Consider the following 72,089-nt stretch of genomic DNA (forward strand, 5'->3'; position numbering starts at 1 on the left):
GTTTATAAACATTGATCAGACAGGAGATAGAGAGATACAAAGTAACATTGTTTATAAACATTGATCAGAAAGGAGATAGAGAGATACAAAGTAACATTGTTTATAAACATTGATCAGACGGGAGATAGAGAGATACAAAGTAACATTGTTTATAAACATTGATCAGACAGGAGATAGAGAGATACAAAGTAACATTGTTTATAAACATTGATCAGACAGGAGATAGAGAGATACAAAGTAACATTGTTTATAAACATTGATCAGACAGGAGAGAGAGAGATACAAAGTAACATTGTTTATAAACATTGATCAGACGGGAGATAGAGAGATACAAAGTAACATTGTTTATAAACATTGATCAGACGGGAGATAGAGAGATACAAAGTAACATTGTTTATAAACATTGATCAGACAGGAGATAGAGAGATACAAAGTAACATTGTTTATAAACATTGATCAGACAGGAGAGAGAGAGAGATACAAAGTAACATTGTTTATAAACATTGATCAGACGGGAGATAGAGATACAAAGTAACATTGTTTATAAACATTGATCAGACAGGAGATAGAGATACAAAGTAACATTGTTTATAAACATTGATCAGACGGGAGATAGAGAGATACAAAGTAACATTGTTTATAAACATTGATCAGACGGGAGATAGAGAGATACAAAGTAACATTGTTTATAAACATTGATCAGACGGGAGATAGAGAGATACAAAGTAACATTGTTTATAAACATTGATCAGACAGGAGATAGAGAGATACAAAGTAACATTGTTTATAAACATTGATCAGAAAGGAGATAGAGAGATACAAAGTAACATTGTTTATAAACATTGATCAGACGGGAGATAGAGAGATACAAAGTAACATTGTTTATAAACATTGATCAGACAGGAGATAGAGAGATACAAAGTAACATTGTTTATAAACATTGATCAGACGGGAGAGAGAGATACAAAGTAACATTGTTTATAAACATTGATCAGACAGGAGATAGAGAGATACAAAGTAACATTGTTTATAAACATTGATCAGACAGGAGAGAGAGAGAGATACAAAGTAACATTGTTTATAAACATTGATCAGACGGGAGATAGAGAGATACAAAGTAACATTGTTTATAAACATTGATCAGACAGGAGATAGAGAGATACAAAGTAACATTGTTTATAAACATTGATCAGACGGGAGATAGAGAGATACAAAGTAACATTGTTTATAAACATTGATCAGACGGGAGACAGAGAGATACAAAGTAACATTGTTTATAAACATTGATCAGACGGGAGACAGAGAGATACAATGGAGGTGTGCACTACAAGTGCAAAGTTCACTTGAAAGTGCAGTCGCTGGAGATCTGAGGGGGGGCAAGGAAAATAAAAAACAGCATTTTATCTTGCACATGATTGGATGATAAAATCAGCAGAGCTTCCCCTCATTTCAGAGCTTCCCCTCAGATTTACAGCGCCTGCACTTCCAAGTGAACTTTCAGTGCAATTTCAAGAGCACTTTACACTTGTAGTGCAAGGTGGATTTGCCCTAATGTAAATAACCCCCTTTATGTCCCTCTAGCTCTTATCTGAACAATGTTTATAAACAATGTTACTTTGTGTCTCTCATCTGAACATTGGGCCAGATTCACAGAAGAGATACGCCGTCGTATCTGTTCCTATCTATGCGACTGATTCATAGATAGCCAGAAGATCCGACAGGTGTAATAGTTTTACACTGTCGGATCTTAGGATGCAGTACCGCGGCCGCCGCTGGGGGGAGTTCGCGTCGTAAACCAGCGTCGGGTATGCAAATTAGGAGTTACGGCGATCCACGACGGTTTTTCGCGTTCGTTACGTCGCAGCTAGTCTAGTTTCCCGTCGCAAAGTTAGTCGTTGTTTTTGGTGCCCTAACTTTAGTCAGCAAACGTATTACTGTATAAAGTATGGCCGTTCCCGCGTCGAAAATTTTAAATTTAACGTAGTTTGCGCAAGCCGTCCGGGAATATGGAATTACGCTATGTGCATCGCTGTTCCAAAAAATGACGTCACGGCGCGCAATGCACGACGGGAGTTCGGAAAAGGAGCATGCGCGGTAGGTCCGGTGCGGGAGCGCGCCTAATTTAAATGGCACACGCCCATTTAAATTGGCCCGCCTTGCGCCGGAGGCCGCCGGCGTAGGTTTTCATCGCAAGTGCTTGGTGAATCAGGCACTTGCGATGAAAAATTGCGGCGGTGTAACGTATCTACGATACGTTACGCCGCCGCGATTCTTCGTGAATCTGGCCCAGTGTTTACAGAAACTGCACTTTCAAGTGAACTTTGCACTTGTAGTTTGCACTTGTAGTTTGCACTTGTAGTAAGTACCCCCCCCCCCCATTGTTACATTGTTTATAAACATTGCTCAGATGGGAGATAGAGAGACACAATGGAACTAGAGGAGCAGACATCGGAGGAGTCGTAGTGAAGTGTTAGAATAAGATGTCGGTGAAGTCGGTTTGGGGATTTTCGGTGACATTTGGACGCTCCGCGCACACAAGCGTCTTCCACCACGGATGTGATAATCGCAGTGCGGTGATTTCTCATTGGACGGTCAGTGAGGGGAGATGTGAGGGAAATCCCCCCCCCCCTGGCTGTGCTGTGTAATCTCACACCCCGGAGTCATTAGAGGCAACAGAAAACCTCCCTGATAAGCATCTAATTAGAGCTTCTCCTGCGGCGCCTCCGATGCCAATTCACCTCCTGACAGCAGATTCCATTGTGTTACACAAAAGTCCTGTGTGTGTCCATGTGTGTGTGTGTGTGTCCATGTGTGTGTGTCTGTGTGTGTGTCTCTGTGTGTGTCTGTGTGTGTGTGTCTGTGTGTGTGTGTGTGTGTGTGTGTGTCTGTGTGTGTGTCTGTGTGTGTCTGTGTGTGTGTCTCTGTGTGTCTGTGTGTGTGTGTCTCTGTGTGTCTGTGTGTGTGTCTCTGTGTGTGTCTGTGTGTGTGTCTGTCTGTGTGTGTGTGTGTGTGTCTGTCTGTGTGTGTGTGTGTGTGTGTGTGTGTGTGTCTGTCTCTGTGTGTGTGTGTGTGTCTGTCTCTGTGTGTGTCTGTGTGGTGTGTGTGTGTGTGTGTGTGTGTGTGTGTGTGTGTGTGTGTGTGTGTAAGTGTGTGTCTGTCTGTTTGTCTGTGTGTGTAAGTGTGTGTTTATGTGTGTGTCTGTCTGTCTGTATGTATGTGGGGGGGTGTACTTACTTTTGTGAGATCCTGTATGTATGTGGGGGGTGTACTTACTTTTGTCAGATCATGTATGTGTGTGGGGGGTGTACTTACTTTTGTGAGATCCTGTATGTATGTGGGGGGTGTACTTACTTTTGTGAGATCCTGTATGTGGGGGGGGGGGGGGCTGCAATTTGTTTCGGAATGAAGAACTCTTTTGATGAATGAAAATGAAATGTCAGGAAGAATAAAAATCAGAAAAAAAGAAAATCAGAAACAATGAAAAACGATTTGAACTTCGAGTTTCACAAATCGGATCATTTCATGTTTTGTATTATAATTCAATGATTCACTATTATTATTATTATTATTATTATTATTATTATTATTATTATAAACTATTACATTTTGGGTGAAATAGATGAAGTCAGAAATTCTTCTCTTCGGGTCTCCGCAGCCGATTTCTATTTTTATTGGAATTTCCGGAGAAGGGAACGACTCGGAATGATCCGATAAACAGAAAATAAAAGAAAACGAGAATAAAGGTGAATGGACATTATAACTTAATTTTAAATGAGAAAAACAATAAACTGTTCCAGGAATTCCGTTGATTCCATAAACAATGAATTTACAATTCTATTAGATACAAAGTAACATTGTTTATAAACATTGATCAGACGGGAGATGGAGAGATACAAAGTAACATTGTTTATAAACATTGATCAGACAGGAGAGAGAGAGATACAAAGTAACATTGTTTATAAACATTGATCAGACGGGAGAGAGAGAGATACAAAGTAACATTGTTTATAAACATTGATCAGACGGGAGAGAGAGAGATACAAAGTAACATTGTTTATAAACATTGATCAGACGGGAGAGAGATAAAAAGTAGCATTGTTTATAAACATTGATCAGACGGGAGATAGAGATACAAAGTAACATTGTTTATAAACATTGATCAGACAGGAGATAGAGATACAAAGTAACATTGTTTATAAACATTGATCAGACAGGAGATAGAGATACAAAGTAACATTGTTTATAAACATTGATCAGACGGGAGATAGAGTGATACAAAGTAACATTGTTTATAAACATTGATCAGATGGGAGAGAGAGATACAAAGTAACATTGTTTATAAACATTGATCAGACAGGAGATAGAGAGATACAAAGTAACATTGTTTATAAACATTGATCAGACAGGAGATAGAGAGATACAAAGTAACATTGTTTATAAACATTGATCAGACAGGAGAAAGAGAGATACAAAGTAACATTGTTTATAAACATTGATCAGACGGGAGATAGAGAGATACAAAGTAACATTGTTTATAAACATTGATCAGACAGGAGATAGAGATACAAAGTAACATTGTTTATAAACATTGATCAGACAGGAGATAGAGATACAAAGTAACATTGTTTATAAACATTGATCAGACAGGAGATAGAGATACAAAGTAACATTGTTTATAAACATTGATCAGACGGGAGATGGAGAGATACAAAGTAACATTGTTTATAAACATTGATCAGACAGGAGATAGAGAGATACAAAGTAACATTGTTTATAAACATTGATCAGACGGGAGATAGAGAGATACAAAGTAACATTGTTTATAAACATTGATCAGACAGGAGATAGAGATACAAAGTAACATTGTTTATAAACATTGATCAGACAGGAGATAGAGATACAAAGTAACATTGTTTATAAACATTGATCAGACAGGAGATAGAGAGATACAAAGTAACATTGTTTATAAACATTGATCAGACAGGAGATAGAGATACAAAGTAACATTGTTTATAAACATTGATCAGACGGGAGATGGAGAGATACAAAGTAACATTGTTTATAAACATTGATCAGACAGGAGATAGAGAGATACAAAGTAACATTGTTTATAAACATTGATCAGACAGGAGATAGAGAGATACAAAGTAACATTGTTTATAAACATTGATCAGACGGGAGATAGAGATACAAAGTAACATTGTTTATAAACATTGATCAGACAGGAGATAGAGAGATACAAAGTAACATTGTTTATAAACATTGATCAGACAGGAGATAGAGAGATACAAAGTAACATTGTTTATAAACATTGATCAGACGGGAGATAGAGAGATACAAAGTAACATTGTTTATAAACATTGATCAGACGGAGATAGAGAGATACAAAGTAACATTGTTTATAAACATTGATCAGATGGGAGATAGAGAGATACAAAGTAACATTGTTTATAAACATCGATCAGACAGGAGATAGAGAGATACAAAGTAACATTGTTTATAAACAATTTAATTTCTAATATTTTATTTTGGGGATAAAAATTAGAATAAAATAAAAATTAAAAGCAGCCAGTGGGAAGCGCTGTGACCCATCTGGGGGTGTTCCGGGGTGTGGGGGGGGGGGGGGTATTTGGGATGGGCGGTGGGGGGCTAGCACTGAAGATCGGTGGGGGGTGTTTCGGGGGGGGGGTATTTGGGATGAAGTGCCCCAGCTGGGGGATATTTGGGATGAAGATCGGTGGTATAATGAGGAGAGGCGGATCTGCTGTCCCATCTTATTACTAAACATTTCTCCTGCGCCGCTCTCCCGGGAATCTCCGGAATCCCATTAATAATTCCCCGGCAGCTCCGAGAAATCTCCGCTTTGTCCCTCCAATTCGATTTTCACCTTCAGCCGGGATTTCAGCGTCCGGAAATTTCCGCGTGATGGATTCGTCTCCCGGAATGTCGCGGGGCGGAGCGGAGCGCGCTCGGACGGTGGATTTCAAGGTTTTATTAAATGAAATGTTTTCAGTTCCTTCTCCTCGGATTTTATCATCTCATGAAAGTCAGAAATACATTTCATGAAATATCCGACCGAGAGGGACGCAAGGAACGTCGCAGCCGCAACAATGTTTATAAACAATGTTACTTTGTATCTCTCCATCTCCCGTCTGATCAATGTTTATAAACAATGGCCCAGATTCAAGAAGCAATTGCGCCTGTGTAACCATAGTTACGCAGCGCAATTGCTGACTTGCGCCGGCGTAACGAGTTCTCCTGACTCAGAGAACTCGTAACGCCGACTGCAGCCTAAAATCTGCGTGGCATAAGGCTCTTATGCCACGCAGATTTTAGGCTGCATTCTTGCGATGACCGCTAGGGGGCGCTCCCATTGTGGTCAGCGTATAGTATGCAAATTGCATACTTACGCCGATTCACAATGTTGCGCGCCCCCTGCGTACGCAAGTTACGTCGTTTCCGTACGGCGTGTTTAGCGTAAGGCTGCCCCTTCTAATAGCAGCGGCAGCCAATGCTAAACTATACCCGGCGTTCCCGCATCGCGACGTTCGAATTTTACGTCGTTTGCCGCAATGCACGTCGGGAAAGTTTCCCGGCGGAGCATGCGCTCTACGCTCGGCGTGGGAGCGCGCCTAATTTAAATGATTCCCGCCCCCGGCAGGATCATTTACATTGCGCGCGCTTACGCCAGGCAATTTTGCCGGCGCGCCCTCGCAATTTACGGAGCTACTGCTCCTTGAATCGAGGGCAGCGCAAAACATTTGCGGGGGCGCAGGGCAAAATCGTTGCCCTGCGCCTCCGCAAATAGAGCGCAATTCTTTCTGAATCCGGGCCCATGTTCCTTTGTATCTCTCTATCTCCATCTGATCAATGTTTATAAACAATGTTACTTTATATCTCTCTCGCATTGTGTGCCGCGGGGAGGAAAGAATCGCATTGTATGCCGCGGCGGAGGAAGGAATCGCATTCTGCTGTGGCGAATACGGCTCAGCTGGCCCCGTTCAGTTTATTCTCGGAATTTCCGCGAGCCGAGCGAATGGAGTTGTCGGCGTTGTGGCGTCGTATCTCCGCGACGATTCATCTGCATATCCCTCTAATTGAATTGCAATTAATTTAATTGAAGACGATAAGCGGCATATGCGGCGGCGGCGGCGTCCGGGATCCCATCCTTTCGCAGACAATATTTACTTCAGTGTTTCATTGGATGCGGCATTAGCAGAAGCCGCTTAATTGAATTAGAGAGCGCGGCGGTGATAATGGCCCCGGACCGGCGCGCTCCTTTTCTGCCGCTGTCAGGAGGACGCGGTTAATGGACTCCGATGAAATGATTTCTGTCCCCAATTGACAGGTTTATGAGAGTTTAATAAAGCGTAGCCGGGATAAAATGAGATATCACCGGCGTGGAGAGCCGCGCAGCCCCCCCGCCCAGTCAGCACTTTCCCTTCTGCCGGGATTGTCAGCTGCAGACAAATGGCGTTTCGCCAGCGCGGCCCCCGCCGCCGCGGCCCGCACAATTCCCACGGTGTAATTGGATTATTCTTGTAATTTGCCCATAAATAACGTCATTCTCGTTTGGCGCCGCCGCTGCGGCTGCCGAAAAAGGAACTGCCTGCGCTGGTCTGAGGAGCTTACGCTCTATGGGGCAGATCCACAAAAGAATTACGCCGGCGCGTCTCTTGATACGCCGGCGTAATTTTAAATTTCCCACGTCGTATCTTTGTTTTGTATCTTCAAAACAAGAAACGACGGCATCTCGGGTCGATCCGACAGGCGTGCGTCTTCGTACGCCGTCAGATCTTAGATGCATTCTTTCGGCGGCCGCTAGGTGGCGTTTCCGTCGATTTCCGCGTCGAGTATGCAAATTATTATTATTCACGGCGATCCACGAACGTACGTCCGGCCGGCGCATTTTTTTTTACGTCGTTTGCGTTCGGCTTTTTCCGGCGTATAGTTAAAGCTGCTATATGGTGGCGCACTCAATGTTAAGTATGGCCGTCGTTCCCGCCTCGCATTTTGAATTTTTTACGTCGTTCGCGAATAGGAATTTGCGTAGAATGACGTCACCGTCGTGAGCAATGGCTTCTTCCAGGTTAATTTCGAGCATGCGCACTGGGATACCCCCCAGGGACGGCGCATGCGCAGTTAAAAAAAAAACGTTGTTTACGTCAGGTCACGACGTATTTACATAAAACACGCCCCCATCACTTCCATTTGAATTCCGCGCCCTTACGCCGCAAAAGATACACTACGCCGCCGTAATTTACGGCGCAAATTCTTTGTGGATTTGAAAAAAAAATAAGTTCTGGCGGCGTAGCGTATCTTAGATACGCTGCGCCCGGCGGAGAGAAGCGCCGAGGTACGCGGATCTGCCCCTATAATGCGTAACCACATATCGACCGCCGCCGCCGCACGCACGTATATACGTCGGCAGAATGGCACGGGCAGGCAAATGGGCGTACTTGCACGTCCCTTTAAATTTGCGTGAGTGCTCACCCCGCGTGCAGGTACCGGTACGCCCATTTGCCTACCCGTCCGCGATGTTCCCGGGGTGGCCCCCGCGATTGCGGTAGGCAAACGCAGAACGGGGGGGTGTGGCTTTGTAAACAAGGCATTCCCCTGTTCTGCCTAGCGACACGTCACTGATCGGAATGTTCCCCGTGATCTGGAGCGGTGATCAGTGACGTGTCACTGGTAGCTCCTCCCCCTAACAGTTAGAATCACTCCCTAGGACAGTGAGCGGCGAACCTCGGCGCCCCGGATGTTTTGGAACTACATTTCCCATGATGCTCAGGCACTATGCAGTGTAGTGGAGCATCATGGGAAATGTAGTTCCAAAACATCCGGGGGGTGCCGAGGTTCGCCGTTCACTGTCCTAGGGAGTGATTCTAACTGTTAGGGGGAGGAGCTACCAGTGACACGTCACCGATCCAAGAAACACTTCACCCCTTCAGCGCCCCCTAGTGGTTAACCCCTTCAATGCCAGTGACATTTACACAGTAATCAGTGCATTTTTTTATAGGAGTGATCGCTGTATAAATGTGAATGGTCCCAAAATGGTTTAAAAAAAAAATATGTCCGTTGTGTCCGCCGTAATGTCGCAGTCACGATAAAAAAAATCGCAGATCGCAGCCATTACTGGTAAAAATAAAATAAAAATTATAATAAAAATGCCATAAAAACGATCCCCTATTTTGTAGACGCTATAAGTTTTGCGCAAACCGATCAATAAACGCTTATTGCGTTGTGGCGTCGCCTGTTATTGGGGTGACGAGTGATATTTGGGGTGTCTGAAGACCTCCTGCTGCTTCTTCTGTATGAAGTCCGCAATCAGTCTGAGCGCCCCTCACCAGCAGGACAGTTCCAAGGTGAGGGGCGCCATCCGGTGGCAGAAAGATGTAATGACCTTTCTGGTTTCTACAGAGATCAGAATTCCCGATCAGGAGGGAGAGCAGAGCCGGCCAATCAGCTTCCACCCGAAGAGCGACCCCCTTGCTTAGACCGCAGATAGGTGAAGAAGCAGTTGTTGAGGCTCCAGGTAGTTCCCCAACTGACCCCCAAAGTATGGGGGGGACCCCACTGCAAGGAGTGGAGTTTAATCAATCTCCAGGGAGAGGGGATTGGGGCGCTGGACACCCAAAGCCATGGAGGACTCCCGATGATGACCACCGACTCCTCGTAGAGACCACCAACTCCTCGTAGAGACCACCGACTCTTTGTAGAGACCACCGACTCCTCGAAGAGACCACCGACTCCTCGTAGAGACCACAGACTCCTCGTAGAGACCACCGACTCCTCACAACTCCCCATAGAGACCACCGACTCCTCGTAGAGACCACCGACTCCTCATAGAGACCATCAACTCCTCACGACTCCCCATAGAGACCACCGACTCCTCGTAGAGACCACCGACTCCTCACGACTCCCCATAGAGACCACCGACTCCCCATAGAGACCACCGACTCCTCATAGAGACCACCGACTCCTCGTAGAGACCACCGACTCCTCGTAGAGACCACAGAGTCCTCGTAGAGACCACCGACTCCTCATAGAGACCACCGACTCCTCATAGAGACCATCAACTCCTCACGACTCCCCATAGAGACCACCGACTCCTCGTAGAGACCACAGACTCCCCATAGAGACCACGACTCCTCTTAGAGACCACAGACTCCTTGTAGAGACCACCGACTCCTCACGACTCCTCATAGAGACCACCGCCTCCCCATAGAGACCACCGACTCCTCGTAGAGACCACCGACTCCTCGTAGAGACCATGACTCCTCATAGAGACCACAGACTCCTCGTAGAGACCACTGACTCCCCATAGAGACCAGCGACTTCTCGTAGAGACCACCGACTCCTCACTACTCCCCATAGAGACCACCGACTTCTCATAGAGACCACAGACTCCTCATAGAGACCACCGACTCCTCATAGAGACCACCGACTCCTCACGACTCCCCATAGAGACCACCGACTCCCCATAGAGACCACCGACTCCTCATAGAGACCACCAACTCCTCGTAGAGATCACCGACTCCTCACGACTCCCCATAGAGACCACCGACTTCTCATAGAGACCACAGACTCCTCATAGAGACTACAGACTCCTCATAGAGACCACGGACTCCTCATAGAGACCAAAGACTCCTCATAGAGACCACCGACTCCTCGTAGAGACCACCGACTCCTCATAGAGAGCACAGACTCCTTATAGAGACCACCGACTCCTCGTAGAGACCACCGACTCTTCATAGAGACCACGACTCCTCGTAGAGACCACCGACTCCTCGTAGAGACCACCGACTCCTCATAGAGAGCACAGACTCCTCATAGAGACCACAGACTCCTCATAGAGACCACAGACTCCTCATAGAGACCACCGACTCCTCGTAGAGACCACCGACTCTTCATAGAGTAAGGTGACCAGATTTTTTAAATGAAATCCAGGGACATATTTTTTCTTTACTAGTAATGGCAACAATCAGCGTTTCTCTGCCCGTCGCCGCCCGCCTCACAGCCTCTCAAGTATTACTTTTCGGGCCCCGGCTACTACTGGATGGGGAGCGGAGGAAGATCACTCCGCCAGGGAAGGCAAGGAGATAGGCAGGTGGCTGGCCAGGATTTGAGCCAAGGCAGAAGAACATGCGAGCGGAGCTGAAGAAATATTCCCTCCGCTCCGACCAGCACATGATCATCAGAAGGGGCGCAGATAATGGAAAAAATACAACCCCCCTATGCTAGTAACCACGGCGGAGTGGGGGTGTGCAATTCTAATTTTTTTATTTTTATTCTGCACTGACTGTCTTTGAAATTGCCTCTGCCCCCTATTAAATCCAATCTGGGGACAAAACCAGGGACAGACTCGTAGAGACCACTGACTCCCCATAGAGACCAGCGACTTCTCGTAGAGACCACCGACTCCTCACTACTCCCCATAGAGACCACCGACTTCTCATAGAGACCACAGACTCCTCATAGAGACCACCGACTCCTCATAGAGACCACCGACTCCTCACGACTCCCCATAGAGACCACCGACTCCCCATAGAGACCACCGACTCCTCATAGAGACCACCAACTCCTCGTAGAGATCACCGACTCCTCACGACTCCCCATAGAGACCACCGACTTCTCATAGAGACCACAGACTCCTCATAGAGACTACAGACTCCTCATAGAGACCACCGACTCCTCATAGAGACCACGGACTCCTCATAGAGACCACAGACTCCTCATAGAGACCACCGACTCCTCATAGAGACCACGGACTCCTCATAGAGACCAAAGACTCCTCATAGAGACCACCGACTCCTCGTAGAGACCACCGACTCCTCATAGAGAGCACAGACTCCTTATAGAGACCACCGACTCCTCGTAGAGACCACCGACTCTTCATAGAGACCACAGACTCCTCATAGAGACCACCGACTCCTCACGACTCCTCAAAGAGACCACTGACTCCCCATAGAGACCACCAACTCCTCGTAGAGACCACGACTCCTCATAGAGACCACAGACTCCTCACGACTCCTCATAGAGACCACCGACTCCCCATACAGACCACCGACTCCTCATAGAGACCACGACTCCTCATAGAGACCACAGACTCCTCGTAGAGACCACAGACTCCTCGTAGAGACCACGACTCCTCGTAGAGACCACCGACTCCTCATAGAGACCATAGAAACCACCGACTCCTCATAGAGACCATAGAGACCACCGACTCCTCATAGAGACCACAACTCCTCATAGACTCTTTGCCACCCTGACCCTGTCTTGTATTACTCTGCAGTGTATGCATGCTCTTTGCCATCCTGACCCTGTCTTGTATTACTCTGCAGTGTATGCATGCTCTTTGCCATCCTGACCCTGTCTTGTATTACTCTGCAGTGTATGCATGCTCTTTGCCACCCTGACCTGTCTTGTATTACTCTGCAGTGTATGCATGCTCTTTGCCACCCTGACCCTGTCTTATGTTACTCTGCAGTGTATGCATGCTCTTTGCCACCCTGACCTTGTGTTGTATTACTCTGCAGTGTATGCATGCTCTTTGCCACCCTGACCCTGTCTTGTATTACTCTGCAGTGTATGCATGCTCTTTGCCACCCTGACCTTGTCTTGTATTACTCTGCAGTGTATGCATGCTCTTTGCCACCCTGACCCTGTCTTGTATTACTCTGCAGTGTATGCATGCTCTTTGCCACCCTGACCTTGTCTTGTATTACTCTGCAGTGTATGCATGCTCTTTGCCACCCTGACCCTGTCTTGTATTACTCTGCAGTGTATGCATGCTCTTTGCCACCCTGACCCTGTCTTATGTTACTCTGCAGTGTATGCATGCTCTTTGCCACCCTGACCCTGTGTTGTATTACTCTGCAGTATATGCATGCTCTTTGCCACCCTGACCCTGTGTTGTATTACTCTGCAGTGTATGCATGCTCTTTGCCACCCTGACCCTGTCTTGTATTACTCTGCAGTGTATGCATGCTCTTTGCCACCCTGACCCTGTCTTGTATTACTCTGTGGGGTGTGCATGCTCTTTGCCACCCTGACCCTGTCTTGTATTACTCTGCAGTGTATGCATGCTCTTTGCCATCCTGACCCTGTGTTGTATTACTCTGCAGTGTATGCATGCTCTTTGCCACCCTGACCCTGTGTTGTATTACTCTGCAGGGTGTGCATGCTCTTTGCCATCCTGACCCTGTCTTGTATTACTCTGCGGGGTGTGCATGCTCTTTGCCACCCTGACCCTGTCTTGTATTACTCTGCAGTGTATGCATGCTCTTTGCCACCCTGACCCTGTCTTGTATTACTCTGCAGTGTATGCATGCTCTTTGCCACCCTGACCCTGTGTTGTATTACTCTGCAGGGTGTGCATGCTCTTTGCCACCCTGACCCTGTCTTGTATTACTCTGCGGGGTGTGCATGCTCTTTGCCACCCTGACCCTGTCTTGTATTACTCTGCGGGGTGTGCATGCTCTTTGCCACCCTGACCCTGTGTTGTATTACTCTGCAGTGTATGCATGCTCTTTGCCACCCTGACCCTGTCTTGTATTACTCTGCAGTGTATGCATGCTCTTTGCCACCCTGACTCTTGTATAATTGATTTATTAATCAGTGGGTCTGGGTCACTCTCTGGTGTGAGCGGAGTGGACAGGAAGGCGTCACGATTAGCCGGGATTTGTACGGCGCGGCATCGGCGGCGGGTAATGTATGCGGCGGAGGATCTGGGCGGTAATCACAAGGCGGCGGAGAAATGCTGAGTGCGGCAGGCTGCTGCTGCTGGAGATAGTTTTATGTCTCATTAATTCCTCCGACATTCGCAGATAATGCAGTAATCACTCACATCGCCGTCCAATTACAGCCGCTCAGCCGTGCCGCCATCAGCGCCGGCCCAGCTCCACAAACCTCAACTTCTCACGTTGACGACAAAAAATGGAAATCAGTTTGTGATTCATTAAAAACTGAAATTAGGAAACAGATACTCCCCCCTCCCCCCCCCCCCCCCCCGGACAGCCTATCACATGTCAGGGGCCCCTGAAGGACGGGTGATAATTGGGGTCATGACACCCAGAGGGGCCCATGTTGCCAATACCAGTCACAGCCAATCAGAGGCCTGACGTCTTTCCGGAGTTACATTTTATAGTGTATCGTTCATGTTTGATGTCTCATATTTCCAGATTAGTAGATTGTCAGCCTTGTGTTTTTTTTTCTATTATAAGATCTGCACAGAGCCCCGCCCCCCGCTGGGTGACTGCTGAGATAAAACTAACCAATCCTTGTACTGGCCGCACCCGGGGGCAGATATCACAGAGAGTGGGCGACTCTGCCCTCTGCTGGGGAGTCCATGGAAGTGCCTCAAATACAGGACAAGGACTTCACAAATCCCCCTGAAGAAGACCTGTCAGTCATATGACATCACAAATCCCCCTGAAGAGAACCTGTCAGTCATATGACATCACAAATCCCCCTGAAGAAGACCAGTCAGTCATATGACATCACAAATCCCCCTGAAGAAGACCTGTCAGTCATATATCTTCACAAATCCTCACTGAAGAGGACCTGTCAGTCATATGACATCACAAATCCCCCTGAAGAGGACCTGTCAGTCATATGATATCACAAATCCCCCTGAAGAGGACCTGTCAGTCATATGACATCACAAATCCTCTCTGAAGAGGACCTGTCAGTCATATGACAACACAAATCACCCTGAAGAGGACCTGTCAGTCATATGACATCACAAATCCCCCTGAAGAGGACCTGTCAGTCATATGATATCACAAATCCCCCTGAAGTAGACCTGTCAGTCATATGACATCACAAATCCCCCTGAAGAGGACCTGTCAGTCATATGACATCACAGATCCCCCTGAAGAGGACCTGTCAGTCATACGACATCACAAATCCCCCTGAAGAGGACCTGTCAGTCATACGATATCACAAATCCCCCTGAAGAGGACCTGTCAGTCATATGACATCACAAATCCCCCTGAAGAAGACCTGTCAGTCATATGACATCACAAATCCCCCTGAAGAGGACCTGTCAGTCATATGACATCACAAATCCTCACTGAAGAGGACCTGTCAGTCATATGACATCACAAATCCCCCTGAAGAGGACCTGTCAGTCATATGACATCACAAATCCCCCCTGAAGAGGACCTGTCAGTCATATGACATCACAAATCTCCCTGTAGAGGACCTGTCAGTCATATGACATCACAAGTCCCCTCTGAAGAGGACCTGTCAGTCATATGACATCACAAATCCCCCCTGAAGAGGACCTGTCAGTCATACGACATCACAAATCCCCCTGAAGAGGACCTGTCAGTCATACGATATCACAAATCCCCCAGAAGAGGACCTGTCAGTCATATGACATCACAAATCCCCCCTGAAGAGGACCTGTCAGTCATATGACATCACAAATCTCCCTGTAGAGGACCTGTCAGTCATATGACATCACAAGTCCCCCCTGAAGAGGACCTGTCAGTTATATGATATCACAAATCCCCCTGAAGAGGACCTGTCAGTCATATGACATCACAAATTACCACTGAAGAGGACCAGTCAGTCATATGACATCACAAATCTCACTGAAGAGGACGTGTCAGTCATATGACATCACAAATCCCCCTGAAGAGGACCTGTCAGTCATATGACATCACAAATCCCCCTGAAGAGGACCTGTCAGTCATATGACATCACAAATCCCCCTGAAGAGGACCTGTCAGTCATACGGCATCACAAATCCCCCTGAAGAGGACCTGTCAGTCATACGACTTCACAAATCCCCCTGAAGAGGACCTGTCAGTCATACGACATCACAAATCCCCCTGAAGAGGACCTGTCAGTCATATGACATCACAAATCCCCCTGAAGAGGACCTGTCAGTCATATGACATCACAAATCCTCACTGAAGAGGACCTGTCAGTCATATGACTTCACAAATCCCCCTGAAGAGGACCTGTCAGTCATATGACTTCACAAATCCCCCTGAAGAGGACCTGTCAGTCATATGACTTCACAAATCCCCCTGAAGAGGACCTGTCAGTCATATGACTTCACAAATCCTCCTGAAGAGGACCTGTCAGTCATATGACATCACAAATCCCCCTGAAGAGGACCTGTCAGTCATATGACATCACAAATCCCCCTGAAGAGGACCTGTCAGTCATATGACATCACAAATCCTCACTGAAGAGGACCTGTCAGTCATATGACTTCACAAATCCTCACTGAAGAGGACCTGTCAGTCATATGACTTCACAAATCCCCCTGAAGAGGACCTGTCAGTCATATGACTTCACAAATCCCCCTGAAGAGGACCTGTCAGTCATATGACTTCACAAATCCCCCTGAAGAGGACCTGTCAGTCATATGACTTCACAAATCCTCCTGAAGAGGACCTGTCAGTCATATGACATCACAAATCTCCCTGAAGAGGACCTGTCAGTCATATGACATCACAAATCCTCACTGAAGAGGACCTGTCAGTCATATGACTTCACAAATCCTCACTGAAGAGGACCTGTCAGTCATATGACATCACAAATCTCCCTGAACAGGACCTGCCTCTCTGGGGCCCCTGGATTACCCCCTCCCTGGGGGCCCTGGATTCCCCCCTCTGGGGCCCCTGGATTCCCCCTCTCTGGGGCCCCTGGATTACCCCCTCTCTCTGGGGGCCCCTGGATTCCCCCTCTCTCTCTGGGGGCCCCTGGATTCCCCCTGGGGCCCCTGGATTCCCCCTCTCTCTGGGGGCCCCTGAATTCCCCCTCTCTGGGGGGCCTCTGGATTCCCCCTCTTTCTGGGGGCCCCTGGATTCCCCCTCTCTCTGGGGGGCCCCTGGATTCCCCCTCTCTCTGGGGGGACCCTGGATTCCCTCCTCTCTCTGGGGGCCCCTGGATTCCTCCTCTCTCTGGGGGCCCCCGATCTCTGCGACTCTTCTCTATAGCCTGGTGATGTAATGCGGCTTCACTCGGCCTCGAGTCGCATTCCCGAGGTGCGGAGATGGAAATGGCGCGATTATCGGCTGTGTGGAGGTCGGAGGTGCGGAACGGCACCTGATTGTCTGATACCGGCGAGCCGAGGGACTCCATCTGGAGGATCATCAACTCCAATCATCTCCGGGGAGGAAAAAAGGCCGTTAAGAATCTCATCTGCGCGCCGAGATATACAATCCAATCAGACGGCGGAACCGCCAGATGACCGACTAATATCCCCCAACGTCCCGGCGCAGGACATCAGAAAACCGCCATTCACACCACAGGAGGCCCTGATTGCAAAATGACTCCTTTATTTCCAACACCAATCAGAAGGCAGCGTCCGCCGGGGCTCAGGCGGGATGGATGGAGTGCGGCCGCCATCACCGGGAATTATGGGGGGAGGGGAAGAATTACTGCATGGAGGAGACATCGATCGCATACAAATCTACCAACAGGGGGCAGAACATGAAATGACAGCGGCGGCCTACAGACTTATTCATAGACAGGTCCTCTTCTCATCTCTTCATCTGCCGCATGTGGAGGGTCTGGACTTCCTTCATGAGACGCAGGCAGAGCTCATCCTGGTACGGCAGCGCCACACACTGTACAGACAGCGGCAATCCCACGCCGTCCGCCACCGCCTGCAGAGACACAGAGGATACATTGAGGGAGGAGAAGAGCGGCATGTGGCGGCTTCACTAGAAACAGGCACTCCCCTACTGACACTAAGCTCCTCCCACTGACATTGCACGCTCCTGACCCCTGCACTCTGTATATTACACACTCCTGACCCCTGTGCTCTGTACACGACACACTCCTAACCCCTGCACTCTGCACATAACCCACTCCTGACCCCTTCACTCTGTACATCGCACGCTTCTGACCCCTTCACTCTGTGCATTACACACTCCTGACCCCTGCACGCTGTACATTACACACTCCTGACCCCTGCACACTGTACATCACACACTCCTGACCCCTGCACATTACACACTCCTGACCCCCGCACTCTGTACATTACACACTCCTGACCCCTGCACATTAGACTCCTGGCCCTGCACGCTGTACATTACACACTCCTGACCCCCGCACTTTGTAGATGACACATTCCTGACCCCTTCACTCTGTACATCGCACGCTCCTGACCCCTGCACTCTGTATATTACACACTCCTGACCCCTGCACTCTGCACATAACCCACTCCTGACCCCTTCACTCTGTACATTACACACTCCTGACCCCTGCACTCTGTACATTACACACTCCTGACCCCCACACTCTGTACATTACACACTCCTGACCCCTGCACATTAGACTCCTGGCCCTGCACGCTGTACATTACACACTCCTGACCCCTGTACTCTGTACATTACACACTCCTGACCCCCGCACCCCGGTGGAGGTCTTCTCCTGGGTGGGGGGTGGAGGTCTTGTCCTGGGTGGGGAGTGGAGGTCCTGTCCTGGGTGGGGGGTGGAGGTCTTGTCCTGGGTGGGGGATGGAGGTCCTGTCCTGGGTGGGGGATGGAGGTCTTGTCCTGGGTGGGGGGTGGAGGTCCTGTCCTGGGTGGGGGGTGGAGGTCCTGTCCTGGGTGGGGAGTAGAGGTCTTGTCCTGGGTGGGGGGTGGAGGTCCTGTCCTGGGTGGGGGATGGAGGTCTTGTCCTGGGTGGGGGGTGGAGGTCCTGTCCTGGGTGGGGGATGGAGGTCTTGTCCTGGGTGGGGAGTGGAGGTCTTGTCCTGGGTGGGGAGTGGAGGTCCTGTCCTGGGTGGGGGGTGGAGGTCCTGTCCTGGGTGGGGGGTGGAGGTCTTGTCCTGGGTGGGGGGTGGAGGTCCTGTCCTGGGTGGGGGGTGGAGGTCTTGTCATGGGTGGGGAGTGGAGGTCCTGTCCTGGGTGGGGAGTGGAGGTCCTGTCCTGGGTGGGGGGTGGAGGTCCTGTCCTGGGTGGGGAGTGGAGGTCCTGTCCTGGGTGGGGGTGGAGGTCCTGTCCTGGGTGGGGGGTGGAGGTCCTGTTCTGGGTGGAGGGTGGAGGTCTTGTCCTGGGTGGGGGGTGGAGGTCCTGTCCTGGGTGGAGGGTGGAGGTCCTGTCCTGGGTGGGGGTGGAGGTCCTGTCCTGGGTGGGGGGTGGAGGTTCTGGATGGAGGGTGGAGGTCTTGTCCTGGGTGGGGGTGGAGGTCCTGTCCTGGGTGGGGGGTGGAGGTCTTGTTCTGGGTGGGGGGTGGAGGTCCTGTCCTGGGTGGGGAGTGGAGGTCTTGTCCTGGGTGGGGAGTGGAGGTCCTGTCCTGGGTGGGGAGTGGAGGTCTTGTCCTGGGTGGGGAGTGGAGGTCCTGTCCTGGGTGGGGGGTGGAAGTCCTGTCCTGGGTGGGGAGTGGAGGTCCTGTCCTGGGTGGGGGGTGGAGGTCCTGTCCTGGGTGGGGAGTGGAGGTCTTGTCCTGGGTGGGGAGTGGAGGTCTTGTCCTGGGTGGGGGGTGGAGGTCCTGTCCTGGGTGGAGGGTGGAGGTCCTGTCCTGGGTGGAAGGCTGGAAGCTCTGCCAACTTTATTGTGGATTCCACTCTTCCACCTTTCTTCTGGTTCTCTTATTTACACACCTTTTTGAAGCATTTGTCCCAGCTGTCATCATTGTATCCGGTGTAATGTCTCAGGGCGTTCTCATCTTCTTTGGTGACAAAACCGACAGGAACCACCCCGGCCGGGAACTGGAGCACATTGTACAGCATGGTGTAGCTGATAGCAGCTGAAAGAGAAGACATTATAGGTGGAGTCATGTGGAGTCGTGACCACGTCCACGTCCCTCTACCGGTCTCCACCACACTCATGTGGAGTCATTGGACTTTCTCTACCTCTCTCCGCCGGTCTCCACCACATTGGCTGACAGTAGAGGACACGTGGGTGGTCATGCATGATCTGACCTGCCACAGTACCTCCCAACACAAAGGATGGACCCTTCATATTCAGAATTATCAGTGGAGACGTTACAGCGACCTTCAACCAAAGCCGAGACCCTCCATCTCTGTCCCCTGAGACGTTCTGCTTAGAAGAACATCCAAGTTTGCCTTAATTTAGGGGGTGATTTTTCGGGGGGTTGTATTTTGCGTCTCATCATTTTACATTTTTTTTATTTTCCTGTCATAAAATGATGAGACCAATGTTGGGTCATATTTGGTACAAGGACAGTCCCAGGATAGGTGAAAGGAGCTTCCAAAACCCTCAAGAGTCATTTGAGGTCCATTGTAGCCCTAAAACCCACCAACACCCCCTCATTCCCACCAATCCCACCATTCCCACCATTCCCACCAATCCCACCATTCCCACCTCATTCCCACCATTCCCACCATTCTCACCATTCCCACCTCATTCCCACCTTATTCCCACCATTCCCACCAATCCCACCATTCCCACCATTCCCACCAATCCCACCATTCCTACCATTCCCACCATTCCCATTGACTACAACGGCCCGGATTCACAAAGCACTTACGCCGACGTATATCAAGTTACGCCGACGTAAGTGCAAATGTGCGCCGTCGTATCTGTGCGCCAGACCCACAAACAGAGATGCGCCTAAAAACAGGCTTCACCCCGCCGACGTAGCTTGCTTACGCCGGCGTAGGGTGGGCGCACATTTAGGCTGGGAGCATGGTGCCGCTCCCATTGATTAGTCATTCAAATATGCAAATGAGGGAAATACGGCGATTCGCGAACCTGCGTGCGCCCGACGTTGTACGTCCGGCGTAAAGTTAAGCCCCATAAAGGAGGTGTAACCCGGCAACAGACATGCAAAGGTCTGCACCAGGGAACACAAGCCGGTCAAGCCGGCGTATTTTACATTGGACGTGAGCCTGGCTGGGCGTAGGATACGTTCATGGCGTACGCAGTGATCTGGCGTATCTTATGCAGTTGTTCCGACGTGGTTGTGAGCATGCGCAGGGGAAATGCGTCCACGTCACGGCGCATGCGCAGTTCGTTAAACGTACTTGTCTGGCGATCAGATCATCATTCGCATGGGGTCACGCCTCATTTGCATGGGTCAAGCCCACTTCCACCTACGCCGGCATTACCCCTTCGAAACCTACGCCACGCCGACGAAGTGTTGGGAGCCCCGGCTTCCTGAATTCCATGCTTGCCTCTCTGCGCTGCGTCAGTGTGGCGTACGGCGTTTGCGTTACGGCGGCGTAATGTGCGCCCAACTTTCTGTGAATCCGGGCCAATGTATTTTACCCAAAAGGTGCCATTTCCCTGATTTATCCCAGGGAAACCAAAACCAATCAGCCGGTTCTTCTGACCCGTTCAGCCAATATTCCTGGTCCTCAGGCTCTGTGTCTGCCGATCACCAATACACGTTACATGGCTGGATTGGAGACGACCACCTGGGGACTATGGGGGGGTCTGAAAGGTTCCAGAGAAGAGGAAAGGTCACCATACTTCAGAGTTCCCATCCCCCTCTTTATAGGGCCCATTGGCATTCCAACATACAAATCTGACCCTACAATCCCAATCTAGGTAATATGAGGACCAACCCCAATGATTGGCTCAGTCTGTACCCGATCAGGCAGACGCCTTCTCTCTATAATTGGTGGTAGATGTGAAGAAGATTGTAATGTGTGTGATGAGATTTAATGAACAAGCTCCTCCCACCCAGACAGCCATGACACAGAACCTACCTAGAAGTTTCCCCGGGTATCCAATGTTGAAGGCCGGGCCTAACATGGGACAAAGGACGACGTCCAGATTCATCTTCTTCCATTCCCCGATGAACTCCGCCTGATATTCCTGGAGGAAACAACACAACGCATCACCACAGAAGCTGAGTCTTGGCAGAGGTGGCTCTTTAATTAGGCGGTTGCCTAAGGCCTCACGCTCACAGGGCCCCCGCGACCGCCTAATTTGCCTACTGAAGGAAGAGGAGCACTGGCGTAGCGTGGGCAGCCGGTAGACCCACGCTCCACCTTTATCATGTGATGTCTAAGAATAGGGGATAAGGTGAGGAAAGTGGAGAAATCACAGAATTAGGACAGATCTCCTGTGTGACCGCTAGACTCCGGGACCCTCACCTGCAGGGCCACATGGTCCATCCAGTGTTCCTTGATAGATCTGCATGGAGGAAGCACAGATCAGTCATTGCAGACACTCAGAAATCTTCAGATTGTCCTCCATCCTCCTCTCTGACATTTTTAGCCCCCAGTAACCCATCCCCCCCTCCATAATGTGCCTGAGAAAAGGGACCCCTAAAACTGAGAGGGCCCCTAGAAAGTCACATCCAAGGGGTGCCTAGAGAGATGTTTATCTTTTTCCTATACTTATTGCCCATAAGAGGAAATCAGAGCTGTCCTGAGGTCTACAAACTCCTCCCACATCACGTCTGACCAAAAATAAAGGCGTCCGAAGGTGGGAGGCTCACCTGGGTCCGGCAACGGAGTGGAGGATTCTAGAGATCCGGGGAGCCTGCAAAATATTTCCAATAAAAGATCAGAGAAATGGTCATCATCATCATCAGAAGCAAACAATGCGGAGGAGTCCGAGCTATCAGAGGGCCCAAAGGGGCCCCAATGGTGGGGAATGGACACAGTATGGGATTGCTGGTAGTGTGAGGAGACCCAGCTATTAGAGGGCCCAAAGGGGCCCCAATGGTGGGGAAAGGACACAGTATGGGATTGCTGGTAGTGTGAGGAGACTCCTCATCCTCGTGACCAACATCGACCCCAAGTCTAGAATTGCAGATTGGTGGCAACCGATTCCAAGGAGCAACAGCTTCACTTCATATCTTATCTTAATGAATTTGTGAATCTGATTCTCTTTTTATCCACCAAATCCAATCCAATCCACCATCACCTCCATCCAATCCACCCAATCCAATCCACCATCACCTCCATCCAATCCACCATCACCTCCATCCAATCCACCATCACCTCCATCCAATCCACCCAATCCAATCCACCATCACCTCCATCCAATCCACCATCACCTCCATCCAATCCACCATCACCTCCATCCAATCCCCCATCACCTCCATCCAATCCACTCAATCCAATCCACCATCACCTCCATCCAATCCACCATCACCTCCATCCAATCCACCATCACCTCCATCCAATCCACCATCACCTCCATCCAATCCACCATCACCTCCATCCAATCCACCCAATCCAATCCACCATCACCTCCATCCAATCCACCATCACCTCCATCCAATCCACCATCACCTCCATCCAATCCCCCATCACCTCCATCCAATCCACCCAATCCAATCCACCATCACCTCCATCCAATCCACCCAATCCAATCCAATCCACCATCACCTCCATCCAATCCACCCAATCCAATCCACCATCACCTCCATCCAATCCACCCAATCCAATCCAATCCACCATCACCTCCATCCAATCCACCCAATCCAATCCACGATCATCTCCATCCAATCCACTATCACCTCCATCCAATCCACCATCACCTCCATCCAATCCACCCAATCCAATCCACCATCACCTCCATCCAATCCACCCAATCCAATCCACCATCACCTCCATCCAATCCACCCAATCCAATCCAATCCACCATCACCTCCATCCAATCCACTATCACCTCCATCCAATCCACCATCACCTCCATCCAATCCACCCAATCCAATCCACCATCACCTCCATCCAATCCACCCAATCCAATCCACCATCACCTCCATCCAATCCACCCAATCCAAATCACCATCACCTCTATCCAATCTACCCAATCCATGTAACCATCACCTCCATCCAATCCAATTCACTATTACCTCAAACCAATCTACCCACTCCAAATCTCTATCACCTCCATCCAATCTACCCAATCCATGTAACCATCACCTCCATCCAATCCAACTCACTATTACCTCAAACCAATCTACCCACTCCAAATCTCTATCACCTCCATCCAATCTACCCAATCCATGTAACCATCACATCCATTCAATCTACCCAATCCAATCCAATCCACCATCACCTCCATCCAATCCACTTCACGATCATCTCCATCCAATCTTCCCAATCCAACTCACCGTCACGTCCATCCAATTCACAATCTCCTTCCTCAAATGTACTGCCCTCTTCATCAAGTTTAACTGCCGCCTCCATCCAGGTCCCTTCATCTATTCCACCATTCTGTCTTGCAAACTTGCTGTCCCCTCTCTCCAGGTCATTGCCCCCTTCTTCTGGTCCACCATTTTCTTAATCCAGTCCCCCATGCCTTCCTTCCAGTTTACTGCCCCTCTGTCCAGATCAGTGTCCCCCTCCACCTATTCCACCATTTTCTTCAAGTTATCCATCTCTTCCTTCCAGTTTATGTCCCTTCCATCTGGTCCACCATTCCCTTCATTCCATCCACCATCCCTTCTTTGCAAGTTATCGTCCCTTCCATCTGGTCTTCCAACACCTCATCCCATCCCGCCATCCCTTCCTTCCAGTTTACTGTCCAGGTCTGCCGTCCTTTTCTTCCATTTTAGTGTCCCCTCTGTTTCATCCACTATTGTCTTCATCCAGTCCACAACTCCTTCCTTCCAGTTCTCTGTTACCTTTGTCCAGGTCAGAGTACTCTGTGACTAGTCCACCATTCCTTTTATCCAACCTACCATCCCCTTCCTTCCAGTTTACTGTCCTCTCCGTCAGCTCAGTGCCTCCTCCTCATCGGACATGTCTCCTCGTGTGTACGGGGCCTAAGAAGGATGTGCTATCTGCATCACCAGAGGAAGTAGACCAGGGATCCTCAAACTACGGCCCTCCAGCTGTTGCAGAACTACACATCTCATGGGGCATTGTAAAACTCAGACATGACTAGGCATGATGGGAATTGTAGTTCCTGAACAACTGGAGGGCCGTAGTTTGAAGACCTGTGAAGTAGACGCTCTATAATCTCCTGATATCCAGGGTGTTATATCGCCCCATCTTGCTCTCTGAAGTTCCCTGTTCCAATCCGATTACTAGAGGAGGGACTTCACCATGGCATTTTGATGTCCACATGGGTCTCTGTAGCCCCCCCCCCCCGTACCCCAAGATGTCACCCAATGACCCCCAGCCTTCTCTGCAATTTTCTATCACCATTTTAAAAGTATGTGAGGAAAGAAAGAATGATCGAATGAATGAATGAATCAGTGATAATCAGAAAGCCATGGGCTCCTCCAATGTGTACACTGCCTCTGCTCACTATGGGCCGGAGGAGGAAGGAATAGGTTTTCGTCAGCAAGGCCGGCAAGTTGAACTGGGAGGCGCTTTCAGCCAAGTGGATGTCCACAATGTTCTCCTTACTGGAAATAAACAGAAGAGACAAAACATCAGTCCTGTGCGGGGATCTCCATGCAAACGGGTAAAGTGGTCAACTTTAGGAAGGGGTTCTTTTACTCAGCGGCAGTGCGTCCATAGTGGGCGCAGGACCGCCGCCCCCTCTCTCCTGAACCCGTCACTCAACAAAAGATTCATGCATTGCATGAATCCAGTGGCGTAGCGTGGGGGGTGCGAGGGGGACCACCGCCCCGGGCGCAAAATTTAGAGGGGCGCTGTCATGAATGTGGAGAGGAGGGAGTGCCAACAACAGATGGGACATAGGAACATATGCATGATGCCACCACTCCAGACTTTACCAGTCATTATCAAGTAACCTCTCCTCTTCCCTACAGCCAACACTGTCTCACATGTGGATCATGTGACCAGACTGGAGCTAGCTGAAAATAGGCAAGTCCATGGGTCAGGGGGGCGCAAATTACTTGCCTCGCCCCAGGCGCTGACAACCCACGCTACGCCACCGCATGAATCCATCTATTGTCGCCGCTGCCACCCCCTATTCAGGTGTCCGGACCCCTGTTGAGCACCGACCATCTGAATTACAGCAGTGGGGGTGTTTTGGGAGTGCCTGGCTGTGCGTTCCCTGTTTAAACAATGCTGTGTTAGGTAATCGCTTCCCTATCACTGACCCGCCTCTCAGCCAATCAGGTGCACCGGGTCTGGTTACCGGTCACCTGATTGGCTGAAGTGTCCTATCAGGCCTCGTACACACGACAGAGATTCTCGGCAGAATTCGCCGAGAAACTCGGTCAAAACCCGGATTCTGCCGAGAATCTCTGTCGTCTGTACAGTTTTGGCTCGATGGAGCCGCCGAGGAGCTCGACGAGAAAATAGAGAACATGTTCTCTATTTTCTCGTTGGCCGCGTTGTTCTATAGGAGAAGGCGGCCCGCCGAGCTCCTCGGCGGCTTCATCCCAAAACGAGACGAGGAACTCGACGTGCCAAGCACGTCGAGTTCCTCTGTCGTGTGTACGGGGCCTCAGGCATCCAAATATAGCAGAGATGACATTGAGGACTCAAAAGAGGACGGCGCTGACCCGAGAAAGGTAAGTGCCGGGCGGGGGGGGGGGGGCAAACTGGCTGCATTTGATGGGGAAACTGGCTGCATTTGATGGGGAAACTGTCTGCATATGATGGGGAAACTGGCTGCATTTGAGGAGAAACTGGCTGCATTTGATGGGGAAACTGGCTGCATTTGAGGAGAAACTGGCTGCAATTGATGGGAAAACTGGCTGCATTTGAGGAGAAACTGGCTGCATTTGATGGGGAAACTGGCTGCATTTGATGGGGAAACTGGCTGCATATGATGGGGAAACTGGCTGCATTTGATGGGGAAACTCTCTGCATATGATGGGGAAACTGGCTGCATATGATGGGGAAACTGGCTGCATATGATGGGGAAACTGGCTGCATATGATGGGGAAACTGGCTGCATTTGATGGGGAAACTGGCTGCATTTGATGGGGAAACTGGCTGCATTTGATGGGGAAACTGGCTGCATATGATGGGGAAACTGGCTGCATTTGATGGGGAAACTCTCTGCATATGATGGGGAAACTGGCTGCATATGATGGGGAAACTGGCTGCATATGATGGGGAAACTGGCTGCATTTGAGGAGAAACTGGCTGCATTTGATGGGGAAACTGGCTGCATTTGAGGAGAAACTGGCTGCATTTGATGGGGAAACTGGCTGCATTTGAGGGGGAAACTGGCTGCATATGATGGGGAAACTGGCCGCATTTGATGAGGAAACTGGCTGCATATGAGGGGGAAACTGGCTGCATTTGAGGGGGAAACTGGCTGCATTTGAGGGGGGAAACTGGTTGCATTTGAGGGGGGAAACTGGCTGCATTTAATGGGGAAACTGGCTGCATTTGAGGGGGAAACTGGCTGCATTTGAGGGGGAAACTGGCTGCATTTGAGGGGGAAACTGGCTGCATTTGAGGGGGGAAACTGGCTGCATTTGAGGGGGGAAACTGGCTGCATTTGAGGGGGAAACTGGCTGCATTTGAGGGGGGAAACTGGTTGCATTTGAGGGGGGAAACTGGCTGCATTTGAGGGGGAAACTGGCTGCATTTGAGGGGGAAACTGGCTGCATTTAATGCGGAAACTGGCTGCATTATTATTATATATTATATTATTACACTTTACAAACTCAGTCACAATATATGAAGCTGGACCATACAAAGTTCTCCCAAACACTAGAGGTATCTTCAACTTACAACTTGTCTGCCAGCGTCTTCCCTCCGTCGCCAAAGATTGAGGTTTTCAGAAACATCTGATAGGCGTAATCTACTCGAGGGGGTTTGAATGGGATGAGCTGGAAGGATAAATAATGTCCCTTTTAGGAGTCTCTCCTTTTTTGGGGGGGTTATATGGGGGTTTATCCCAGGAGACAGTAGAGATTCCCCCTTACCTGGTGTCCGGCCGCTCCTAGAAGTTGCTTGGTCTCCAGCAGCACACGTCTCATCCCAGGACTAGGAAGGAAGAAGCCGTCCTCCTCATAGTATCCGATACGAAGAGGTTTATGGCTGGAGAAGAGCTGCAAGAGGCCGGGAGACGACATTTCACTGGACAGACATTAAATGGTGGCAGGGAGTGCATAGATCACCCAGCCATCATACAAAACATCAGTGGGGTAGATTCAGGTAGCTTTGCACAGTTTTTACAGAGGCGCAGGGCACTGTTTTTGCCCTGCGCCCCCGCAAATTATCTGCGCTACCCTTGATTCACGGAGCAGTAGCTCCGTAAATTGCGTGGGCACTCCGGCAAAATGCCCGGCGTAAGCGCGCGCAATTTAAATGATCCCATAGGGGGCGGGAATCATTTAAATTAGGCGCGTTCCCGCGCCGAGCGTAGGGCGCATGCTCCGTCGGGAAACTTTCCCGACGTGCATTGCGGCAAATGACGTCGCAAGGACGTCATTTGCTTCAAAGTGAACGTGAATGGCGTCCAGCGCCATTCACGATTCACTTACGCAAACAACGTAAAATTTCAACTTCGCGACGCGGGAACGACGGGTATACGTAACATTGGCTGCCCCTGCTATTAGAAGGAGCAGCCTTACGCGAAACCCGACGGACGGAAACAACGTAAACTGCTTACGCAGGGCTCGCGTAACGTTGTGAATCGGCGTTAGTATGCAATTTGCATACTATACGCTGACCACAATGGGAACGCCCCTTAGCGGCCAACGTAAGAATGCAGCCTACGATACGACGGCATAAGAGCCTTATGCCACGCATATCTTAGGCTGCCGTCGGCGTAACGAGGTTCCTGAATCAGGAGCATTCGTAACGCCGGCGCAAGTAAGCAATTGCGCTGCGTAACTATGGTTACGCATACGCAATTGCTTCTTGAATCTAGGCCAGAATGTTCTTCTATATCTGTAACCAACTTAACCACTTCAGCCCCGGACCATTTGGCTGGCCAAAGACCAGAGCACTTTTTGCGATCCGGCACTGCGTCGCTTTAACTGACAATTGCGACGTGGCTCCCAAACAAAATTGACGTCCTTTTTTTCCCACAAATAGAGATTTCTTTTGGTGGTATTTGATCACCTCTGTGTTTTTTTTTTTTTGCGCTATAAACAAAAATAGAGCGACAATTTTGAAAAAAAAGCAATATTTTTTACTTTTTGTTATAATAAATATCCCCATTTTAAAAAAGCTAACTTTTTCTCAGTTTTGGCCGATACGTATTCTTCTACATCTCAGTACGTGTATATTGATTGGTTTGCGCAAAAGTTATATCGTCTAATAAATAGGGGATAGATTTATGGCATTTTTATTATTATTATTATTTTTTTTACTAGTAATGGCGGCGATCAGCGATTTTTATCATGACTGCGACATTATGGCGGACACATCGGACACTTTTGACACATTTTTAGGACCATTGTCCTTTTTACAGCGATCAGTGCTATTAAAATGCACTGATTACTGTGAAAATTACACTTGCAGTGAAGGAGTTAGCCACTAGGTGGCGCTGAAGGGGTTAAGTGTGTCCTAGAGAGTGATTCTAACTGTTAGGGGGAGGAGCTACCAGTGACACGTCACTGATCGCTGCTCCCGATCACAGAGAACAGTAGATCCCTGACGTGTCACTAGGCAGAACAGGGGAATGCCTTGTTTACAAAGTCATCCCCCTGTTTTGCCTTAAGCGACCGCAAGTGCGGGCCGCCCCGGGAACATCGAGTTCCCAGAACCCGCGGGTGCACTCACGAGACAGCGGGCCTGCTGGGTGGAAAATTTATACGGATGTACGGGAACGCCCATTTGCCTGCCCGTGCCATTGTGTTGACGTACATCGTCGCACGCCGGTCGGCAAGCGGTTAATGTGCATGTAGAGCCCAAACTTTCTTTTTTTTTCGTTTTGGAAAGAGTAGGGAAGGGTTAAGACCCATATAAAGTTCCAAAGAGAGGCTGTACTCCTCACAGTAGTTGACCTTGTAATAACGAGTTCTCAAAGTGAATGCCAGGGACGATGGTGTGCCAAAATCAGATGCAGTGATACGAAGTCACCAGCACTCCAGATGAATGTGTTCTTTGTGTTTATTGTAAGGACGGCGTCACATAAGGCACAAGAAACCAACATCTCAAGGCCTTGCAAAGTCCCCTTCTCAAGGCAACACAGTCACTATGGAACAGAATGGACAGGGAAATGCTGCCAAGGATGGGAATGATAAGTGAAGAGGAGGGAGGGAGGGAGGGAGAGAGAAAAAAGGAAAGAAAGAAAGAAAGAGAGAGAGAGAAAAAGAAAGAAAGAAAGAAAGAAAGAAAGAAAGAAAGAAAGAAAAAAGGAAAGAAAGAGAAAAAAAGGAAAGAAAGAAAAATATGAAAGAAAGAAAGAGAAATAAAGGAAAGAAAGAAAGAAAGAAAGAGAAAGAAAGAAAGAAAGAAAGAAAGAAAGAAAGAAAGAAAGAAAGAAAGAAAGAAAGAAAGAGAAAAAGAAAGAAATAAAAGAAAGAAAGAAAGAAAAAAAAAAGAAAGAAAGAAAGAGAAAAAAAAAGGAAAGAAAGTAAAAAAAGAAAGCAAAAAAAAGAGGAAAGAAAGAAAGAAAAAAAGGAAAAAAAGGAAAGAAAGAAAGAAAGAAAGAAAGAAAGAAAGAAAGAAAGAAAAGGAAAGAAAGAAAGCGGAAAAAAGGAACGAAAGACAGAGGAAAAAAAGGAAGGAAAGAAAGAAAGAGAAATAAAGGAAAGAAAGAAAGAGAAAAGAAAGAAAGAAAAAAGGAAAGAAAGAAAGAAAGAGAAAAATATGAAAGAAAGAAAGAAAGAGAAATAAAGGAAAGAAAGAAAGAAAAAGAAAGAAAGAAAGAAAGAGAGAGAACAAGAAAGAAATAAAGGAAAGAAAGAAAGAAAGAAAGAAAGAAAGAAAGAAAGAAAGAAAAAAAAGAAAGAAAAGGAAAGAACGAAAGAAAGAGAAAAAAAGGAAAGAAAGAAAGAAAAAAAGGGAAAGAAAGAATGAAAGAAAGAAAGAAAAAAAAAGGTAGGGAAAGAAAGAGAAAAAAAAAGAAAGAAAGAAAGAGAAAAAAAAAGGAAAGAAAGTAAAAAAAGAAAGCAAAAAAAAGAGGAAAGAAAGAAAGAAAGTAAAAAAAGGAAAGAAAGAAAAAAGGAAAAAAAAGAAAGAAAGAAAGAAAAGGAAAGAAAGAAAGCGAAAAAAAGGAACGAAAGACAGAGGAAAAAAAGGAAGGAAAGAAAGAAAGAGAAATAAAGGAAAGAAAGAAAGAGAAAAGAAAGAAAGAAAAAAGGAAAGAAAGAAAGAAAGAAAGAAAGAAAGAAAGAAAGAAAGAAAGGAAAAAAAGAAAGAAAAAAAGGAAAGAAAGAAAGAAACAAAGAAAAAAGGAAAGAAACAAAGAAACAAAGAAAAAAGGAAAGAAAGAAAGAAAAAAGGAAAGAAAGAAAGAAAGAAAGAAAAGGAAAGAAAGAAAGCGAAAAAAAGGAACGAAAGACAGAGGAAAAAAAGGAAGGAAAGAAAGAAAGAGAAAAATATGAAAGAAAGAGAAATAAAAGAAAGAAAGAAAGAAAAAAGGAAAGAAAGAAAGAAAGAAAGAAAGAATGAAAGAAAGATAGAAAGAAAGAAAGAAAGAAAGAAAGAAAGAAAGAAAGAAAGAAAGAAAGAAAGGAAAAAAAGAAAGAAAAAAAAGGAAAGAAAGAAAGAAAAAAGGAAAGAAAGAAAGAAAGAAAGAAAGAAAAGGAAAAAAAGAAAGGAAAAAAAGAAAGAAAAAAAGGAAAGAAAGAAAGAAAGAAAGAAAAAAAAAAGGAAAAAAAGAAAGAAAAAAAAGGAAAGAAAGAAAGAAAAAAGGAAAGAAAGAAAGAAAAAAGGAAAGAAAGAAAGAAAAGGAAAGAAAGAAAGCGAAAAAAAGGAACGAAAGACAGAGGAAAAAAAGGAAGGAAAGAAAGAGAAAAATATGAAAGAAAGAGAAATAAAGGAAAGAAAGAAAGAGAAATGAAAGAAAGAAAAAAGGAAAGGAAAGAAAGAAAGAACGAAAGAAAGAAAGAAAGAAAGAAAGAAAGAAAGAGAAAAAAAAGGAAAAAAAGAAAGAAAAAAAAGGAAAGAAAGAAAGAAAAAAGGAAAGAAAGAAAGAAAGAAAGAAAGAAAGAAAAAAAAGGAAAAAAAGAAAGGAAAAAAGAAAGAAAAAAAAAGGAAAGAAAGAAAGAAAAAAGGAAAGAAAGAAAGAAAGAAAGAAAGAAAGAAAGAAGGAAAGAAAGAAAGAAAGAAAGAAAGAAAGAAAGAAAGAAAGAAGGAAAGAAAGAAAGAAAAAAAAAGGAAAGAAAGAAAGAAAAAAGGAAAGAAAGAAAGAAAGAAAAAAGGAAATAAAGAAAAAAAAGGAAAGAATGAAAGACAAAAGGAAAGAGAGAACGGGAGGGAGAAAGAAGGAAAGAAAAATAGACAGCAGCATAGTTGGGTCACCTTACCTCCTCATTGAAGTGGATGGGGGAAACATTGGGGTCGAGTTTGAACATCTCATCACACAGTAGAGCTCTCATAGCCAGAACCAGACCGTCCACATCTCGTGCCATTGGACCAATGCAAAGAGGCACTGAAATAAAAGTATTAGTATATATATATATACAGTGGGCTAGATTCACGTACCTGCGCTTGTTCTTACGGCGGCGCAGCGTATCGTATTTACGCTGTTCTACGCCGCCGTAACTTACAGGAGCAAGTGCAGTATTCACAAAGCACTTGCTCCGTAAGTTGCGGCGTTGTAGCGTAAATGGGGCCGGCGTAAGCGCGCGTAATTCAAATGTGGAAGGGGGGCGTGTTTTATGTAAATCTATGATGACCTGACGTGATTGACGTGATGCGCCGTCCGTGTACATATCCCAGTGTGCATTGCTCCCAAGTACGCCGCAACGACGTATTGGCTTCGAGGTGAACGTAAATTACGTCCAGCCCTATTCGCGAACGACTTACGCAAACGACGTAAAAAATTCAAATTTCGAAGCGGGAACGACGTCCATACTTAACATTGGCTGCGCCTCCTAATAGCAGGAGCAGCCTTACGCCGAAAAAGCCTAACATAAACGACGTAAATAAATTGCGCCGGCCGTACGTACGTTTGTGAATCGGCGTATCTAGGTAATTTGCATATTCTACAACGAAAACAACGGAAGCGCCCCTAGCGGCCAGCGTAGAATTGCACACAATTATACGCCGCCGTATTCAAGTTATGTCGGCAGAGGAAGCCTATTTTTTGGTCATTTGATGGATGATGGTCATGCAGAGGCGGCTCTAGGCTTTGTGAGGCCTTAGGCAAAACTTGACATGGGGACCCACTCACACCCATGATGGGAAAAATAATTCAAGGACAAGAGCCTCTTCCCCACAACCCTGGCCGGTGGTTGTGGGGGGTCTGCGGGCAGGGGGCTTATCGGAATCTGGAAGCCCCCTTTAACAAGGCGGCCCCCAGATCCTGCTCTTAAGGGGCCACATGGTGAACCCGCCCCCTTGTGACGTCATTGACTGAGGGCATGCTGGGTCATTGACGTCACAAGGGGTGGTGTCTTTGATATTCACTTGTTGTTAGGGACGCTGGCGGCCGGGCTCCTGAGTCAGGGCTCTTAGCGCTGCCTGAGCACAGCAGCGTTAAGGTCCCCTGTCCCTCAAAACTGGGGTAATGCATTGGGTAAGTTAGGCGGCCACGAGGCCCCTGTGAGAGCGAGGCCTTAGGCAACCGCCTAATTTGCCTAATTAAAGATTAATGCTTGCCTCTGTAGTCATGTGACCCTCACATACTTCTCCAAGAAGAGGAGATCATTGTGTGACACCTCAGAGGAGGTCCTTATGTGAAGACACAGAGATCCCCTATTGGCAGATATTCTATGGTCACCACACATTTCTAAATGACTTAAGTTCATTGGGTCCTATTCACACACTAGATACTTCAACAATCTTCATTTTACCTGCAGTCATCCCATCGATACAGGGCCGGACCCCACTCATGCTGCAGAATGAAGAGAAATTTGTGTTATTTTCCTAATTCTAATCCTGTGAAAGGCAGTTACATACTTTACACTGTCCCGCGGTACAGGAGAATTCCCTTCTGAGTTCTCAAAACAGCCAGGCGCCTTACTGTTCCTCTGTAAATCCCCCAACCTATATTTTGTTGTATGATAATGTTAGCCAAGCTCATGCCACTCCCCCACGGTTCCAACCTGCTCCACCCACTTCCCACCCTCAGAGAACACACAAACTAGAATATCTAGAATAAGCTGAAGACCTGCAGCAAACTACACCCAATCCCACATTTATCTCCTGCTGTATCTCTGGTCAGATCAGCCACTGCATTGTCCATAGAGACCCCCAGGAGGTTTTTACATTTAAAAGAGAGACTTTCTATAATCTAAATGATGACCTCCTCCACTCTGTACAGTACAATATATCGTTTTAAAAAAAAAAAACGTTTTAAACATTCTGGGGCAGATCCACATACATCGGCGAATTAATCCGCCGGGCGTAGCGTATCTAAGATATATTACAACAAGATACACTACGCCGCCGTAACTTTTTTTTTTTCTAATCCTCAAAGAATTTGCACGTAGTGTATCTTTGGCGGCGTAAGGGCGGCGTAAGGGCACGGAATTCAAATGGATGTGATGGGGGCGTGTTTTATGTAAAGATGTCGTGACCCAACGTAAACTACTTTTTTTTGAACGGCGCATGCGCCGTCCGTGGGGGTATCCCAGTGCGCATGCTCGAAAATAAACCGGAACAAGCCAATGCTTCCGACTGTGACGTCATTCTACGCAAATCCCTATTCGCGAACGACTTACGCAAACGACGTAAAAAAAAATCAAAATACGACGCGGGAACGACGGCCATACTTAACATTGAGTACGCCCCATAATAGCAGGGCTAACAACCTGCCGGAAAAAGCCGAACGCAAACGACGTAAAAAAATGTGCCGGCCGGACGTACGTTCGTGGATCGCCGTAACTAGCTAATTTGCATATTCAACGCAGAATTCGACGGAAACGACACCTAGCGGCCGGCGGAAAAAATGCATCTACGATCCGACGGCATACTAAGGCCTCGTACAGACGGGCAAACATGTACGATGAAAACGGTCCGCCGGACCGTTTTCAGCGTACATGTCCGCCCGGAGATTTCTGTATGATGGCTGTACACACCATCATACAGAAATCCGCGCGTACACGATACGCGGCGACGAGGCCGCGCCGTCGCCGCGAAGATGACGTGGCGACGTGCGCGGCCCTGGCAGTTTAATGCTTCCACGCATGCGTCAAAGTCATTCGACGCATGCGAGGGATGGCGGCCGCTCGGACATGTACGGTAAGTCTGTACAGACTACCGAACATGTCCGACGGACAGGATTTCAGCGGGCATGTTTCTAAACAAGTTTAGAAACATTTGCCCGCTCGAAAAAGGCCCGGCGGGCAAATGTACGCTGGAATCCTGTCCGCTCGGCTGTACAGACGACCGAACATGTCTGCTGAAACTGGTCCGCGGACCAGTTTCAGCAAACATGTTCGGTCGTGTGTACGAGGCCTAAGACGTACGCCTGTCGGATCCATCCGAGATGCAGTCGTATCTTGTTTTGTAGATACAAAACAAAGATACGATGCGGGAAATTTAAAATTACGCGGCGTATCACTAGATACGCCGGCATAATTCTTTTGTGGATCTGCCCCTCTGCCTCATTAGTCAGATAAAACGTTCTGCAATCAGGGGGTGCGCCGTGTGCATGTGCTGCTCACCTCAGCCGTAGAGATGTTGGCTTAAATCCGGCAATCCCACAAAAACTGGACGGGAGACGAATGCTGCCACCGAGGTCGGTTCCAAGTCCCAGAACCGACCCTCCTCCTCCAATCAAAGCCCCTTCCCCACCTGAGGACCCAGAAGCCCCCTTGGCTGGGTTATGGGGGTTCTTTGTGTGTCCGTAGATTGTGTTGCTGGTTTCAAAGCTGTGAAGAGTGGAAGACAATATCATGGCATGCTTGTATCGTATCTGAAGACTCTAGATCGAGTTTACTCTGAGGGTGAAAACAATACAGAAACGTGTCCATTCTACGATACCTCTAGATAAATTAATGTTAGAATGGTGAAGGAAGTTCCCCTCCCATGAGCTTTTCCTCTGAATATATGAGGAAAAGGGAAAAGAAGAGGTAAAAATGGGGTGAAGAAAGAGGTGGAAGGTGCGGTAAAGGTGGAGCGGGAGGTGGAAGGTGCGGTGAAGGTGGAGGAAGAGATGGAGGGTGGGGTGAAGGAAAAGATGAAGGAAGAGGTGAAGGGAGGGATGGAGGGTGGGGTGAAGGAAGAGGTGAAGGAAGAGATGAAGGGTGGGGTGAAGGAAGAGGTGAAGGAAGAGGGATGGAAGGTGGGGTGAAGGAAAATATGAAGGAAGAGGTGAAGGAAGGGATGGAGGGTGGGTTGAAGGAAGAGGTGAAGGAAGGGGTGAAGGAAGAGGTGAAGGAAGGGATGGAGGGTGGGGTGAAGGAAGAGGTGAAGGAAGGGGTGGAGGATGGGGTGAAGGAAGAGGTGAAGGAAGAGGTGGAGGATAGGGTGAAGGAAGAAGTGGATGATGGGGTAAAGGAAGAGGTGGAGGATGGGGTAAATGAAGAAGTGGAGGATGGGGTGAAGGAAGAGGTGGAGGATGGGGTAAAGGAAGAGGTGAAGGAAGAGGTGGAGGATAGGGTGAAGGAGGAGGTGTTAGGAAGAGGTGGAGGATGGGGTGAAGGAAGAGATGAAGGAAGAGGTGAAGGATGGGGTGAAGGAAGAGGTGAAGGAAGGGGTGGAGGGTGGGGTGAAGGAAGAGGTGAAGGAAGGGATGGAGGGTGGGGTGAAGGAAGAGGTGAAGGAAGAGGTGAAGGAAGGGATGGAAGGTGGGGTGAAGGAAAATATGAAGGAAGAGGTGAAGGAAGGGATGGAGGGTGGGTTGAAGGAAGAGGTGAGTAAAGGGGTGGAGGGTGGGGTGAAGGAAGAGATGAAGGAAGAGGTGAAGGAAGAGATGAAGGATGGGGTGAAGGAAGAGGTGAAGGAAGGGGTGGAGGGTGGGTTGAAGGAAGAGGTGATGGAAGTGATGAAGGAAGATGTGAAGGAAGGGGTGGAGGGTGGGGTGAAGGAAGAGGTGAAGGAAGGGATGGAGGGTGGGGTGAAGGAAGAGGTGAAGGAAGGGATGGAGGGTGGGGTGAAGGAAGAGGTGAAGGAAGAGGTGAAGGAAGGGATGGAAGGTGGGGTGAAGGAAAATATGAAGGAAGAGGTGAAGGAAGGGATGGAGGGTGGGTTGAAGGAAGAGGTGAGTAAAGGGGTGGAGGGTGGGGTGAAGGAAGAGATGAAGGATGGGGTGAAGGAAGAGGTGAAGGAAGGGGTGGAGGGTGGGTTGAAGGAAGAGGTGATGGAAGTGATGAAGGAAGATGTGAAGGAAGGGGTGGAGGGTGGGGTGAAGGAAGAGATGAAGGAAGGGATGGAGGGTGGGGTGAAGGAAGAGGTGAAGGAAGGGGTGGAGGGTGGGGTGAAGGAAGAGGTGAAGGAAGAGGTGGAGGATGGGGTGAAGGAAGAAGTGGAGGATGGGGTAAAGGAAGAGGTGGAGGATGGGGTAAAGGAAGAGGTGGAGGATGGGGTGAAGGAAGAGGTGGAGGATGGGGTAAAGGAAGAGGTGAAGGAAGAGGTGGAGGATAGGGTGAAGGAGGAGGTATTAGGAAGAGGTGGAGGATGGGGTGAAGGAAGAGATGAAGGATGAGGTAAAGTTAGAGGTGAAGGAAGAGGTGGAGGATGGAGTAAAGGAAGAGGTGGAGGATGGAGTAAAGGAAGAGGTGGAGGATGAAGTAAAGGAAGAGGTGAAGGAAGAGGTGGAGGATGGGGAAAAGGAAGAGGTGGAGGATAGGGTAAAGGAAGAGGTGGAGGATGGAGTAAAGGAAGAGGTGGAGGATGGAGTAAAGGAAGAGGTGGAGGATGGGGTGATGGAAGAGGTGGAGGATGGGGTGAAGGAAGAGGTGAAGGATGAGGTAAAGGAAGAGGTGAAGGAAGAGGTGGAGGATGGAGTGAAGGAAGAAGTGGAGGATGGGGGTAAGGAAGAGGTGGAGGATGGGGTAAAGGAGGAGGTGTTAGGAAGAGGTGGAGGATGGAGTAAAGGAAGAGGTGGAGGATGGGGTGAAGGAAGAGGTGGAGGATGGGGTAAAGGAAGAGGTGAAGGAAGAGGTGGAGGATGGAGTGAAGGAAGAGGTGGAGGATGGAGTGAAGGAAGAGGTGGAGGATGGAGTGAAGGAAGAGGTGGAGGATGGGGTGAAGGAAGAGGTGGAGGATGGGGTAAAGGAAGAGGTGGAGGATGGAGTGAAGGAAGAGGTGGAGGATGGGGTGAAGGAAGAGGTGGAGGATGGGGGTAAAGGAAGAGGTGAAGGAAGAGGTGGAGGATGGGGTGAAGGAAGAGGTGGAGGATGGAGTGAAGGAAGAGGTGGAGGATGGGGTGAAGGAAGAGGTGGAGGATGGGGGTAAAGGAAGAGGTGAAGGAAGAGGTGGAGGATGGGGTGAAGGAAGAGGTGGAGGATGGAGTGAAGGAAGAAGTGGAGGATGGGGGTAAAGGAAGAGGTGAAGGAAGAGGTGAAGGTGGAGGATGGGGTGAAGGAAGAGGTGGACGAAGAGGTGGAGGATGGGGTGAAGGAAGAGGTGGAGGATGGGGTGAAGGAAGAGGTGGAGGATGGGGGTAAAGGAAGAGGTGAAGGAAGAGGTGAAGGAGGAGGTGGAGGATGGGGTGAAGGAAGAGGTGGAGGATGGAGTGAAGGAAGAGGTGGAGGATGGGGTAAAAGAAGAGGTGGTGGAGGATGGAGTGAAGGAAGAGGTGGAGGATGGGGTAAAGGAAGAGGTGGAGTATGGGGTTAAAGGAAGAGGTGAAGGAAGAGGTGGAGCATAGGGTGAAGGAAGAGGTGGAGGATGGGGTGAAGGAAGAGGTGGATAGGGTGAAGGAGGAGGTGTTAGGAAGAGGTGGAGCCCCTCACCAAATCAGGCTCTGGGGCACATTGGTCTTGGCAAACACAATGGCTCCTTGTTTCTTCAAGACTTTGACGATGACGCTGTCCTCCTCCTCCAGAACATCCAGATACTGAGCCAGGCCACATGTGGAGGGGTGACCCTGGAAATCCCATAGAGGACTGTTAGGATATTTAACAATAGTGGATTGAGCTATTGAGCTATTATTGGACAGTTGGATAAATGGTTCTGACTATTGGAAGTCTATGAACCAGCGACTCCATTCCGTCTATAGATGCGGTGATCATTGAGATGAATGGTTCTACAGAGGAAAGATATAAAATATATATTACCTGATAGCCAACATGCTCCTTTATGGACACTGGGACCCCATACAGAGGACCCTTCACTCCGCTCTCTCGTAGTTTCTTCAGTTGATCTTCACAGTCGGACAGGAAAACAGTCACACAGTTCAAACTCTTGTGAACTTCAAGAGCCTGCATGGAGAATTGTACTCCCATTATTCTTCTAGAAAAGGTTTAGTGTATATGTGCTGGAATGTCAAAACATTTACATTATTTCTTGTTATATTATGCTTGTGCTATCAGAACCTCCACCTTACTGAGAAATAGAGACTGGATGAAGCATGAAGTGAGGCAAAGGCCCATCATTGTGGGTATGGAGGGAGGCGAGGCCCATCATTGTGGGTATGGAGGGAGGCGAGGCCCATCATTCAGAGTATGAAGTGAGGCAAAGGCCCATCATTGTGGGTATGGAGAGAGGCGAGGCCCATCATTGTGGGTATGGAGGGAGGCCCATCATTGTGGGTATAGAGGGAGGCGAGGCCCATCATTGTGGGTATAGAGGGAGGCGAGGCCCATCATTGTGGGAATGGAGGGAGGCGAGGCCCATCATTGTGGGTATGGAGGGAGGCGAGGCCCATCATTGTGGGTATAGAGGGAGGCGAGGCCCATCATTGTGGGTATGGAGGGAGGCGAGGCCCATCATTGTGGGTATAGAGGGAGGCGAGGCCCATCATTGTGGGTATGGAGGGAAGTGAGGCCCATCATTGTGGGTATGGAGGGAGGCGAGGCCCATCATTGTGGGAATGGAGGGAGGCGAGGCCCATCATTGTGGGTATATAGGGAGGCGAGGCCCATCATTGTGGGAATGGAGGGAGGCGAGGCCCATCATTGTGGGTATAGAGGGAGGCGGGGCCCATCATTGTGGGTATGGAGGGAGGCGAGGCCCATCATTGTGGGTATGGAGGGAGGCAAGGCCCATCATTGTGGGTATGGAGGGAGGCGAGGCCCATCATTGTGGGAATGGAGGGAGGCGAGGCCCATCATTGTGGGTATGGAGGGAGGCGAGGCCCATCATTGTGGGTATGGAGGGAGGCGAGGCCCATCATTGTGGGTATGGAGGGAGGCGAGGCCCATCATTGTGGGTATGGAGGGAAGTGAGGCCCATCATTGTGGGTATGGAGGGAAGTGAGGCCCATCATTGTGGGAATGGAGGGAGGCGAGGCCCATCATTGTGGGTATATAGGGAGGCGAGGCCCATCATTGTGGGAATGGAGGGAGGCGAGGCCCATCATTGTGGGTATATAGGGAAGCGAGGCCCATCATTGTGGGTATGGAGGGAGGCGAGGCCCATCATTGTGGGAATGGAGGGAGGCGAGGCCCATCATTGTGGGTATATAGGGAGGCGAGGCCCATCATTGTGGGAATGGAGGGAGGCGAGGCCCATCATTGTGGGTATGGAGGGAAGTGAGGCCCATCATTGTGGGTATGGAGGGAAGTGAGGCCCATCTATAAACATATCAAACTATGAAATAAGACCACATCTATGGGTCTCGATAGTCCAGTTAAAGCTGGAATTACCTTCTTGACGTAGACGTAGAGCGCCGTCTCCGGAGACAGAGCGCCATCTTTCAGTTCTTCAGCCAACTCCACCAACGTCAGACCCAGAATCCTCCTGTGATCCAGGCCGGGGCTCTGCAGGATGATAAGGGGAACCAGTAAGGACTGGGACCAGCCACAAAAGATCTCCATAGACATGACCCTAACTGACTGCTCCACCATTACTAGGATCCAGGTCTGGCTCTACAAGGCCACAAGCCTGGGGAGTATTATAACCTAAAGATCTCCCTGGACATGACACTAATGATATCATCTCCAGATGGGGACACCACACAAGCCAATACCCACCACAGAAGGCAACTGTCCATGGAGATTCCATGCAATATAATTATAGGCGGGGCCACCGATAAAGTAGCACAGCCCTCCTGCATTGGGTCAGATCCTCACCAGATCAACAGTTTATCATTGAAACCGATCCCTCTGTGGCTTCCCCTACAGCACAGCCAGCTTCTCCTCCTCTCCTTCCCGCCGACTTTAAGCCACAGTGGGGGAAACACAGGAGGACCTGTGGCTGTGTTCCTACAAATTAGGGCCTGTGGCTGTGTTCTTACAAATTAGGACCTGCGGCTGTGTTCCTACAAATTAGGACCTGCGGCTGTGTTCCTACAAATTAGGACCTGTGGCTGTGTTCTTACAAATTAGGGCCTGTGGCTGTGTTCCTACAAATTAGGACCTGTGGCTGTGTTCTTACACATTAGGGCCTGCGGCTGTGTTCTTACAAATTAGGGCCTGCGGCTGTGTTCTTACAAATTAGGACCTGTGGCTGTGTTCCTACAAATTAGGACCTGCGGCTGTGTTCCTACAAATTAGGACCTGCGGCTGTGTTCCTACAAATTAGGACTTGCGGGTGTGTTCCTACAAATTAGGACCTGCGGCGGTGTTCTTACAAATTAGGATTTGCTGCTGTGTTCTTACACATTAGGACCTGCGGCTGTGTTCATAAAAATTAGGACCTGCGGCTGTGTTCATACAAATTAGGACTTGCGGGTGTGTTCTTACAAATTAGGGCCTGTGGCTGTGTTCTTACAAATTACGACCTGCGGCGGTGTTCTTACAAATTAGGATTTGCTGCTGTGTTCTTACACATTAGGACCTGCGGCTGTGTTCATAAAAATTAGGGCCTGCGGCTGTGTTCTTACAAATTAGGTCCTGCTACTGTGAAGATACAAATTAGGGCCTGCGGCTGTGTTCCTACAAATTAGGACTTGCGGCTGTGTTCTTACAAATTAGGGCCTGCGGCTGTGTTCTTACAAATTAGGACCTGTGGCTGTGTTCCTGCAAATTAGGGCCTGCGGCTGTGTTCTTACAAATTAGGACCTGTGGCTGTGTTCCTACAAATTAGGACCTGCGGTTGTGATCGTAAAAATTAGGACCTGTGGCTGTGTTCCTACAAATTAGGGACTGCGGCTGCGTTCCTACAATTTAGGACCTGCGGCTGTGTTCTTACAAATTAGGGCCTGCGGCTGTGTTCCTACAAATTAGGGCCTGCGGCTGTGTTCCTACAAATTAGGGCCTGCGGCTGTGTTCTTACAAATTAGGGCCTGTGGCTGTGTTCCTACAAATTAGGGCCTGCGGCTGTGTTCCTACAAATTAGGGCCTGTGGCTGTGTTCCTACAAATTAGGACCTGCGACTGTGTTCCTACAAATTAGGACCTACCTGCGGCTGTGTTCCTACAAATTAGGGCCTGCGGCTGTGTTCCTGCAAATTAGGGCCTGCGGCTCTGTTCATACAATTTAGGACCTGCGGCTGTGTACTTACAAATTAGGGCCTGCGGCTGTGTTCTTACAAATTAGGACCTGTGGCTGTGTACTTACAAATTAGGGCCTGCGGCTGTGTTCTTACAAATTAGGACCTGTGGCTGTGTTCCTACAAATTAGGACCTGCGGTTGTGATCGTAAAAATTAGGACCTGTGGCTGTGTTCCTGCAAATTAGGCCCTGTGGCTGTGTTCCTGCAAATTAGGGCCTGTGGCTGTGTTCCTGCAAATTAGGGCCTGTGGCTGTGTTCCTGCAAATTAGGACCTGTGGCTGTGTTCTGAGTGGAAGCGTCCTCCTTTCTATAGAACAGGAAATACATATTTAGTGCATTTTACCTGCTGGAGAAATCTGCGCAGAGCCTCCTGCATGAGGCGCACACTGTCCTCCCTCCTCTCCCTCTCTTCCTCCATCCTCCTGAGGATACGGCGTCTCTTCCTCCATCTCAGGCCGTACACCGACACAGCCAGGAGGCATCCCAGGGTGGCCAAGAGCTTGCACTCTAATGAGCGTTCCGAGAGCACGGGGACCAGCGTACCTTTCATGGCGGCAATCTGTTGCATAGAAGACATCGGCTCTGATATCACCCTGGCCGGTCACACGTGTGTAATATCTTCCTGGTATTCTACGCTGAACCTGGAAACCAATCACAGAAGGCATTTCCATTTCCGCCCTGTACATTATGTTGTATGTTTCACACTCCTGATCCAAGCACTGTGTACATTATGCTGTATGTTATACACTCCCGACCCTGCACCCTGTACATTGTGTTGTATATTACACACTCCTGACCCAGGGCTGCCGGAATTATGGGGCCCTTTACACAGCTTCAGGCATGGGCCCCCTGAAGAAGAGAACCGCGCGGGGGGGGGGGGGGGTGCTGCCGCCTGAAATTGAGAAGCGGGGGGGGGGGGGGTCCTTTACAAAAAAATAAGGAATAAAGAAAAATATATAAAATATATATAAAAAAGAGGGGTAGCCATCCGGGGCCCTGGGGACCTCTGGGCCCTTTAATAAAATACATATATATATATATATACACACACATTTTTTTTTTTAGAAAAATAAATTACAAAAAAAGGGGGGTTGCCATCCGGGACCTCTGGGCCCTTTAACCACTAGCCGACCTCCTCATGTAGATATACGTCAGCAGAATGGCACGGACAGGCACATGAACGTACCTGTACGTGCTCTGCTTGACGTGGGTCGGGGGTCCCCCCGGTACTTGCGGCGGTCGGGTTCCCTCGGGGAGCGATCCGGGACGAGGGCGCGGCTATTCGTTTCTAGCCGCCCCCTCGCGAACGCTCCCCGAAGCTGAAGAAGGGGGAGAGCCGTATGTAAACACGGCTTCCCCGTGCTTCACTGTGGCGGCTGCTTCGATCGAGTGATCCGTTTTATAGGGAGACGCGATTAATGGCGTCAGACCTACAGCCACACCCCCCTACAGTTGTAAACACACACTAGGTGAACCCTAACTCTTTCAGCGCCCCCTGTGGTTAACTCCCAAACTGCAACTGTCATTTTCACAATAAACAATGCAATTTAAATGCATTTTTTGCTGTGAAAATGACAATGGTCCCAAAAATGTGTCAAAATTGTCCGAAGTGTCCGCCATAATGTCGCAGTCACGGAAAAAATCGCTGATCGCCGCCATTAGTAGTAAAAAAAAAAAAAAATGCAATAAAACTATCCCCTATTTTGTAAACGCTATGGGCCTAATCCTCAAAAACCCGGTGCAACGTAACTTTTTCCATTTAAGTTACACCGCCGCAAAATCTCTAACTAAGTGCCCGATCCACAAAGCACTTACCTAGAAATTTTGAGCGATGTAACTTAAATCGGGCCGGCGCAAGGCGTTCCTCTTCTCCAGGGGGCGATTACCATTTAAATGAGGCGCGCTCCCGCGCCGGCCGTACTGCGCATGCTCGTGACGTCATTTTCCCGACGTGCATAGCGCGAAATTACGTTACGTCGGGCTTTGTGGATTGCGACGGGACAATAAAGTTGCGTCGGGTAAAAAAAAAGATACGGCGCCAAAAAAAAAATTTTAATTTAAAAAAAATCGCGTCGCGAGCAAGAAAGGTCTGTTTTTACAAGGTGTAAACAGTTTACACTTTGTAAAAGCAGCCCTAATTTTGCGTTAGCGAAATAAAACTTACGGAGAAAAAACGAAGCTGAAAAGCTTCGTGGATCTCCGTAAGTCCTAATTTGCATACCCGAGGCGGCATTTCGACGCGAAATGCCCCCAGCGGCGGATGCGGTACTGCATCCTAAGATCCGGCAGTGTAAGTCAATTACACTGCCGGATCTTCTGCCTAACTATGGGAAACTGATTCTGTGGATGAGTTCCATAGTTAGGACCAGGGATACGACGGTGTTACAGCAGTTACTCCGTTGTATCTCTTTTGAGGATTTGGCCCTATAAATTTAGCGCAAACCAACCGATAAACGATTATTGCGTTTTTTTTTTACCAAAAATATGTAGAAGAATACGTATCGGCCTAAACTGAGGAGAAAAAAAAAATTATACATGTTTTTGGGGGATATTTATTATAGCAAAAAGTAAAAAATATTGCATTTTTTTCAAAATTGTCGCTCTATTTTTGTTTATAGCGCAAAAACTAAAAACCGCAGAGGTGATCAAATACCACCAAAAGAAAGCTCTATTTGTGGGGAAAAAAGGACGCCAATTTTGTTTGGGAGCCACGTCGGAAACGACTGCGCAATTGTCTGTTAAAGCGACGCAGTCCCGAACTGTAAAAACACCTTGGGTCTTTAGGAAGCATATTGATCCGGTCCTTAAGTGGTTAATAAAAAAAACAAAAACTCTGGGCCCTTTAATAAAAAAAAATATATATATATATATATATAAAAAAAAAAAAAATAAACATTTATAAAAAAAAGGGGGGGGGTTGCCATACAGGGCCTTGGGGACCTCTGGGCCCTTTAATAAAAAAAAAAAGGGGGGTTTGCCACATGGGGCCCTGGGGAACTCTCAGCCCTTTAATAATATGTATATATATATATAAAAGAAATAAAATAATATAAAAAATAAATATAAAAAATTACTAAAAAAGCGGGGTTGCCATCCGTGCTTTCCTCAGAGTAAATGAGAATGTCCCCTTACCTTACTGCTGTGTAAGGTAACAGCATAAAAACCCAGCTACACTTTTCTGGTCATATCCACAAAGGGTGTCATCCAAATGGACTGTAAATGGTAGATCCCTCTTGATAGTCACGGCCAAACAGTGACTCGCACCCAGGGAGATGAAAGTGCCAATAGTGCTGTCAAGAGTGTAACAAAGAGTCCACCAAGAGGAGGTGACGTCGGCGAACGCCCTGTTTTTATCACAACAATGTGAGTACCTAGTGTATTATTTTGTTTTAATAAATCCTTCTTAAAACGATACTTCACTATTGGCACTTTCATCTCCCTGGGTGCGAGTCACTGTCTTTGTTTGGCCGCCCGTGACTATCAAGAGGGATCTACCGTTTTACATTAAATTTGGATGACACCCTTTGTGGATATGACCAGAAAAGTGTAGCTGGGTTTTTATGCTGTTACCTTACACAGCAGTAAGGTAAGGGGACATCCTCATTTACTCTGAAGAAAGCACCGGAAACCAACCTTTTCTCACGTCACTTTGGCATCTACACCAGCACTTTTACTTTGGATTTTTCTTGCTGTTATGTTTTCCAGTTACCGTATTTATTGGCGTATACCGCGCACTTTTTTGCCCTGAAAATCAGGGCAACATCGTGGGTGCGCGGTATACGCCGATACCCGCTTTCCCGCGCCGAGTTTTGAATACTGCGCCGACATATACCGAGCGCAGTACACTCGGGTATAGTCGGGCAGTCTCGGCTCCTTCCGCACTCACGTCCTGGACGTACAGGACGTCAGCGCGGGTAGCCGAGCATTGCCGACAATACACGAGTGTACTGCGCTCTGTATATGTCGGCGCAGTATTCAAACTCGGCGCGGGAAACGAGTGGGGAGGACGCCGCAGAAGGACGCTGGACCCGCCGAAGAGGACACCCGACCCGCCGAAGAGGACACCCGACCCGCCGAAGACGGACGCCGGACCCGACGAGGCCGCCGATGGACGCCGCGCAAGACACCAAAACTGTAAGTACAAAAAAACAAAAAAACTTTTTTTCCACAGGATTGGGGGCCACTTTAGGGGAGCGCGTTATACCGCGATAAATACGGTATCTGCTGCATGGACATTTAACCTAGTTTATTACAGTCACCGTTGTGTGTTGTGCTTTGCACGTTTGCACCCTATTGTGTATCAGTATATCTGTTACGGCTGTATTTCGCTATATGATATTAGCACTGTCACTTTTTATTTCACATTCTGTCAGCTAGTTTTGGCAGCACTGTAGCACAGTTATTTGTATGATATTTATTTGTTTTGGTATACCAGTATCATTTTTTAACATTGCTATCTATGATTAGTAGCCAGATTATATTTTTCTATATATAAGGATTTGCCACACTTCCTCTGCACGTTATCCCATTCCCCAGTCACAGCGCAGCACTACCCCTTTATTCTATATAAAAAAAATGAACTACCGCCATTTTATTCTCAGAAAAATGCATAACATTTGGGGGGTTTGGGGGCCTAAAATTCTTTTTTAAACGTGTGAAAAAAAATAAAACACCAAAAATGGTTAAAAGAAAAAAAAAGTTTACAGCGGCGGTCCCAGCAGCGAAAAGTGACCCCCCCCCCTGATTTCAAAATTGGCCAAAACAAACATGAAAGATGATGAAATCCCCCAAAAAACGTCCGGAAAAAAGCAGCAAATAGCGAACAATCAGGATAAAGGTCCAACTTCCCGGCAGACTCTGATCCTTCCCTCCGGCAGACTCCAATCCGTGGACAGCCCTCCCCCCCAATCCATGCATCTGTTTTTCGTCCCCCCCCCCAAACAATGGAGCATCAGCCGCCATGGGACCTAACCCTACGCCACACTCACCTGCAATACACAGAGGAACCTAACCCTACACTGCACTCACCTGCAATACACAGAGGAACCTAACCCTACACTGCACTCACCTGGAATGCACAGAGGAACCTAACCCTACGCCACACTCACCTGGAATACACAGAGGAACCTAACCCTACACTGCACTCACCTGCAATACACATAGGAACCTAACCCTACACTGCACTCACCTGGAATACACAGAGGAACCTAACCCCACACTGCACTCACCTGGAATACACAGAGGAACCTAACCCTACACTGCACTCACCTGGAATACACAGAGGAACCTAACCCTACACTGCACTCACCTGGAATACACAGAGGAACCTAACCCTACACTGCACTCACCTGGAATACACAGAGGAATCTAACCCTACACTGCAATCACCTGGAATACACAGAGGAACCTAACCCTACACTGCACTCACCTGGAATACACAGAGGAGCCTAACCATACACTGCACTCACCTGGAATACACAGAGGAACCTACCCTACACTGCACTCACTGGAATACACAGAGGAACCTAACCCTACACTGCACTCACCTGGAATACACAGAGGAACCTAACCCTACACTGCACTCACCTGGAATACACAGAGGACCCTAACTCTACACTGCACTCACCTGGAATACACAGAGGAACCTAACCCTACACTGCACTCACCTGGAATACACAGAGGAACCTAACCCTACACTGCACTCACCTGGAATACACAGAGGAACCTAACCCTACACTGCACTCACCTGGAATACACAGAGGAACCTAACCCTACACTGCACCCACCTGGAATACACAGAGGAACCTAACCCTACACTGCACACACCTGGAATACACAGAGGAACCTAACCCTACACTGCACTCACCTGGAATACACAGAGGAACCTAACCCTACACTGCACTCACCTGGAATACACAGAGGAACCTAACCCTACGCCGCACTCACCTGGAATACACAGAGGAACCTAACCCTACACTGCACTCACCTGGAATACACAGAGGAACCTAACCCTACACCGCACTCACCTGGAATACACAGAGGAACTTAACCCTACACTGCACTCACCTGGAATACACAGAGGAACATAACCCTACACTGCACTCACCTGGAATACACAGAGGACCTAACCCTACACTGCACTCACCTGGAATACACAGAGGAACCTAACCCTACACTGCACTCACCTGGAATACACAGAGGAACCTAACCCTACACTGCACTCACCTGGAATACACAGAGGAACCTAACCATACACTGCACTCACCTGGAATACACAGAGGAGCCTAACCCTACACTGCACTCACCTGGAATACACAGAGGAACCTAACCCTACACTGCACTCACCTGGAATACATAGAGGAACCTAACCCTACACTGCACTCACCTGGAATACATAGAGGAACCTAACCCTACACTGCACTCACCTGGAATTACACAGAGGAACCTAACCATACACTACCTCCCCTGGAATACACAGAGGAACCTAACCCTACACTGCACTCATCTGGAATACACAGGAGGAACCTAACCCACACTGCACTCACCTGGAATACATAGAGAACCTTACCCTACACTGCACTCACCTGGAATACACATAGGAAACCTAACCCTACACTGCACTCACCTGGAAATACACAGAGGAGGCCTAACCCTACACTGCACTGCACTCACCTGGAATACACAGAGGAGCCTAACCCTACACTGCACTGCCACTCACCTGAATACACAGAGGAACCTAACCCTACACTGCACTCACCTGGAATACACAGAGGAACCTAGCCCTACACTGCACTCTCCAGGAATACACATAGGAACCTAACCCTACGCCACACTCACCTGGAATACACAGAGAACCTAACCCTACACTGCACTCACCAGGAATACACAGAGGAATCTAACCCTACACTGCACTCACCTGGAATACACAGAGGATCTAACCCAACACTGCACTCACCTGGAATACACAGAGGAACCTAACCCTACACTGCACTCACCTGGAATACACAGAGGAGCCCTAACCCTACACTGCACTCACCTGGAATACACAGAGACATAACCCTACACTGCACACACCTGGAATACACAGAGGAACATAACCCTACACTGCACTCACCTGGAATACACAGAGGAACATAACCCTACACTGCACTCACCTGGAATACACAGAGGAACATAACCTACACTGCACTCACCTGGAATACACAGAGGAACCTAACCCTATGCCACACTCACCTGGAATACACAGAGGAACCTAACCCTACACTGCACTCACCTGGAATACACAGAGGAACCTAACCCTATGCCACACTCACCTGGAATACACAGAGGAACCTAACCCTACACTGCACCCACCTGGAATACACAGAGGAACCTAACCACTACACTGCATTCACCTGAATACACAGAGGAAGCCTAACCTACACTGCACTCACCTGGATACACAGAGGAACCTAACCCTACGCCAACACTCACCTGGAATACACCAGATGAACCTAACCTACACTGCACTCGCCTGGAATACACAGAGGACCTAACCCTACACTTGCACTCACCTGCAATACACAGAGGAACCGAACCCTACACTGCACTCACCTGGAATACACAGAGGAACCTGAAACCCTACACTGCACATCACCTGGAATACACAGGAGGAATCTAGACCCTATACACTGCACTCAACCTGGGAATACACAGAGGAACCTAACCCGTACACTGCACTCATCCTTGGAATACAACAGACAATCGCATACATAGCAACTCACCTGGATATGACAGTAGGAACCTAACCCGATACACTGCACCCCCTGGAATACACAGAGGAACCTAACCCTACACTGCACCCACCTGGAATACACAGAGGAACCTAACCCTACACTGCACTCACCTGGAATACACAGAGGAACCTAACCCTACACTGCACTCACCTGGAATACACAGAGGAACCTAACCCTACACTGCACTCACCTGGAATGCACAGGGGAACCTAACCCTACACTGCACTCACCTGGAATACACAGAGGAACCTAACCCTACACTGCACTCACCTGGAATACACAGATGAGCCTAACCCTACACTGCACTCACCTGGAATACACAGAGGAGCCTAACCCTACACTGCACTCACCTGGAATACACAGAGGAACCTAACCCTACACTGCACTCACCTGGAATACACAGAGGAACCTAACCCTACACTGCACTCATCTGGAATACACAGAGGAACCTAACCCTACACTGCACTCACCTGGAATACATAGAGGAACCTAACCCTACACTGCACTCACCTGGAATACACATAGGAACCTAACCCTACACTGCACTCACCTGGAATACACAGAGGAGCCTAACCCTACACTGCACTGCACTCACCTGGAATACACAGAGGAACCTAACCCTACACTGCACTCAACCTGGAATACACAGAGGAACCTAACCCTACACTGCACTCACCTGGAATACACAGAGGAATCTAACCCTACACTGCACTCACCTGGAATACACAGAGGAATCTAACCCAACTGCACTCACCTGGAATACACAGAGGAACCTAACCCTACACTGCACTCACCTGGATCACACCTAACCACTCACCTGGAATACACAGAGGAACATAACCCTACACTGCACTCACCTGGAATACACAGAGGAACATAACCCTACACTGCACTCACCTGGAATACACAGAGGAACCTAACCCTACACTGCACTCACCTGGAATACACAGAGGAATCTAACCCTACACTGCACTCACCTGGAATACACAGAGGAACCTAACCCTACACTGCACTCACCTGGAATACACAGAGGAACCTAACCCTATGCCACACTCACCTGGAATACACAGAGGAACCTAACCCTACACTGCACTCACCTGGAATACACAGAGGAACCTAACCCTACACTGCATCACCTGGAATACACAGAGGAGCCTAACCCTACACTGCACTCACCTGGAATACACAGAGGAACCTAACCCTATGCCACACTCACCTGGAATACACAGATGAACCTAACCCTACACTGCACTCGCCTGGAATACACAGAGGAACCTAACCCTACACTGCACTCACCTGCAATATACAGAGGAACCTAACCCTACACTGCACTCACCTGGAATACACAGAGGAACCTAACCCTACACTGCACTCACCTGGAATACACAGAGGAACCTAACCCTACACTGCACTCACCTGGAATACACAGAGGAACCTAACCCTACACTGCACTCACCTGGAATACACAGACAATCCATACATTGCACTCACCTGGAATATACAGAGGAACCTAACCCTACACTGCACACACCTGGAATACACAGAGGAACCTAACCCTACACTGCACCCACCTGGAATACACAGAGGAACCTAACCCTACACTGCACTCACCTGGAATACACAGAGGAACCTAACCCTACACTGCACTCACCTGGAATACACAGAGGAACCTAACCCTACACTGCACTCACCTGGAATGCACAGGGGAACCTAACCCTACACTGCACTCACCTGGAATGCACAGAGGAACCTAACCCTACACTGCACTCACTTGGAATACACAGATGAGCCTAACCCTACACTGCACTCACCTGGAATACACAAAGGAGCCTAACCCTACACTGCACTCACCTGGAATACACAGAGGAACCTAACCCTACACTGCACTCACCTGGAATACACAGAGGAACCTAACCCTACACTGACTCACCTGGAATACACAGAGGAACCTAACCCTACACTGCACACACCTGGAATACACAGAGGAACCTAACCCTACACTGCACTCACCTGGAATACACAGAGGAACCTAACCCTACACTGCACTCACCTGGAATACACAGAGGAACCTAACCCTACACTGCACTCACCTGGAATACATAGAGGAACCTAACCCTACACTGCACTCACCTGGAATACACAGAGGAACCTAACCCTACACTGCACTCACCTGGAATACACAGAGGAGCCTAACCCCTGCACTGCACCCACCTGGAATACATAGAGGAACCTAACCCTACACTGCACTCACCTGGAATACACAGAGGAACCTAACCCTACACTGCACTCACCTGGAATACACAGGGGAACCTAACCCTACACTGCACTCACCTGGAATACACAGAGGAACCTAACCCTACACTGCACTCACCTGGAATACACAGAGGAACCTAACCCTACACTGCACTCACCTGGAATACACAGAGGAACCTAACCCTACACTGCACTCACCTGGAATACACAGAGGAACCTAACCCCACACTGCACTCACCTGGAATACACAGAGGAATCTAACCCTACACTGCACTCACCTGGAATACACAGAGGAACCTAACCCCTACACTGCACTCACCTGGAATACACAGAGGAGCCTAACCCTACACTGCACTCACCTGGAATACACAGAGGAACCTAACCCCTACACTGCACTCACCTGGAATACACAGAGGAGCCTAACCCTACACTGCACTCACCTGGAATACACAGAGGAACCTAACCCTACACTGCACTCACCTGGAATACACAGAGGAACCTAACCCTACACTGCACTCACCTGGAATACACAGAGGAGCCTAACCCTACACAGCACTCACCTGGAATACACAGAGGAACCTAACCCTACACTGCACTCACCTGGAATACACAGAGGAACCTAACCCTACACTGCACTCACCTGCAATACACAGAGGAACCTAACCCTACACTGCATTCACCTGGAATACACATAGGAATCTAACCATACACTGCACTCACCTGGAATACACAGAGGAACCTAACCCTACACTGCACTCACCTGGAATACACAGAGGAACCTAACCCTACACTGCACTCACCTGGAATACACAGAGGAACCTAACCCTGCACTGCACTCACCTGGAATACACAGAGGATCCTAACCATACACTACACTCACCTGGAATACACAGAGGAACCTAACCCAACACTGCACTCACCTGGAATACACAGAGGAACCTAACCCTACACTGCACTCACCTGGAATACACAGAGGAACCTAACCCTACACTGCACTCACCTGGAATACACAGAGGAACCTAACCCTACACTGCACTCACCTGGAATACACAGAGGAATCTAACCCTACACTGCACTCACCTGGAATACACAGAGGAACCTAACCCTACACTGCACTCACCTGGAATACACAGAGGAACCTAACCCTACACTGCAATCACCTGGAATACACAGAGGACCTAACCCTACACTGCACTCACCTGGAATACACAGACAATCCCTACACTGCACTCACCTGGAATACACAGAGGAACCTAACCCTACACTGCACACACCTGGAATACACAGAGGAACCTAACCCTACACTGCACTCACCTGGAATACACAGGGAACCTAACCCTACACTGCACTCACCTGGAATACACAGAGGAACCTAACCCTACACTGCACTCACCTGGAATACACAGAGGAGCCTAACCCTACACTGCACTCACCTGGAATACACAGAGGAGCCTAACCCTACACTGCACTCACCTGGAATACACAGAGGAACCTAACCCTACACTGCACTCACCTGGAATACACAGAGGAACCTAACCCTACACTGAACTCACCTGGAATACACAGAGGAACCTAACCCTACACTGCACACACCTGGAATACACAGAGGAACCTAACCCTACACTGCACTCACCTGGAATACACAGAGGAACCTAACCCTACACCGCACTCACCTGGAATACACAGAGGAGCCTAACCCTACACTGCATTCACCTGGAATACACAGAGGAACCTAACCCTACACTGCACTCACCTGGAATACACAGAGGAGCCTAACCCTACACTGCACTCACCTGGAATACACAGATGAACCTAACCCTACACTGCACTCACCTGGAATACACAGAGGAACCTAACCCTACACTGCACTCACCTGGAATACACAGAGGAACCTAACCCTACACTGCACTCACCTGGAATACATAGAGGAACTTAACCCTACACTGCACTCACCTGGAATACACAGAGGAACCTAACCCTACACTGCACTCACCTGGAATACACAGAGGAGCCTAACCCCTGCACTGCACCCACCTGGAATACATAGAGGAACCTAACCCTACACTGCACTCACCTGGAATACACAGAGGAACCTAACCCTACACTGCACTCACCTGGAATACACAGAGGAACCTAACCCTACACTGCACTCACCTGGAATACACAGAGGAACCTAACCCTACACTGCACTCACCTGGAATACACAGAGGAACCTAACCCACACTGCACTCACCTGGAATACACAGAGGAATCTAACCCTACACTGCACTCACCTGGAATACACAGAGGAACCTAACCCCTACACTGCACTCACCTGGAATACACAGAGGAGCCTAACCCTACACTGCACTCACCTGGAATACACAGAGGAACCTAACCCCTACACTGCACTCACCTGGAATACACAGAGGAGCCTAACCCTACACTGCACTCACCTGGAATACACAGAGGAACCTAACCCTACACTGCACTCACCTGGAATACACAGAGGAACCTAACCCTACACTGCACTCACCTGGAATACACAGAGGAGCCTAACCCTACACTGCACTCACCTGGAATACACAGAGGAACCTAACCCTACACTGCACTCACCTGGAATACACAGAGGAACCTAACCCTACACTGCACTCACCTGCAATACACAGAGGAACCTAACCCTACACTGCATTCACCTGGAATACACATAGGAATCTAACCATACACTGCACTCACCTGGAATACACAGAGGAACCTAACCCTACACTGCACTCACCTGGAATACACAGAGGAACCTAACCCTACACTGCACTTCACCTGAATACACAGAGGAACCTAACCCTACACTGCACTCACCCTGGAATAACACAGAGGAACCTAACCCTACACTGCACTCACCTGGAATACACAGAGAACCTAACCCTACACTGCACTCACCTGGAATACACAGAGGAACCTAACCCTACACTGCACTCACCTGAATAACACAGAGGACCTAACCCTACACTGCACTCACCTGGAATACACAGAGGAACCTAAACCCTACACTGCACTCACCCTGGAATACACAGAGGAACTAACCCTACACTGCACTCACCTGGAATACACAGAGGAACCTAACCCTACACTGCACTCACCTGGAATACACAGAGGAGCCTAACCCTACACTGCACTCACCTGGAATACACAGAGGAACCTAACCCTACACTGCACTCACCTGGAATACACAGAGGAACCTACCCTACACTGCACTCACCTGAATACACATAGGAATCTAACCATACACTGCACTCACCTGGAATACACAGAGGAACCTAACCCTACACTGCACTCACCTGGAATACACAGAGGAACCTAACCCTACACTGCACTCACCTGGAATACACAGAGGAACCTAACCCTACACTGCACTCACCTGGAATACACAGAGGAACCTAACCCTGCACTGCACTCACCTGGAATACACAGAGGATCCTAACCCTACACTGCACTCACCTGGAATACACAGAGGAACCTAACCCTACACTGCACTCACCTGGAATACACAGAGGACCCTAACTCTACACTGCACTCACCTGGAATACACAGAGGAACCTAACCCTACACTGCACTCACCTGGAATACACAGAGGAACCTAACCCTACACTGCACTCACCTGGAATACACAGAGGAACCTAACCCTACACTGCACTCACCTGGAATACACAGAGGAACCTAACCCTACACTGCACTCACCTGGAATACACAGAGGAACCTAACCCTACACTGCACTCACTCTGGAATACACAGAGGAACCTAACCCTACACTGCACTCACCTGGAATACACAGAGGAACCTAACCCTACACTGCACTCACCTGGAATACACAGGAGGAACCTAACCCTACACTGCACTCACCTGGAATACACAGAGAACCTAACCCTAACACTGCACTCACCTGGAATACACAGGGGAACCTAACCTACACTGCACTCACCTGGAATACACAGAGGAACCTAACCCTACACTGCACTCAACCTGGAATACACAGAGGAACCTAACCCTACACTGCACTCACCTGGAATACACAGAGGAACCTAACCCTACACTGCACTCACCTGGAATACACAGAGGATCCTAACCTACACTGCACTCACCTGGAATACACAGAGATCCTAACCCTACACTGCACTTACCTGAATACACAGAGAACCTAACCCTACACTGCACACACCTGGAATACACAGAGGATCCTAACCCTACACCTGCACTTACCTGGATACACAGAGGATCCTAACCCTACACTGCAACTCACCTGGAATACACAGAGGAACCATACATTGCACTCACCTTGGATGGCACAGGTGACGGAATACTGCAGAGAGAGAGAATGTTTGCCGCGAAGAGATTCACTGCTCAGGTGATATTGATTTTTGTGTGTTGCTTTAATATGAGACTCCTGCCAATATGATAAATGTTATCAAGTGGTAATCTCACTATTTAGAGCCAATCCCAATGAGTCCTCAGGGGTACTACCTGTCAGGACTCACCTGGGTGGTGCTTGGGCTGAGTTCTCTCTATCTAGAGCTGGAGGCAGGTTGGTCAGGCATTGGGGGGAGGGGAGGGGGAGTGATTATGTGACAAGAACTTATTATCTGTGAGACCCGACGGTCGGATCTGTGAGATCCCACCGTCGGATCTATGCGACTGATTCATAAGAATCAGTTCCGCATAGATCTCCCTTGGATCCGACTGGTGTAAGTGACTTACACCAGTCGGATCTTAGGCTGCAATCTCCCGCCGGCCGCTAGGTGTCGTCGCGATTTTTTACCCGTCGCATATGCAAATGAGGAAAACCGCCGATTCACGTCCGTACGCCCGCCCGTCGCTCGTTTTCTACGTCGTTTGCATTCGGGTTTTTCCGGTGGATAGCTACCCCTGCTTCTATGAGGGGTAGCTAATGTTAAGTATGGCCGACGTTCCCGCGCCGATTTTTAACTTTTCTACGTTGTTTGCATACCGCGATCGGGAATACCGATGGCCGCAAACGACGTACCCGCCGCAAACAATGACGTCGTAGCGACGTCATTTGGAGCATGCGCACTGGGCTTTTTCGCCCCGGCGCATGCGCAGTTAAATCGGCGCGGGAACCAGTGTCTGTATGACCCCCCGTAGGGGCCACATATCATATAGGGCCACATATTACCATCACCTGTCCCAGGTCTGGCCCACCTTTCTGTGCCTTCCCATGTAATTATTTTTATCACAGCAGATTTCTCACAACACCATAAATCTGACTTCCAAGGTTTCAGGTTCACACAGAGGAACGCCGATTCACGATTGTACGTCCGTCCGACGCAGTGCGCCCAAAGTCATACGTCCGGCGTAAAGTTATGCCCCATAAAGGAAGTGTAACTCAGCAGCATCCATGCAAATGACTGCACCAGGGAACACAAGCCGGCGTATTTTACGTAGTTTACGTAGGACGTGAATATGACTAGGTGTAGGTTACATTCACACCGTAGGCAGTGATCCGGCGTATCTTAGGGACTATAGTTCCGAAGTGATTCTGAGCATGCGCACTGGGATGCGTCCACGGGACGGCGCATGCGCCGTTCGTTATACGTATCTGTCTGGCGCTCGGCCCATCATTTGCATGGGGTCACGCCTCATTTGCATGGCTCACGCCCACTTCCACCTACGCCGGCTTACGCCTAGGAAACCCAGCGCAGTTTTGGCAGCACTGGCTTTGTGAATTCAGTGCTTGCCTCTCTGCGCTACGTCGGCGTAGCGTAAAGGAGATACGCTACGGCGGCATTAAATGTGCGCCGCTGTCTGTGAATCCGGGCCATAGCGTCTACAAAATAGGGGGATAGTTGTCACCAGGCAGAACAGGGAAATGTCTTGTTTACATAGGCATCTCCCCGTTCTGCCTCTCTCCGTGAGACGATTGCGGGACGTCGAGTCCGCGGGTCCCACGGGCACGGTCACAGGGAGTGCACGCAATTCTGTTATCAACCAACAGGGTGGAAACTTGGAAATCCTCAGTAGCTAAACCATATGCCATCCAGACACTCGTAGGGTCACTGTAAGGTTCTGTAAGAGTACCCTTTGGGCCAGATTCACTTAGCGCAGCAGATCTATAGATCCGCTCGATCTACGTGATTTAAGATCCGCTCCCGCAAGTTTAGGAGGCAAGTGGCTAATTCACAAACAACTTACCTCCAAACTTGCGACGGCGGATCCTAACTCCCCCGGCGGAATTCAAATTCCGCGGCTAGGGGAGTGTACTATTTAAATCAGGCGCGTTCCCGCGCCGATTTAAATGCGCAGGCGCCGTCCGGGGAATTTCCCGGCGTGCATTGCTCCCACTGACGTCACTAGGACGTCAGTGGTTGCGACGTGAGCGGGACTTGCGACGCGCGTGTTCGTGAATCGGCGTACGCAAACGACGTAGGAAAATTCAAATTCGACGCGGGAACGCCGGCTATACTTAACATTGGCTGCGCCTGATAAAAGAAGGGGTAAGTATACAACGGAAAACCGCTACGGAAACGACGTAAGAACACTGCGACGGGTCCGCGTACGTTCGTGAATTTGCGTATCTCGCTGATTTACATATTATTTATCGTAAATCAGCGGGAACGCCCCCGGCGCCATTTTTAAATTGAAAAAAAAGATCCGACAGTGTAACACAGTGTAACACTGTCGGATCTAAGCCCTATCTCTGCGTATCTGATTCTATGAATCAGGCGCATAGATAGGACCAGTGTAAGTCAGAGATACGATGGGGGATCAGGAGATATCAGGAGATAATACACCGGAGTATCTCTTTGTGAATCTGGCCCATAATCTTTTACTATGCTTACATGCAGAGGTATGCCATTGGCAGAGCTGTTTTTCTCAGAAAATAGGTGCAGGAACTCAACCACGACCCCGTTCAGATTTCACAAACAGTAGAAGGGTCTTAAAGGGGCATTAATACCAGGATTGCATTACATACAGTGGGTCATATTCTCAGAAGAGTTACGACGGAGTTCTCTCTTTTTTGACCCGGGTATCTATGGCGAGTGATTCCTAGAATCATTTTCGCATAGATTCGCTGAAGATCCGACAGGTGTAAGTCACTTACACTGTCGGATCTTAAATGTAATTCGCCGCCGGCCGCTAGGTGGCGTTTACGTTCGGGTCTCATTTGTTTATGCAAATGAGCCTGATACGCCGATTCCCGAAACGAAATCGCGTCGCGTAGCCGTCGCTTACGTCGTTTGCGCAAATTCTTGGAAAATCTGGCCCAGAGTGCAGAGTTCAGGTGGTTACACACAAAGGGCAGTGACGCCGACGTGTGCGTCATTGACGTAAAGTCGTATTCAAGAACGACTTACGAAAACGACGTACCCGACGGGAAAAGACGACGCGGACCCGACACCATAATTAACATGGCATACGTCGGACTGGCGTAAGGTTACCCCTCATATAGCAGGGGGTAACCTTACGCTTACGCAAACGACGTAAGCGACGGTTACGCGACGCGATTTCATTCGGGAATCGGCGTATCATGCTCATTTGCATAAACAAATGAGACCTGAACGTAAACGCCACCTAGCGGCCGGCGGCGAATTACATTTAAGATCCGACAGTGTAAGTGACTTACACATGTCGGATCTACAGCGTATCTATGCGAAAATGATTCTAGGAATCACTCGCATAGATACCCGGGTCAAAAAAGAGAGATACGACGGAGTTTCCTGAGATACAACGTCGTAACTCTTCTGAGAATATGGCCCAGAGTGCAGAGCTGTCACTTGTAAACACAGAAACCAGACTTCTGTGTTTACAAGTGATTGTGGTGAGCGGGCACCAAAGGGTCTGAGCCAGAGGTAGTGGAACTGAGTTCCCCCTGAAAAAAAAAAGCCCTGGTCATTGGCATTTAGCTTGGCATGATAAGAATGTAGCCTGCGGTTAGCACAGACTAACATAAACATACAGAATGTGTCTGGTGACAGGGACAAACAAGAACTTGGCTGAACGCCTAGCTTTGGTTGTATGTCCTTATCAAGTACTTAGAATTGTCCCAGGCAGAAAGGCCCGGATTCACAGAGAGCGGGTGCACATTACGCGCCGCCGTAGCGCAAATCAATGTACGCTTTCAGGAAGCCAGTGCTCCCAAAGCTGCGTCGTGTGGCGTAGGTTTTCGAAGGCGCAGGCCGGCGTAGGTGGAAGTGGGCTTGCCCCGTGCAAAGCCATGCAAATGAGGCGTGACCCCATGCAAATGATGGTCTAAGTGCCAGACAAGTACGTTTAACGAACTGCGCATGCGTCGTGACGTGGACGTATCCCCGTGCGCATGCTCACAACCACATCGGAACAACTGCCTAAGATACGCCGGATCACTGTCTACGCCATGAACGTAATCTACGCCCATCCAGACACACGTCCAACGGAAAATACACCGGCTTGGCCCGGCTTGTGTTCCCTGATGCAGACCTTCACATGTCTGCTGCTGAGTTACACCTCCTTTATGGGGCTTAACTTTACGCCGGACGTACAACTTACGCGCACCTCTCGTAGTCCTGCGTCGGGCTCGCGCAGGCTCGTGAATCGCCGTATTTTCCTCATTTGCATATTTGAATGGCTAATCAATGGCAGCGCCACCATGCGTCCGGCGTAAATGTGCGCCCACCCTACACCGGGAAACCCCCTGTAGTCCCAATGGCCAGTCCATCCCTGCTCATCATCCTTAAGGCTGCATTCACACCTGAGCGTCGGTCGTTCGGCGTTTTTTTCGGCGTTTTTTTTCCGGCGTTTTGTCGAGAGGAGTCATGCTTATTTGCGCGTTTGCATACAGCGTTGTCGGACGTTTTTGTACTTTGACGTTTTTATTTTAGCCAATAGGAAAAACTATCATCTTTTCATCACTTGTTGCTATGTTGGTAGATTTTTTTAATCTTCTGCATGGGCGACAAGTTCTATTGATTAAAGCGACGAAACGCCCGTAGCAAACGCCCGTTGTCGCGCAAGTCGCTTGAATCGAGCGTTTCCATTACTTTCTATGGGAAATGGAAACGCTCAAATACGCCCAAACCGCCCGATACGCGCGACAAAAAAGGGTCCGGAACTTTTTTTGGCTACAGGCGATGGGCGCATCAGCGTTCAGATGTGAACCATCCCCATAGACTTTCATGTATTTTGGTCCCTCTGGCGTTTGTGAGCGTCGCGCTACAGGCGACAAAACGCCTAGGTGTGAATGGGCTCTCAGGGGGTGGTGGGGAAACCGCTCCAGAAATGGTATTGGACCACCAATAAGTTACTGTCCACTCTCCATTTTTGGCACCGTGATGTCCGAAAACCGTTTTTCGCTCATCATGAAATATTTCCACTTCACTAACAATGAAGAGTTTGATGAGGCCACGCATCCTGCGCCCAAACTAAAAAAAAATCTGGGAGGTATGCCATATGATTGTCACCAACTTCCAGCGGACCTACGTGCCAGAAAGGGACGTCACTGTGGATGAAAGTCTGATGGCCTACAAGGGACGCCTGAGCTGGATACAGTTTATTGCATCCAAAAGAGCGCGGTTTGGCATCAAATTTTACATGCTCTGCGAGTCATCCACCGGATATATCTGGAATGCGGTCATTTACACCAGTAAAGGCATGAAGTTCAACTCCAGGTACAGCCGCTATGGGATGGCCACATCATCTGTCCTTACACTGCTGGACCCATTGCTGAACCAGGGATATTGTGTGACGACGGACAATTTTTACACGTCTCCGGAACTGTATGAGGTTTTGCTCCTAAACAAAACCGATGGGTATGGTGCCGTTAAGCCAAACCGATGCGACATGCCATCAATGTTTGGCAAGAAAAAACACAAAATCAGAGAAATGGTTGCCTTTCAAAAGGGTAAGATGATGGCAATGCGATGGCGAGACAAGAAGGACGTGTGTCTCATGAGCACCTCCACTGCCATGGTCCACACAAAACATGGGAAAGATGTGCTGAAGCCGCAAAGTCGTGATCGACTATAATCACACCATGGGAGGTGTCGACAGAGCCAATCAGGCAATGACTTTTTACCCGGCGATGCGGAAACAGCAAAAGAAATATTACAAAAAGATTTTCAGGCATCTCCTGGAACAATGGCCCAGATTCAAGAAGCAATTGCGCCCGTGTAACCATAAGTTACACGGCGCAATTGCTTACTTGCTCCGGCGTTACGAATGCTCCTGATTCAGGAACCTCGTTACACCGACTGCAGCCTAAAATCTGCGCGGCATAAGGCTCTTGTGCCTCGCAGATTTTAGGCTGCATTCTTGCGTGTGCCGCTAGGGGGCGCTCCCATTGTGATCGGCGTGTAGTATGCAAATTGCATACTACCAACTGATTCACAAACTTGCGCGGGCCCCGCGCAAGCCAGGTACGGAGTTTCCGTACGGCAACTTTAGCGAAAGGCTGCCCCTTCTAATAGTAGGGGCAGCCAATGCTAAAGTATAGCCGCCGCTCCCGCGACGTGAAATTTGAATTTCACGTCGTTTGCGTAAGTGATTCGTGAATGGCGCTGGACGCCATTCACGTTCACTTTGAAGCAAATGACGTCCTTGCGACGTCATTTGCCGCAATGCACGTCGGGAAAGTTTCCCGATGGAGCATGCGCTGTACGCTCGGCGCGGGAGCGCGCCTAATTTAAATGATTCCCGCCCCCGGCGGGATCATTTACATTGCGCGCGCTTATGCCGGGCAATTCTGCCGGCGCGCCCTCGCAATTTACGGAGCTACTGCTCCGTGAATCGAGGGCAGCTCAAATTATTTGCGGGGGCGTAGGGCAAAATCATTGCCCTGTGCCTCTGCAAATAATGCGCGAGTGGTACCTGAATCTGGGCCAATGCCTTTGGAATGCCTATATCCTTTATAGAGCAAACACTGAAATACCTCTTGTTCATTCTGACTTTATCTGGAAGGTGGCTGAGCAGATTTTTGTCAACCACCCGACGCCATCAGTAGCTGCTAACAGACCCGGATGACGCGCTGTTGACGTTGTCAACCCAGAACGCCTGACAGGTCGTCATTTTATGGACCATATACCGCCAACCGCAAGAAGGCAGGCACTACCAGGATGTGCGTCGTTTGCTGTTCCAAGAAAGATGGCAATGGGAAAAAAGTCCGAAAAGAAACAAGGTTCCATTGTCCTGATTGCGACGTCGGACTTTGTCCAGTTCCATGCTTCAAAATGTTTCACACTCAGGGGCCCGAATTCAGAGACGAGTTACGACGGCGTATCTCCGAATACGCCGTTGTAACTCTGAGTTGCGGCGTCGTATCTATGCGCCTGTTTTATAGAATCAGTTACGCATAGATATCCCTAAGATCCGACCGGCGTAAGTGTCTTACACCATCGTATCTTAGGCTGCATATTTACGCTGGCCGCTAGGTGGCGCTTCCGTATATTTACGTGAGGATTATGCAAATAAGGTATTTACGCCGATTCAGAAACGTACGTACGCCCGGCGCATTTTTTTTTACGTCGTTTACGTTAGGCTTTTTCCGGCGTAAAGTTACCCCTGCTATTGTAGTTCCCGCTTCAAATTTTGAAAATTTTACGCCGTTTGCGTAAGTCGTTTGCGAATAGGGCTGTACGTAAGTTACGTTCACGTCTAAAGCATTGACGATTTGCGGCGTAATTTCGAGCATGCGCACTGGGATTCTTTCACGAACGGCGCATGCGCCGTTCGTAAAAAAACGTCAAATACGTGGGGTCACACTAAATTTAAATACAAGATGCTCACAACATCCACATTTGAATTAGGCGGGCTTACGCCGGACAACATACATTACGCCGCCGTAACATAGGGCGCAAGTTCTTTCTGAATACGGAACTTGCGCCCTAGCTTACGGCGGCGTAACGTGTCTGAGATACGTTACGCCCGCCGAGAGATAGGCAGATCTCTCTGAATCCGGGCCAGGATGTTTATTGAATTTCTTTGTTTGACAAATTTCATTATTTTTCATTACATTATTGAATAAAATTATAATATTTATTAGATTATAATTCATGAGTTTGTGTTTCAAATTGATCACATCTGGGATGTCTACTAGAGTCTTGTTTGGTCAGGTTTAAGTAAGTAATTACTAAGAATTGCAGGCCTATAATACATATCACCAAATTTCCATGCAAAAAATTGTACCGCTTTTGGTACAAAATTCCAGACAGAATCATACCGCCAGGGAGGTTAAAGTGAAACAAAAAAGTGAAATATTCCTTTAAATTTCGTACCTGGGGGGGTGGTGTATAGTATGCCTGTGAAGTAGCGCATGTTTCCCGTGCTTAGAACTGTCCCTGCACAAAATGTCATTTCTGAAGGAAAAAAAGTAATTATAAAAATCACTCGCGGCTATTCATGAATTGTCGGCTCCCGGCAATTCAGTGAGAATTCATTCACAAAAAAAAAAAAGCCTGGGGGTCCCCCCAAATTCAATTACCAGGCCCTTCAGGTCTGGTATGGATATTAAGGGGAACCCCGCCGTCAATTTAAAAAAAAATGACAAGGGGTTCCCCTCAAATATCCATTCCAGACCCTTCAGGTCTGGTGTGGATTTTAAGGGGAACTCCACGCCATTTAAATGGCGTGGAGTTCCCCCAAAAATCCACACCAGACCCCTTATCCGAGCACGTAACCTGGCCGGCCGCAGAAAAGAGGGGGGGGACGAGAGAGCGCCCCCCCCTCCTGAACCGTAACAGGCCACATACCCTCAACATGGGGAGGATGTCCCCATGTTGATGGGGACAAGGGCCTCATCCCCACAACCCTTGCCCGGTGGTTGTGGGGGTCTGTGGGCGGGGGGGTTTATCGGAATCTGGAAGACCCCTTTAACAAAGGGGACCCCCAGATCCCGCCCCCCCTATGTAAATTGGTAATGGGGTACATTTCCACACACCCCATGATGTCTGCATCTGTGGAGATCCATTGCTTTGGCCGGGCCTCCAGGACGTCCCCCTCTGTCCCCCTTGACAGATATCTTAGATAGCTGATGGGTGGACGGGTGAGATGTAGTGTGGACGGGGAATACGACTCATTACATATATGCATTTCATGTGCTAGGGCGGTCTTTTGAAGGAGTGGCGCCTTTGTAGTGTCTGACTTGTGTAATGTGTGACGGCAGAGGTTGATGTGCAAACTGCTTGAATGTTCCTCTTGAGCTGAAACCTGAACTGTTGGGATCATTTTGTGTCCCACATGTGAGCTGTGAATTTGCTGTAAATTTCTTTTCTGCTTTTGTTTCAATAAACATCTTTGATTTAAAGAAAGATAGTCGCACACCAGATGTAGTGAGGAGGGAGCGGCTCCAGGTAGCATGTCCCAATAGGCCTACAAGCGGATTAGCGCAACCAGATTAAGGGGAGACGCCTGTTCTGTGCCAAGCAGCTCCCCACTGACACTGACACAGCCTTAGGTAACGCACACCCAGCAAATTCCAGGTTATATTGGTTTCCTCAGCTTGGTAAAAAAGAAATGAACACAACCTCTGCCGGTAAGAATAATGTCAAGTCTGGCCGTTTCAGACTTGTTAGCCACCACCGTGTTTTAACAGAAACACACACCACCCGCTATTGCAAGTTTGACCTTTAGGAAATGTCGGTATCACTTGCGGAGGTCGGGGCCGCAGGACCGCGACGGTGTCTGGCAGTAGCTCTTGTTGCTGAGCCACCTGAGTTTCTGGACAGATCTCTGTTTGATCCCATGGATAACCTAACTTTCTATCTTGTTTCTGCTGAACCTTGAACTCTTTGCTCCTCCCATGAACTTCCTGATTTAAGCCAAGTCTCTGCGCTTCCTGCTTGACAGATTATTGTGCTCTCTCCAGCCAGTATTTTGATCCTTGTGCTCCTGCTGCTTTCCGTATCTTCTTTACCACTCGTTACTGGCCTTTGATTTCCTCCTCAACTACAGGCATGTACTGGCCATCGGGACTACCGTGAGTTTTCCGGTGGGCCGATGGTTCAGTGGGCCGGTTTTTATGCAGAGTTTGGCAACAGTGGCAGCGTGGCAGCAAACAGCGGTCGGGGATTTAGGGAAGGTGGCCAGTGAGGAGGGCAGTTGGATGTGAGACCCCGGAAAGGGAGAAGAGCTCCACCCCCTCCCTGACCACAGAAGAGGCGAACAGGTGTAGGCGCGGCCACCCTGGCGCTCCCAGAACCTTGATTCCCCCACCTCCTCTCTGCTCCAAGAACAGTGCGGAGGACAGCCTGACTGGGGGCCGGGAGGAAGAGGACTGGTGGGAAGCGGAGGCTGCCATAGAGCCGCTGGAAGGAGCAGAGCAGTGAGAGCACCCCCCAAAACAAGTGGGAGACTCAGCACTGACGCTGCTGGTCATTAGGTACCCGGCATTCCACACATACCTTCCTGCGCACAGAGCCTGCAGTGAGGGAGAGCAGAGGAGGGACTCTCAGCCCCCCTCTGTCTCCCGCCCCCCCCCCCCTCTGTCTCTCAGTTCCCCCTGTCTCTTACCCAACTCTTCTCTCAGCCCCCTCCTTCTCAGCCCCCCCTGTCTTCAGCCCCCTGTCTTTCAGTTCCTTCTCTGCCTCTCAGCCCCTGTCTCTTAGTCCCCCCCCTCTGTCTCTCAGCCCCTCTCTGGCTCTGAGCCCCTCTCTGTCTCTAAGCCCCTCTGTCTCTCAGCCCCCCTGTCTCTAAGCCCCCCTTTGTCTCTCAGCCCCCTTCTCTGTCTCTCTGTCTTTCAGCCCCCCTCTGTCTCTCCACCCCACCTCTCTTTCACTCACTCCCCCTCTCTTATACCCACCCACTTTTGTTTGATCCCTACCTGCTATATCTGCTACTGGACCCCGGCTTGCTCACCTCCTAGTGGGGGATCCTGTGGACCACAACCTGGTACTAATACGCAGCAAAACCTATCCCCACCATCAGGAGCTCTGGTGATCATCAGTTAATGCTTAGACTCCGCACCAATACACATCCTGAGCCTGTTTTTTTTATACCAGAGCCACGCTTTACACATGATCCATAATTCCTGCTGTGATGGAGTTACCTTTATAAAATAGTGTTTATATTAATGTATAGGAAAATGAAAATCAGTTAGACACACAGACGTCACATGTGATGGGAGTACACAGGAGAAACGAGGAGGACACAGACGTCACATGTGATGGGAGTACACAGGAGATACGAGGAGGACACAGACGTCACATGTGATGGAGTACACAGGAGATACGAGGAGGACACAGACGTCACATGTGATGGAGTACACAGGAGATACGAGGAGGACACAGACGTCACATGATGGAGTACACAGGAGAACGAGGAGGACACAGACGTCACATGTGATGGAGTACACAGGAGAAACAAGGAGGACACAGACGTCACATGTGATGGAGTACACAGGAGATACGAGGAGGACACAGACGTCACATGTGATGGAGTACACAGGAGAAACGAGGAGGACACAGACGTCACATGTGATGGGAGTACACAGGAGAAACGAGGAGGACACAGACGTCACATGTGATGGGAGTACACAGGAGAAACCAGGAGGACACAGACGTCACATGTGATGGAGTACACAGGAGATAAGAGGAGGACACAGACGTCACACATGATGGAGTACACAGGAGATACGAGGAGGACACAGACGTCACATGTGATGGGAGTACACAGGAGAAACGAGGAGGACACAGACGTCACATGTGATGGAGTACACAGGAGATACGAGGAGGACACAGACGTCACATGTGATGGAGTACACAGGAGAAATGAGGAGGACACAGACGTCACATGTGATGGGAGTACACAGGAGGTATGAGGAGGACACAGACGTCACATGTGATGGAGTACACAGGAGATACGAGGAGGACACAGACGTCACATGTGATGGGAGTACACAGGAGATAAGAGGAGGACACAGACGTCACACGTGATGGAGTACACAGGAGATATGAGGAGGACACAGACGTCACATGTGATGGGAGTACACAGGAGAAACGAGGAGGACACAGACGTCACATGTGATGGGAGTACACAGGAGATACAAGGAGGACACAGACGTCACATGTGATGGAGTACACAGGAGATACGAGGAGGACACAGACGTCACATGTGATGGAGTACACAGGAGAAACGAGGAGGACACAGACGTCACATGGGATGGAGTACACAGAAGGTACGAGGAGGACACAGACGTCACATGATGAAGTACACAGGAGAATGAGGAGGACACAGACGTCACATGTGATGGGAGTACACAGGAGGTACGAGGAGGACACAGACGTCACATGTGATGGAGTACACAGGAGATACGAGGAGGACACAGACGTCACATGTGATGGAGTACACAGGAGATAAGAGGAGGACACAGTGACATTTCTGGAGAATCAGTGGATTTGCACATTAGCTCATCGATAATAACTTCACACGAAGAACAATTTATAAATGTTTATTGAAAAATATTCAGAAAACATTTTCTTTACTCTGAAGTCAGATATCCAACAAATAGGTTGGTGGCTGGGAAAGGGTTACTTTTCTATCAGGTCCTCTTCTCATCTCTTCATCTGCCGCCTGTGGAGGGTCTGGACTTCCTTCATGAGACGCAGGCAGAGCTCATCCTGGTACGGCAGCGCCACACACTGTACAGACAGCGGCAAACGCAACCCCGTCCGCCACCGCCTGCAGAGACACAGAAGGCTAAACCTTTCATCTGAATTATAATTGCTACATTTGTAAATTCCAAAAGCCAATATAAAGGAATAGTAGAGATAAAAAAAAAGCACTCGTGGATTTACCCAATTTTGCTTTTTTTGTACAATTGTCCTTTAAGGGGCGTGACAAGGGGTGTGTCCTATGCCTACATACTTTTTGCTGATAGGTGTTCCTAATTCCCATCTCAAAAGGTTGGGAGGTATGACCCCCCCCCACTTCTCCTCCATAACTGCTCCCCTCTTCTCATGGGCCAGATCAGAAAGAATGGCGTAACTTTCGGCGGGCGTAGCGCATCTCATATACGCCACGCCCGCCGTAACTTAGAGAGGCGAGTACCGTATTCAGAAAGAACTTGCGCCCTAAATTACGGCGCGTAGCGTAAATGGGCCGGCGTAAGCCCGCCTAATTCAAATTATCAAGGCAGTGGGCGTGTTGTATTACAATGAGCTGTGACCCCATGTAAATGAGGGGCCGAACGAACGGCGCATGCGCCGTCTCGTGGACGTATCCCAGTGCGCATGCTCAAAATCACGTCGGCTAGAATGCCCAAGATACGTCGAACACTGCCTACGACGTAAACGTAACTTACGCACAGCCCTATTCAGGTACGACTTACGTAAACGACGTAAATTTCGACGGTCGTTCCGACGTCCATACCTTAACATGACTTACCCCTGCTTTATGAGGGGTAAAGTTACGGTCGTTACGCCTTACGTAAACAGCGTATATTAATACGCCGGGCGCAAGTACGTTCCTGAATTCGGCGTATCTAGGTCATTTGCATATTAATAATGGGAGCGCCGAATGCGTCCAGCGTAACTATGCGCCCGCGATACGCCGGCGTAGGCAAGTTACGTCGGACGGCTGAAGCCATGTTTTTTGAACGTATCTTGCTTTGTGAATCGGCGCAAAGATGCGACGGCGCACATTTGAAATTACGGCGGCGTATCTGCGGATCTCCTCTCCATAACTCCTCCTCTCTTCTACCTCACTCCTCGGGATACACCAAAGATTTCACATATAGGAGGAGGAGAGGCCACAGCCTGGAGATATGGGGTCAGCAGTCCTACTGGGGTACAGGTCGTCCCCATGCGCCTCCCCCCCACTGTATCCCACAATATAATTATATATGGACTATAGGAATGTACAGGAGTCCCTCCCGCCTTGTATTATCAGATCCACTCACCTTTCTGAAGAGTTTGTCCCAGAGATCGTTGTTATATCCCTTGTAATGTCTCAGGGCCTCCTCGTCTTCTTCCGTGACGGAACCCACCGGAACCACCCCAGCCGGGAACTGGAGCAAATTGTACAGCATGGTGTACGAGCAACTCACTGAGGAGGACATAGGAGGAGATTATTACCATCACAAAGATCCAAAGTGTCCCGGATTTCAAGGGATTGTCCCTGATTTTCAAGGGATTGTCCCTGATTTTTCAAGGGATTGTCCCTGATTTCAACTTAGGGATTGTCCCTGATTTGTCCCACTTTCCTCCTCATTTGTCCCCTAGTTTGGTCTGATCTATATAGATGTATATAAAATGCACTTTTTTTCTTTAAAAAGTGTTTCCCAGCGCTAAACCTTACATCCAAATTCTAAATTGTTGCATTTATAAGCCCAGTATAAAGGAATAGTAGTGGTAAAAAAAAATAAAAAAAAAGTGCTTGTGGGTCTAACTAATCTTCAAAAAATTAAAAATCTCCTTTAACGGGGCGTGGCGGGGGGGGTGTCCTAATCCTACATACTTTTGTCAATAGGTGTCCCTCGTTCCCATCTCAAAAAAGTTGGGAGGTTTACATACATGTTACATACAGGACCAGATATCATATCTCTGCCCACTGGGAGGCGCTGTATGGTGGGGGAAGGGAACAATAAATAGTTATTATCATTCAGGAGAATAATCCACTGAAACGGAATGGCCCGTGACACCCAGAGACTTTTGAAGGATGTGGGGTACTCCTGTGCCAGCTTCACTAATGGCTCTTGGGTCTAGGGTCATCCTATGTCCCTTTTGGGCATAGGATGACTGAGAACTGATATCTCGGATTACATGAGATGGACATTAATGATGGTTCATGTTATGCAGGTCATCTTAGAATATTACAAGTTGTTCCGTTATGAACAGGTCAATAGACTGTTGAGGTGTTAATTGAATCAGGCTCCTAAAATATTCCATTGTCCATTGTCCATTATGCAAATACTGTTTTGTGTCTATTGTACTAATTAAGTCTGTAAAGGTCAGATGTCTAACTTTGAGGAGTTAATTGAGTCTGGCTTCTGAAAGACCTTTCATTGTGGATGCTAATGACACTGTATGGTGTGAATAGCTTATTGTCGGAGACAGAACGTCTGACATAGGAATGTGTATTATGCAGGTGAATAGCTTATTGTCGGAGTCAGGACATCTGGGGGATAATTAACTCACCTGAATGTCATTATCTAAAAGAAATGTGCATGAAGCCCCCATTGTGTGATGTTGGGGTGGAGAGTTTCATTGTCCCTGTAACCTGCTTTTTGGTTGTGAACTGTATAAAAACCTGAGTTTTACCATTAAACAATTCATTCATTTTGGAACCAGTAACAGAGCTGTGTGTTGTCTCGTTATTCTGGGAAATGAAATGGTTCTGTCGGCTGGATTGTCGGATAAGCAGGGCGATGTAATGGAATATCGTAAACGGTGGTGACCGTTACACCCACCAACCTCCAGAATAAGAACAATCGTAATTCATCATCACAACACAATATGACATAACATAAATACAACACAACATGACACAATACAAATACAACACAACACATCAAAACACACAACATGACACAACACAATACAACGCGACACAACATGGCAGAACATGGCGCTGCACTGGTACACTCGGCCACAATGCCATGTTAAGTCACTAATGACATCATAGAATAGAAATTCTACCTAACAGCTTCCCCGCATAACCGACATTGAAGGCTGGGCCTAACATCGGGGCGAGGATAACATCCAGATCCAACTTCCTCCA

The 72,089-nt window shown here is 48.6% G+C and overlaps 1 protein-coding gene across 1 annotated transcript; it reads right to left on the reverse strand.

Moving 5' to 3' along the window:
- Nucleotides 1–17,286: 17,286 nt before the first annotated feature.
- LOC120946142 (vitamin D3 hydroxylase-associated protein-like) lies at nucleotides 17,287–56,894 on the reverse strand. The gene is made up of 16 exons (XM_040360939.1): nucleotides 56,727–56,894; nucleotides 42,734–43,031; nucleotides 40,603–40,716; nucleotides 39,073–39,216; nucleotides 38,749–38,882; nucleotides 35,515–35,721; nucleotides 33,700–33,740; nucleotides 32,209–32,333; nucleotides 27,709–27,834; nucleotides 27,515–27,612; nucleotides 25,158–25,257; nucleotides 22,387–22,430; nucleotides 22,040–22,079; nucleotides 21,650–21,758; nucleotides 19,577–19,722; nucleotides 17,287–17,633 (listed from the first exon to the last, which is right to left on the reverse strand). The coding sequence occupies exons 2-16, from the start codon at nucleotides 42,965–42,967 to the stop codon at nucleotides 17,508–17,510; spliced, it is 1,788 nt and encodes a 595-aa protein (XP_040216873.1). The 5' UTR covers nucleotides 42,968–43,031; nucleotides 56,727–56,894; the 3' UTR covers nucleotides 17,287–17,507.
- Between the last annotated feature and the right edge of the window lie 15,195 nt (nucleotides 56,895–72,089).

Source organism: Rana temporaria, chromosome 7, assembly GCF_905171775.1.
Source record: "Rana temporaria chromosome 7, aRanTem1.1, whole genome shotgun sequence".
Classification (NCBI taxonomy): domain Eukaryota; kingdom Metazoa; phylum Chordata; class Amphibia; order Anura; family Ranidae; genus Rana; species Rana temporaria.

Coding starts and splice junctions, on each gene's coding strand:
- LOC120946142 (XM_040360939.1), bottom strand. CDS start 42,967: ATGTCTTCTATGCAACAGATTGCCGCCATGAAAGGTACGCTGGTCCCC. Junction 33,741..35,514: donor CCAACATCTCTACGGCTGAG/GTGAGCAGCACA, acceptor TTCATTCTGCAG/CATGAGTGGGGTCCGGCCCT. Junction 19,723..21,649: donor ATACCCGGGGAAACTTCTAG/GTAGGTTCTGTG, acceptor CTTCTCTTTCAG/CTGCTATCAGCTACACCATG.